At 47.8% G+C, this 60,948-nt stretch overlaps 3 protein-coding genes across 3 annotated transcripts; 2 read left to right on the top strand and 1 right to left on the bottom strand.

Annotated features, from left to right (window-relative positions):
- The first annotated feature begins 14,847 nt into the window (after positions 1-14,847).
- Positions 14,848-25,914, top strand: LOC149299149 (malonate--CoA ligase ACSF3, mitochondrial-like). The gene is made up of 11 exons (XM_089486626.1): positions 14,848-14,943; positions 15,044-15,174; positions 16,637-17,201; positions 17,813-17,968; positions 20,512-20,666; positions 20,915-21,060; positions 22,573-22,685; positions 23,568-23,694; positions 25,156-25,290; positions 25,382-25,493; positions 25,797-25,914. Exons 1-11 carry the CDS (start codon positions 14,848-14,850, stop codon positions 25,912-25,914), a joined length of 1,854 nt encoding a protein of 617 aa, XP_089342752.1.
- An 8,759-nt stretch (positions 25,915-34,673) lies between these two features.
- Positions 34,674-47,930, top strand: LOC149299150 (cadherin-15-like). The gene is made up of 15 exons (XM_089486627.1): positions 34,674-34,716; positions 34,875-35,494; positions 41,751-41,921; positions 42,446-42,601; positions 43,189-43,333; positions 43,433-43,593; positions 43,717-43,845; positions 43,986-44,171; positions 44,470-44,723; positions 45,378-45,520; positions 45,617-45,853; positions 46,051-46,290; positions 46,886-47,022; positions 47,483-47,647; positions 47,730-47,930. The coding sequence occupies exons 1-15, from the start codon at positions 34,674-34,676 to the stop codon at positions 47,928-47,930; spliced, it is 2,988 nt and encodes a 995-aa protein (XP_089342753.1).
- Positions 47,931-48,827: 897 nt separating this feature from the next.
- On the bottom strand, positions 48,828-60,268 carry LOC149299151 (putative solute carrier family 22 member 31). Its single transcript, XM_089486628.1, has 9 exons — positions 59,981-60,268; positions 52,332-52,435; positions 51,811-51,965; positions 50,923-51,091; positions 50,677-50,822; positions 50,250-50,358; positions 49,800-50,008; positions 49,607-49,718; positions 48,828-49,218 (listed from the first exon to the last, which is right to left on the bottom strand). The coding sequence occupies exons 1-9, from the start codon at positions 60,266-60,268 to the stop codon at positions 48,828-48,830; spliced, it is 1,683 nt and encodes a 560-aa protein (XP_089342754.1).
- Between the last annotated feature and the right edge of the window lie 680 nt (positions 60,269-60,948).

The following is a 60,948-nucleotide window of genomic DNA, read 5'->3' on the forward strand; positions in this document are numbered from 1 at the left end:
ACGCTGAAGAAATTAAAAGTTGGTTTTAATTGCGCACACACTGCAGTATGCAAATGAGGAAACGCATTACTAGGAAGGCTCTGCGGATCAGGCGCTCGAAACAGTTTACTGGGAACGGTACGGCTCCTGTGTGCATCCAGGTAATGTTAAAATGGGTTCCTACAAAGCCGGGTAGACACGGTGCAATCAGCACCCTAATAAAAACATAGCCTGCGGGAACCCCCAGATCCCCCTTTATGGAGAATAATGACCTCGCTCATTCCACACGGTAGCTACACACAGTTCTCTTATAGAACAAACCTATATCCTCTCTATTGCCACATATGATACGGTTTTACCCGATTATTTTAAGGGAATATGTGAATTTAGGATGTATCCCCAATATTTTATACGTTGGTCTTGCCAGTTTAACCCTTTTCACATTGGGATTCTGCCCGTTTTTGTAAGATTTGCATTCAGATCTCTGGATTCCCGCAGCAAATCCCCCACCTCGTTTCTAACGGACGTCCGACACATGAGCGGGTTAAACAAGGCTCTGCCGCGGCGCTATATGTGCTGCAAGGGTGTTCTAGTGCAGCGGTGCAATGCTCTGCAGGCAGGCTCACGCATAGTAGGTTAACAGATGCTCTGTAATGGCTGTGTAATTGCATTCTCAAATGATGCCTTTAACCTGGTTATTTCTAGTGGCACACAAGACGTTGCTTCTCCAAACGTACCGCAGGATTCTCTGGCAAAAAAACCCAATGAAATTTGGTACTTTGAGTGCCGGGGTTAGTGATCCATTTACATGGCCTAGGTCACCAGGGAGTTAAAGGCATCATTGTGTCTTGGGAAGCAAGATGTTAAAACCCATCTATGTATGTTATCGTATGTTTTCTTTCGTTCTTTCTGGAAAATTAATATGCAATTTCCAACATCTCCCCTGCCCCCCTCCCTATTCTCTCTCTACCCCCCCCATGAACATTTTCTTCCCCACCTCGAAATTAGCCAGGCAGAATGCACCAGCTGATTATGTATTCAAATGAGCAGCCTTCGTTAATGTGGTATTAAGAAGAATGTTGGAAATGAGTCTGAGGGGATGGGGGGAAGGAAGCGAAGACATAAAGAGCCATGGGGGGTGAGGTGAGCAAGAATGAAGGAATGAGGGTCCACAGTATAATGCAGAATATATATATATATATATGTATATATATATAGATAGATATATATGTATATATATATATGCGGGGGAATTATACATTTTAAGACTGTAATATAGAGTAGGGATGCGATAAATGGTGGTCATGTACTATATGTGCTCTATTTGGAGTTATTATATAGGGGTAAAGTGATCTAGAGCCAGGATACATGTAACATCCCTGGGAACTTGGAATTGACTCATAACCTTTTAACAGCCCATCTTCCTAAAGGTAGCAACCAAATATGTCACCTTCTGACATTGTCTTTGTCAGAAGATGGAGATATTCTAAATGAAGTCAACCAGGTATTTCCGCTATGGTATCAAGTGAGAAACGCACCAGTCCATTCACCTTGGTTTGGGATGGGAGTCCCTGTGATGTCTATAATGTTCCTGGCTAGGGTTCCGTTTTTAGACGCTCACCTATTGCCTGTCCCCGACCTTCTTTCACCTCAGAGGGTGCACCTGTGTCTTTTGCGGGAGGTCATGAGACCACCACCGTAGTAGGCAATGCAGTCCCATTAGTAATGCCACCGGATCCCGAATACCGGCCTGAGCTGTCCGTTCCAACATTCATTGTCTAAAGTTGCCCAGCTTACGTGTCACCCTGATCTCAGTACAGTTCCATCATCGCGCGCATGCACATCCTCCGGAGAGCGCCTGTCATGCAGGTACTCGCTGTCAGCATGTGATGTATGGGGAGCTATGTGAGAACGGTCGGAGGCCTCACTGTTACAGAGTAATCAATAGGGATCAAGAGACGCTAAGCAGCTTAAGAGCCCCTAATAAATAGTGCAATGAATAGACAACAGACAGACGCTTACAGAGCAAAATCCCAAAGAAAACCAGAAGGATACGAGGAGATCTCGCAGGCCTCTGCCTATAGCACCGTGGAGTAAGGACCTTCCCCACGCCGCTAAGCGGGCAGACCCCAACACCGTAGGTGAACTATATCTCGAGGACCCCTCCTTCATCCCCTTACCAAAGAACCTCAGGCAGCGCCCCCTACCCGCTCATTGCCATAGGCAGCAGCCTAGTGTGTCCACATGGTAGGACTGGCCATGCGCCTATATCACACTGCTGCAGAGCGGGCACGATCAATTCACAGCCCCGAGACCAAGCACCCGGCAATCAGCAGGAATGTCGGTTGCCATGGTGATTGTAAAATGTTTACCATGAGAATTGCTCTTTTTTATATAAGCCCCGAAAATCCCTTACTTGGAAGGATTTCAGCACCTCTGTAAGACTGTACAAGGAAGCTGCCTTTAATGATAGCAAAATTAATGGAGCTCTTCTAGCTAACTGCTAATCGCACCTGGACAGATTTGCATTATAGTCTGCAGATCCGTATTAAATTGGTTTGTGATGCCGCATACATCTGATGCAACCCCCCCCCCCCACTCACACACCTTCATTAAATTTAGAATTTGGGTGGAAATATGTAAATATTTTAATACTGAGTTCTTTTAGTTATAGTCATGCAAACTCAAACAAAACCTAAATATTTTGTAAACGAATGCTTGCGGGGCTTTCTTAGCATAGTAGGTGACTATTATCGAGCCGCTTCATATAGGTCAGCATGGATAGCCACCCTATGTGAAGTTCTGAGCCCATGAAGACTGATAGGGAATATTTAAGGCATTAATATATGATTTGTGTACGTAAATACCAGCAGATCACATCTGTACGGCTTAACAAGGACCTGCTCACCAGGATCAATAAGAAGCCATAACTAACCACTCGGCATGTCACAATCCCAGTATACAGTGGATCACCCATACTGTTAGGGGTCATCAGAGTTCATGATAACCAGCTGGCCAGGCTGGAATCCATGGAAGCGATGATGCCCCTTGGCTACTCTCATTTGAAGCTTTTGGGCCATTTTCCGAAGCGTTTTGCTTGTAATGCCGCATATGGCCACCAGGGCCATAGTTGGTTGGATCCTGTTTGGATCTGTAACCATAGTTTGGACAGGACTGAGTAGTGGAAATTGAGTGGGTTGTCTGTAGGACCGTCCCTGGGCTGAATGTTTCCAACACTCCTCTGGTTAAGAGGACCCTTCATGGCACACAGTAACTCCCTGTTTAGTGAATAAACTCATGCATGTTTGGACCAAAACTGCAGTGTAGTCAATTCATACGTAGGTCAGTGCTAGAATAGCTCCAGTGACAGATGCCTAGTTACCCCAGTCTATATTTAGCATTTATTGATTTCCCTTTTCCACCAGAAATTGGTGTTTGGGGGAAAACAAGGGGTCACATGGTGTCAAAGGCCAGCTGTGTCCATTACAATGAATATTGAAGACGCAGAGGGTTAAGCAGCATACGGCAACGGAGTGGGGTTATATAGAGCAATAGTTCTATACAGCAACAGGGTGTTTAAAAAAGCCTGATTACCTGGCGCAGTGGGAGGAGTTACTGAACGAGCCCAATCAGCAGGGGGAGAGAGACGGGCTATTGGAAGCGATTAAAGGAATGCTACATTTGTTTCCCAATAAACATCGAGTATTGTTACATTCTTGCTACACCTGTCTCCGTACGCAACACACATCAGAAAAGCAAAAATCAGTGCATTGTTGTGTTTCATTGGCATTCATAAGGGTTAATAATGATATCTTCTGCCAAATACGCAAAAGTTACATTTGAAAGAGATGCTGAATACCACAGCTGGGTGGCTGTCTTTAAATAATCTACCCCCCCCAACACACACATCCCTTTACCAGGTAAATACCCCCCCCTCCCGCCGGCTCGCCCTTCTCGCCCTTCTCGCCCCATCACCGTCCCCTTTCCTGGCTGCGGTGTCACTGTGTGTAACACATTCTGATTTGGTTATGGCAGGTGTACGGTGCGAGGCACGTGCCCTGGTTTCAGGTCCCAGCAGCCGCTGGCGGATCACGCAGGCAGGTTGATGAATATTTCATGAGATGGAGAGGGGGGAGAGATGTGCTGGGGAGCTCTGAACATCTGGCAGGTCTCAGGGGGAACCCAGCTCTGTGTAGCAAGGCAGAAACTGTGAAGTATGAAAGAGGAGAGAGAGAGAGTGTGAAGACAGTGAATGAAAGAGTGGGAGGGGGGTGGAGGGGAGAGAAGAAGAGGAGCTAGGGAGAGAGGGGCGAAGATGGGGTAAGAGAGACTGCGTTGGGGAGAAACAAGATAAAAACAGAGACGAGAGTGAGGAATAATGATCGGAAATCTGAAATGAAATCTAAACAATAGCTATGTAGAGAACAGATGGTCTACGGATAGATATAGTGAGATTTAGATGCATTCGTACATGGAGATAGTAATTGGAAGACGCATGCTGTATATGAAATAAATACTCATATATATATATATATATAAAAATAAATACTCATATATATATATATAAAAATAAATACTCATATATATATATATAAAAATAAATACTCATATATATATATATATATAAATAAATACTCATATATATATAAATAAATACTCATACATATATATATAAATAAATACTCATATATATATATATATATATATATATATATATATATATAAATAAATACTCATATATATAAATAAATACTCATATATATATATAAATAAATACTCATATATATATATAAAAATAAATACTTATATATATATAAATAAATACTCGTGTATATATATATATATAAATAAATACTCATATATATAAATAAATACTCATATATATATATATATATATATATATATATATATATATATATATATATATATATAAATCAAAATACAATAGATCTGCCATGCCTGCGTTATGAGCGATATGCCAATAAAAGGATGGAACACCCCTCTGGATACATTTTTGCAACTAACATTGCTGGAGGATGGGTCTTTAATACAAATTCTGGTCCAGATTCCAAATCCGTTGCCAGAGAGGAAAGTAACTTACCATGGGAGAAGCAGAATTTACCAAAAGGTACTTTAGAATAATAATAAAAAAAAGTGCAATTCACAAATATCAGAGAGAGAGAGAGAGAGAACAAAAGAGGATTGTGTGGATGCTGGCGTTTTGCCATGTCTGGGAGGATAGGTTTGTATAGCTATGTAAGGATGGTCGCGGGTTAATCGGGAAGCCCTCTCTTTAAACTGTTACGTAAAGTAACATTTGCAGCCCAATGCGTGTATTATTTGGTGACGATCCTTGCACGTCATGCCACCAGCTCTTACTGGTAGGGGGAGCAACCTGGTGGCAGTAATCCCGGCCTTTTCGGAGGTAGCCCTGTTGAGATTTAGGGTACATCATTACCTTCTTTCGCTCCCTCGAGCACAAGTGCTCCAATAAACCTCCTCTAGATAATGTACACCAAGCTCTGGTCTGTTCTAGAGGTCTCATACAGTGGGATAAATATCCAAATCATCATGCCATGGAAAGAGTACAAAAAAAAACCTTAAAGAAATAATAATAATAAAAAAGCGCAAAATGTAACACTGGGCAAATGAGTTCCGTTCTTCCCGTGCCATGGTTTAGTTGGATATATTTAATTCTATGCTCTTTCCAAAAAAAAAAAAAAAAGCCAGACCAATGAGAGGAATCCAGAACCCAGCCGTCACTCCGGTGCTAGGTTCAGCCATGCGGCATGTCCGCCATGATACCCTGTACAAAGCGTGAGGAGGTTGGCACATCCGCATTGTAGCTTCCAGCCCTCGAGAGGGTCTATGCATCCGTGGTATAACCTGCGTAATGTCCATTCCGGGGAAAAGTAACAAATCCACGGATTGCGATTCCCAAAGCAGGAATTATCCCTTGGATCCGGCGGCGGCGGCGGCTTCCACACAGTCGCAGGCTGCGATGCAACACGCAATGTAAAGATATGGAAAGTGAAGTGGCAGATGGGAATATCTGGGAAAAATGCCCAATCTTTGGATATCCCTCTGCCTGGGTGTTTTGAATGGCCGCAGAAAACAGACGCCCAAAATCAAACAGCGCCAACGCCACTATAGACGCTTTGCAACGAGAAAGCTCCATGTTACAGATGCAAAAAAAAAAAAATTTAAAAAATAGAGAGAAATATTAACTGAAGCAAAATCCCTGGGTTTGCAAAGGCAGCCGCTCTGGGCACAGAGCAACTTGCTGAATTTCCCAGTGTTATATCCTGCTCTCACTCTCTTTCTTTCTGTCTGTCACTCTCTTCTTTCTTTTTTCACCCTCTCTCTGTCTCCTCTTCTCTGTGTGTCTCGCTCACGTTGCATGTTGTGTCATCCTCAATGGCGCCTGTGCCAAACCACCTCCCGCCTGCCTGGGTATGTGGTGCCAGCTTCGTTGGCCCCATGCTGCTGGAGTTGGCATCTTCTCAGCTTCAGCCTGTGTGACATCTGTCCATCTTTCCTTGTGTGATCTCCTATCCTCCTCCCCGTCGCCTCCGGACCTATGGTGCCAGTGCCAGCTCTCTGCACAATTGGCAGCGATGAAGCCAACTTATTTCCCGCAGCTGCTGAGCATTCCCCTCCGTCAACAGAAGCACAGAACGGGCACAAAGAGGGGACCTGGATTCCGAGCCAACGAGAGAGATGCTGCTTCCACAGGCACGATGCTCAGATGTGTGCGTATCATTTTATTACATATGGTGTTTGTAATGTATATACACCACATTATATTGTCTATTATATGCATACCGCAGCTCTGTCAGTAGCCCTTTGCATTTTTATCATTTGATCGTAGGTTTACTAGGGATAAATATCCCCACCGCTGACACCAGTAGGAAGTCCATCTCCTGCATGTCCTATAGATGTATGAGATACCTCTCATTAAGGACTGCTTAACTGTAACAAGACGACTATCAGAAGTTTCAGATCTGGCCAGTTTCCTACCTCTACTAAGCAATTGTGTCCCATAAGGATGTGATTTTAATTATAATGCTCAGCGGGGTGGGGACGAGTTCTTGGTGAAGAGGTACTGACTTAAAAGTTGTTGAATTGGTCTCCAACTGGTGGCTCGAGTTCCAATTTTGTCTGGTCACATGGACTTCCAGGATCTCTTCTTTTAGACTTAAATTAGCGTCTACTATTGGAACCATTTGTAGTTTGTACAATGCCAGGCACGGAGTGCAGTTGGCTGAGCTGTCCGGGGCGAGCCGTCTGGAGGGTCTGGTAATGAGGTTTGCGGCTTTGTCGTTTCCATCTCGATCAGGGTGTGCACCTGATAGGTTCGGCTTAGTTTCAGAAGACTTTGTGGTTTCTTGGTAGAACGTAGAGGACAGCAGCTGGCCGGAAAGTATGGGTGTGGGTATTTTCGGATCTACACATCTGTGCCCCCGCATGCATACAGAGTTCCCCTGAATATCTCTAAAGAGGAGCCTCGCAGAAGTTTGTCCACTAAGCATCTGTCCTCCATGTAATAACTCTAAACACAAAATAAGCGTATCCCAAGATACTCAGCCTAGCGTGTCCATACTAACTAGTCCTCAAAAATATCCAAATAGGTAACCAATATTTGGTCGTGCTGGTTGGTCTAAATAAAACCAATGCTTTATTATGTCCGTAGATCCAAGTAGTGAAACAAAAAGTTGAATCCAATAAATGGAATAAGCTGTCGGATCCAAATAACGAAACAATCCAAACCATTAGAAAAGTGGGACAGCTTGTTTATCCAAATAATGGAATGGGGGGGCTAGTTATGGCTTTGGAGGGGCCCCAAAAACTGTCGTGACGTGAGACCCTTCTAAGCATAGATACATGTTTACCACCGGCGTCTGAAATAACCAACGGGTACTTGGATGAGCATATTGTTATACCCATGCCATGCTCGAAATGCCCAAATTTCACTGTTTTTCACATTAAAACTTTATTGCCATGTCCGAAACGTTCCCAGTATCTGAAGCTGTCTAATCCCTGCTCTAGAGGACCGAATAAATCGCTCGCTGACGAGCAACAGAGCCACGTTTTCCCCCCAGCATGGCAAGGGTTAGCGCAGCGGTTCCAGTTTCAAGCTGTTTGAACAGTTAGCTCCTTTTATTTCATTATTAAAAATTCACTTAAATTGTCTTTCTTGTAATTCGTGAGTGCGAGGTGGCAGAGTCGTTAACAGGCAGCTGCCTTTAACAGGTATTCTTTTAAGTGGCTTATGATGTTTCTTCATTATTAATTCATACTAAAGCACTAATGAGTATAAATGCATTGAGTATTAATGGCTTTCCAGGAGCCCTTCTGCTGGAATTCGCTCACTGGTAATTAACACTCGGATGCCAGGCAGGTCCGGCACGGTAATAAGTTACAATTCTCTCCGCGGTGGAACCCGGGGCCCTGCCGATCTGTTTAACCCACTAGCTGCTGGGAGAAATCCACAAATCAATGTTTCACTGGTGGAATCCCAAATCGGGAACGTCCTCTTTGTATTTCATGCCACCCGGTAGATGAAGGGTTAGCAGCGATGGACTCCACCAGAAGAGTAAATGGATTTTGAACAGTGATGGCACTCAGTGCTCAATTGTCTCCGATCCTTAGTTTTCCTTTGGTCTCTTCCCCTTTCACGGCGTCTCTTTTGTGAATAGGACACGTTGGAAGTTTGTTCATGGATCTCTTTTGTGTACAACATGGAGAACTGAAAAAGAAGATTATACTTAGCTGCCAAGCATCTCAATTCTAATAGGACTACTCAAGGGAAACATGAAAGATGCTTGGTGTTCTCTCCCCAAAGTAGAATCATCTCAAAGTCAAAAGTCTCAAGGCCCAGGGTGAGTATAAGGCCTTGTTCACTAGAACGAGGTCAACCTTGTATCATGTGAAGGACACCACGTGGACTTTCAGTATATGCCATGACAAAATAGAGTGGATCATATATGGTGGTAGTCGGCCCTCCCTGTTACCATACATATGGATGTTTCTTCTGTTGAAGCCATTTGATACCAACAGTGTACATTTCCAGAACGATCGTTGGAAAGAGGTGTATTGGCACTCACGGCCAAATGACTTGAGTCCTTGATGACCAAGGTGGGGTGAAGGTGTGGGGTTGCTGTGATTCTGTGATAGCCAAACATATATCATATCTGTGGAAACCTAGACTGTAGAACTTTGTTGGGGGAGAAATCTGTCACAGATTGTTGACTACGTCCTAGAACCTGTAGATTCTCGATCCAGATAAAAAAAAAAGCACTGGTAAAGTCGCATTATCTGGGCAGAGGGAGAAGTCATAGTAGGTTAGGGCGGCACTGGAACACACTACCCCACCTCCCGAGTGTCCCTCTTTAGGACCCCTGTGCCCCTCTCTCCTCCATTGATGTCCTTCTTCTCTAGGATCTCAGAATGTCTGCTGGGTACGAGGGTATCACAGGGTTCTACAGCCCCATAATATAAACAGCAGGAAATGGCTTTATAAATGGAAAATTAGGTGAAACATACACACTAAATGAAACAAAACGTAGTTAAGCGTTTGAATGGGTTTGTTTCTTTTGTAATTCATTTTTTACCCAATTATTAATTTAGTTGGATTCGCTTCCTCCGTCTTTAGAACACAGATTAGTGGCTAATATAAATGATAAATGAAAGGATGTAAATGAAATACGTTATTCTTATTCGAAATGCCTTAGGTACATAAAAATAAGTTATCAAAAGGTCACAGACTCTCATGAAAAGATTCTTTAAAGCCCATTGCCACGTCTTTAACAGCACTCGCTATAGCAATGGGGTTCCTCTTTAGCCATTTGAAAGGAGCGACATTTTTATAGCACCAGCGAGGGATGAAAAGTTACCGCTCTGCTAATTAAAAATGGCGAAAAACAAGATTTTTTATTTTTTTATTTTAATGTTACTGCTTGTGTTTGCACTACAAGTCTTATTATCCTTAGTGGAACTACATCCTTGAACTACAAGTCTTGTTATCCTTAGTGGAACTACATCCTTGAACTACAAGTCTTGTTATCCTTAGTGGAACTACATCCTTGAACTACAAGTCTTATTATCCTTAGTGGAACTACATCCTTAAACTACAAGTCTTGTTATCCTTAGTTGCATGTCCATTTTGGCTACTCCTAGATGTAATCCCGGCACTGGCTTTATCGTATAAGAGAAAAACGGGTAACCAATAACCCTCTTGATGTTGTAATGAAAACATCTTGTATCTTTGAATGAAATATAGCGTAATGTGATAAAAGGGCCACAATAGTTGTTGTTTTTTTTTATTGTATGCAGAGTTAAAATCAGGAGGTTTTCGGCCGTCTCTGGCGAAGTATGATTGATATTACTGCCCCCCGAAAAGACTTATTGAGGCGCTTTAGTGACATGCCAGCTCCGTAAAATAATGCATTACCAGATCTCTCATTTAATTGGTATTTATAAGACCCCCTATCGATTTTCAATACAGTAAGGCTAATCCAATAAAATGATTGCGGGTCATTTGTGTGGCTGAATTCATTGTAAGAATGAAAAGCTGGTTTTTATGCAAATTGGCCTTGGTGCGGAATAGAATGCATAGGGCTGCGTTAATGTAATTACACATGATTTGAGCGATGGGGTCCCTTTAAGCTCTCCGTAGCGTGTGTTACTTAACGTGCGGTCCAGAGACCCGCAGCTGGGGAGGGTAGGACACAAGTTTGTAGCGTAGTGTATCCAGGGCGGAGATACCCCCCAGTGAGAAGCCTGTATTCACACCCCAGACGGTTCATTATCATCATTAAAAGTGCAACCGAGTTATTAGGCTGGGGATTAGGTGTGAGAAGTGAGGGGGGGGGCGACCAGATGGCATGATGCCAAAACAGAAGGGGCCCTGGCCACAGAGGAGTTAATGGTTAACTCTTTCAGTGCCGCAGCCTCGCGCGGGGAAAATAATTACCGTGGTATAATTTAGCAAAAACTTGAAAATAACCTTTTCAAAAGGGTCTATTATTAAAAAAGAGGACCCCGCTACTAGTACATAGAAAAAGATTGTTGTGTGCCGAGGGTGTGCTGAGTGATTTCTCATGGTCCAACCATAGCGCCATCATATTCCACAGCGCTGTACAAAGGGTAAACCGGACATAACAAGCAATATGTAACTTAACAAGGTGAGGACGGCCCTTCTCAAGCCAGCTTATAGTTAGGTTTCTGAGCATAATGAATAAGATTTTTGCAATGGCTCCAATTTCATTGAAAATGTCATTTGTGTTAATGGGGCATTTTTGGGGGGGTTTTGCCAGTTTTAAAGCCCCGAGTTTACCAGAGACCTGGCAGCTGAGAAGAAGCTTCTACTGTTATTATGTGTAATTTTAACTTGCGGAGGGTGACCATTCATGTGCAGGACAGAGGATTTTTGTTAATGGATTCCCTGTGCATGTTCATTGAATGAGGCTGGTGGCAAAGCCTCTGGCAATTGCAGGGTTTAAGAGCGAATGAGTAAAGGGGGGTTAATGCAGATGGCTTCAACACACAAGTGCATCTAGGGATAATTCCACGGACGGAGGGGGTGGCGGTTGAGGAGGCCGAGGCTGGACATCTGCTGCTGCTGCTGCTGCAAAAAAGGGAAGCTCGACTCACTTCTTATTCCTTAACCTTTCTAGAGGAAGAAAGGCGTCCAGAGCATTGTATTGCTAAGTGTCGGACCCCCTGCTGACCCTTACAGTGTCAAAGTCTGGCACTGAGACACCAATTTCTTTATAATCCGGTGGTCTGGGTTAAGGAGCTTGCGCTTTGTCTAGTAGGTGACGGAGGAGACTTACTGATAGTGTCTCCAGCACAGTGCCCTGCATTGTACATCTTTAATAAATGGTCATCTGGCCACTATAGCATATAAGACCTTCCAAGTGCATTAAGCCATCTTGTGATATCTAGAAGGAGAGCTAGCTTTTGTAAACGGGGCCGCTTTCGATTCGACGGTAAAACAGTCCTAGAACATGGAAGTTTTTGGTCTACGCCGCATGGGCCACCACTAAGTGACTCAATGAGAAACCACATTAAAATAAGACAATAAGGTCAAATGGAGTGCTGTTCTACCTAGACAGAGACGCAACCTTTACTTCTCTGAGTGTAAGATTAGCCATTTTTTTGCGTTTACCAAACTTTAAACAAGTTGGGACACAATGTTATTCATCCCGTAGAACGTGTCCCAAGCGCTCTCTTCGTCCCGGAGCAGCCTGCGTATTCTTGTCTCCCCCGAGCAGGCGGGACAATAGAGCCCCCCATTCAGGGCACGCACCCTGGTAAAAAAGCAAGTCTATCATATTGTCTCATTTCACAGTCAATGAATAATAAACCACCCCACACCCATTTCAGACAACTGCCCTCCCCCCCATCTCCCTGCAGCACAGGAGCCTCGGGGACAGATGGCATGTAAAGGCAAGGACAAATGCAGCTGAGAGTGACAGCTGTCATCGGGGTCAGGCTGACACACGTCACCTCGTTGTACACGGCTTGCGCAAGTTCACACACACATAGCCCCGGACAGATACCACGGAGCACATGCCATCTGCTGGATTAATACATTGGTTTAGCAAGAGCTGGCAATCTGGTCGCAACCAAATCAGCCAAAGGAAGGGCGAGGGAATGAGCTTCAGTGTAACCTATAACCCTCCGGAGTATTGGTTTAGGGACAATACAAACCCATAAACTCTGTAACAGTTTCTCGTCATGGAATGACTGTCACGGTCCCTGAGTTAAATAAGGCCCTGCTTAAGTACAGGTGTGTCAGTAACATATACATCAGTTACTTAGTCACAAGCACTCTTCACGTAGGAATATTTTTCCATCTTTGTGCTGATGTTGACTAAGGCTTATCGAAAACAAAAATTCCATTCATCGGCCAACCAGTTCTATACTCTTTCTGGTTTCTAAACACTGCCTGGCAATCTGGCTCTTCTTTTTCCTGTGGTCATCATAAGCATTTTGGCGTCTCTTCCAAAAACAGCTGATGTCATTACTAGGGCCTGATTATATACGGTATCCATGGTTCAATGCTTTTGTCCCGTGTGTATAACGTGGAGTGTCTACAGCTGACGCAAACTTTCTAGTGTCCGCATGTAGAGTTTGCCGAATGGGTTAACGTGCGTGAATGTTACAGCAATAACGCCCTATGGGACTTCAAAAAAAGGAATCTGCTGGAGCAAGGACATGCCAATTAGGGATTAACACCCACTCCAGAGTTTGAGACACCTTGTCAGTGATGACTAGAGAGGGAGCAATTACCCGGTGCCCCAGACAGCAGTGCCTACAGACAGAAGAAAAGCAGGGGAGGTCAGTGTGATCTGCCACCTCCTCCCACCAAGATCACATAATGGAACCATTTACGAAGGTGCCACAAGTTACAAATTATGAATCAAATGAACTGCTAACTTGTAACAGGAGAACGGATGTGGAAATCTTCCCTCGGACACCGAACCTTCATCCGGGACAAACAGGGAGCCATGATCTGTTAGGACAGATGTTACTCAGAGGCCTACGGACAAACATATGTTTAGACATGTAGGCTTGGGAAAGCCTTAAGTGGACAGCCAACAGTTTGACCCGATATGTTCAGAGCACCCAACGGTCCATGGAGGTAACCATAAAAGAGCTGTGTGCGGCTAGAAGTGTTTAGGAGCCTCTAGCCTCTTGGCTTCTGGAATCTGTCCTGCCCTGGCAAGAGGTCTACATGAGCTGAGGAAGTGATATTGCTATGTTGAAGATGATCCGTGACGGACATGTCTCTGGTGGGAATGTTTCAGGCATACGCACGTAATAGTCTACGATATACCCACGGAATTTTTTTTGGAAGTGCTTTCCTTTCATATACTTGATGCCCACCCAGCATCCCCCTCCAATACTCTGCCGTACAACCAGTGCTAACACTAAGTTGAGATGATGCATCGTGTGCCCACAGCGCACGCTCATGCCTTTTCACTGTTTAGATGCGCGGAGCAGTCATCTATAGCTACAGGTAGGCGACACATTCGCTTCGTGCTGGGATAATAGCACAGCACATATCTGTGTGTGCCAACACATGGCGCAGCTGCTATTAAAAGAGGCAGATGTGCCCGACGTGTTCTGTGTGCCAAGCAGATTCCCGTTCTTCAGATCCGTGCCAAGTGCTAGCTCATCTGCTGCTGACACATGCTTTGGTAGCCGCTTTCCTCACAATTAGGCTTCCACGTTGTCAGACGCGCGGGGGGCTGGTGAGGCTCCGGCGTCACAGCTACGAGCCGCTTCGCACGCCGAGCATCCCTCGCTCTATATATTTTATGGAGATTATATAAATATACAATATAATATACAAAAACAGTAAAATAATTCCATATTTTTTCCTAATTTGTTGTTTGGAACGTTGGTTGTTGACGATTTAAGTTAATGATTTTTATGGATACATTTTCTACATTCAAATCAAAGGAAATATCCAGAAAAAGATTGCAAATACAATAAAGAGTCGAGAGCCTGTAGATAAGAGGGGCCTCTTGGAAAGATGGCCCTGGGTTTTTTCAGAATAGGGGAATTTGGGAGATGTGACCTCAAAGAAAAACGATATTCGGTCCGAGGAGATCTATTTCATCACGTAATGCGTTTTTGATGTGGTTGCGTAGAGGTGCAGCATCAGCCAGCGGCTTCATCAAGAATGTATATGTGACGCCGTGATCTTGCTATAGCCGTTTATGTTACCCAATGATAAAAACATAACAAAAGAATGTGTTTTATATATATATGGATTATAATATTTCTTTTCTTTTTAGTGATTTTTACATCCATAGAGCTGGCTTGTTTAGGCACAGCACACCAGCGTTGAGAATGTTAATGATTCACAGCAGAGTCGGTTCGTTCTGCGGAACTTTTCTTTCCGACTCGTGGTTTCCGGGGGAGCGGGTGCTGCGCCGGACACGTCAGGTGAGAACACTTTACAAAGCGGAATAAAACGTTATTTTATGAACAGGAAGCGTGCGTTATAAAGGAAGTGGGAATGTCACACATTATATCCCTCTATTAGCCCAAAGCCTGCGGCGTGTGCCAGTCTCCCGGCTCCCATACACAGCAGCGCGACTTCTCTGACCTTCCCAGCAGGGACCTGGCACATGCCACCTTCTTTAAGAAATACCGCTGGGGGCTGATTTACACAAGGTCGGCATAAACCCTTTACATCATCCTAACACAGAAGCATGCCTCCCAAGTGCCCCTGTGTCGGAGGACGGTCCCCCCTTGGACCCAAATACCTCTGCCCCCTGATGTGTGTCCATAGCATGCCAGTGCCCCACAGCCCTAAAAGCCAACATCAAATATATTTACCAATTCAGTTGTATTAATAAATAAATAAATATTTTTAAATCTTCTATAATGGGAAATAGGAGTATGTATGAATATATATATATATATATATATATATATATATATATAGCTATACAGATATAATACAGATGTGTATATATATATATAGCTATAGATTTAGATTTATATAGATCGCTACACAGATATATAGTTAATTATATATAGAGATATAAATTTTTTTGTATATGTATATAGTTATAGTTATATATATTCTATAATATAAAATCACAGTTTTTTGGGGGGTACAATCAGTTTTTTCCATATAAAATAAACTGGATTTGGTTTTAGAAGAGGTTGACATCCCAGAAAATGGGGAAAAAATTAAGGTAGGATACAAAGAGATAAAACGAAGAACATGTTAAAATAATGGAAATGATTGTTATCTTTTAATTAGATAACGCCAGCGAGTTACACGGTGCAAATAATGGGTCAGATTTATTAGGAAACATCTTGATGCAGCGCCTGGGGCCGAGTTTGTTCAGTTGTGTATTTAATTAGGGTTATGTGCCCTTTGTGCATCATTGTGAAGTGTATCCACATCCCTTTGTTTTTGTTAATAAATAATAACATATCAATTTGTTTGTAATGCCATCCTAAAATATCTTACTCCTTTTTATTATTAGTTTGGGAGATTATGGTTTGACATTTATTATTATTATTATTGTTGTTGTTGTTATGTTGTGCCAACATTTTCCCCCAGTGCTTGGTACTTTATCAGGAGAAGGAGAAGATACACATTGTATATCTGCACATGTTTGTTAATCCCTAAATTGTATTATTGTATTATATTGAGACAAGTTTCCCGATGTTCCATTCTTGACCTTCAGCTCATTATTACCTTCCTCATCCGCCTTCTAGAATCGTTCTTTCTCTCATGATGTCCCTTCTTGCTCAGTCAGTCCTTTAGTATGTCACATGCTGTACATCTCAGTCCAACAGCGACTTATTTGTCTTTTTTATCTTTGCAGATTCATTCTAGTGTATGAAATCAGATGAAAGATGGTGTCTTTGGTGATGTAGAAACAACTTTTTCATTGTCCTGTGATTATCTTTAGTTTATCAAGACTCCTAAGTAAGGCTGCCTTCTTCTTCTTGGTTGTGTAATACATTATTATTGCCTGGCCATGGCAGGAGGCTTTTTAAATTCATTGAGGTACAGTGTCTCCCATCATGGACACTACTCCCTGACACCTTGTATGAAAAGAGGTCTTATTGGAATTGGGATTCTTAAACAGCCCGGCTTCCGACTTGCCTCAAGGACCTTCTATAAAAACCATGCAGCGCCCATATTTTTTAGAGCACCGGCTTTTGGTGACAGAATAGCTATGGTTGACCAGAATGGACATCATTCATACAAGGATCTCTACCTTAGAAGCTTTGCACTGTCCAAAGAAATCACCCGGCTCCTGGGGCGTCCGAGCAATGATAAACCTCCAGAAAGGGTCTCTTTCATCTGCCCTAATGACTCCTCATATGTGGTCTGTCAATGGGCTACGTGGATGAGTGGTGCCATTGCTGTACCTCTTTGCAGGACTCATCCTCCTCCAGAGCTAGCATATGTGCTTCAAGATTCCAGGTGTGCACTGGTTGTAGCAGAAGAAAAATATACAAGTTTAATGGATCCCTTGGCAGCAAAGTTTGGGATTCCTATGCTAGCACTTGGTGGATCTCACTCTTCCCATCCTGCGGAGGGGCTTTCAGAAGTGGAACAACACCACCCTGAGTTGGACTGGAAAGAAAGAGGAGCCATGATTATCTATACCAGTGGGACCACGGGGAGACCCAAAGGTGTACTCAGTACTCACCAAAATCTGCACGCAATGGTATTGACAAACATTCAGGTGTATGATCTTAGAAGAACATGTATGCTATGGCATATTAGATTGATTGTATAGGTTGGAGATAATGAAAGCCTCCGTGTTTTTATATTTCAAAGTAACGTTACATTTCGGTTAAGGCTACATTTTTCCAGTGCACAGGTCATAGCATGCCATTTATGCCACTAATATCAGACTGTAGGTTCCCCAAGTATAAGCTGCTTGATAGGTTGAGCTATGTATAATGTGCTAAAGACATCCTCACTTATCACTATAGAAACAATGCATATAGCCGGCGGGAGGCAAGCAAGGTCCAGTATTATTGTATTCGACCAATGAAAGGCAAGAATGATAGCGTGTTAACCTGTCTCGTACATGCCGACATAAGTAATAGTATAAAAAGTATATTTAGTGAAAGGGTATTTTTGGAATGAATATGTGTTTATCGTATCATCCATGCTTCTGAAATACATGGCTCACCAAATTGCTGATGTTGCATTATAAATGCGGTACTGCCTCTGTAGGCCACGCCGCCCCCCAGTGTTCCCCGCAAGTACTGCACAGTCGGAAGCCAATGTGTTGTCCTTAAGTCATCATTTGTCCTCTGCTGTACTCAGGTGAAAGCTTTGATAGATGAGTGGAAATGGACCAAGGAAGACTGCATACTCCATGTCTTACCTCTTCATCATGTTCACGGAGTGGTCAACAAACTGCTGTGCCCTCTTTGGGTAGGAGCCACATGTGTCATGCTGCCTGAGTTCTCTCCCCAGAAGGTAAGCAGAGATTCAACTCCACCACATCCCTGTATTCATAAAAGGTAACTGATGCATACCTGTATCTGAACTCTGCTATTTCATGTATGTTAGCTGAATATATTGGTGTATCTGTTCACACATATGGCCCTGGTGCCTGCTGGACTATTTATAATGCTGGCCTGTCCTTTGCATTAACATCCTCATGGGTCTACGATGGATGCAGATTGATTGGTGATTTAAACAGCTACATTTCACCTTCATAAGCAGCAGGGCTAGGGTATAACATCTGTGTGAATGTCATGGCTAAAGCTTCCGAGAGTTTTGCAACAAAAGATTTTAATGGAAACCATGCGTCCTCCAGGAACAGAGCAATTTAACCCGATCCTTAAAGAAATCTGATTGTATAGGGTGCAAAAATAATTATTTAAATTGTACCAGGAGCTGTGTCCAGGTCCGCAGCCAATTTGTGTAACAGATCGATTTGGTGCAGTATGAGTGCATTCAGCCCGTTCTCTCAAGAAGGTTTTCAGAGTAATATAGTGTTACTTAGCTCAGAAATAGACGAGCCGCATGTTTGAGGTTGGGAATTTGAGCACCAACCTGCGATTAGAGACCTTTAACAAAATCCATTAAGAATTGTCTGGACCACACGCAGAGAGGAGAGCAGATGGTGAGGTTCATAACCCAAGGTCACGGGCTGATTGCAAATATTGTAACCAATATTAATAGCTGGTGGCGAGGCTGCACCATATTACAGTTTGGTCACGGTAAGTAGATGATACACTGGAAATTATAAGAGACGGTAAGACAAAGTCTACCACGATGTGCCACCAAATTACTGGCGTCTTGGCTGGACAAGAATTGTTTTCCTTTCCCAAACTCCATCACTCGGTAATTACCCAATTTTCACTCTACGCCATCTCTTATGATGGGCGGCAGAGACAACAAAATGCTGGTTTTTGAGACCCAGCCCATGAGGAATAATATTTTATTCTGTGTTGTTGTTCGAGATGTCAGGACACCAGCATCTCGTCTCGAGGAAGGCTAGATAAATAGCTTAGCCAGTGCAGGAATCAGGGACACGATATACACCCTGCCTGGGCCAAATTGGTTTAGTTGGCTCCATCCGAGAGCATTTTAGGTGCAAAGTGTTAAATGATGAGCATACAGGAGGAGAATTGCAGTGTTAATTGAACCTCTTTTGTCTCTCTCTGCTTCCGAATTCCTCCTCCTCGTTCCAAATCTTAACTCCAGTACGCAGATGCAGATCGTTTCTTTAATGCAGGGCGCTAATGAAAAATGAATATAGCAAGACGGAATTAATTTTTCACAAGCGCTCTCCATTAACTTACATATAACCTCACTACCTAAGCTTTTAATCATTCCCTTTACAACTGGCAAATAATGTAAAAACTATATAAAAGTACCAGATATGAGCGCGTCCTTTTTACTATATAAATATTTAAGGCTGTGGTGAGATATCCGTTATTTACACAGTGTGTGGGGTTTTTTTTTATATCAGCATCCCTCTCTGTCTAACTGTGTTGAATTAAAGGTTGTTCTGTGTGTTTGATGTCTCTCTCAGCTGCAGTAAAGCACATTAATACTATAAGTGTTTGGGAGAGAATTGTTCTTTAGGAGGAGGAAGGGGGAGAAAAGGCTGCGAACCACTCTTGGGAATATCAAGGCTGGAGTTTTGTGCAAGTGCTCTGAAGACGTCTGGCCGAGGGAGGCTCACCTTTCATTTATCCGAGCGCGCAGGCTTCGTCTTCAGGAATAGGAAAGGACGGGAGAATGCAAGGTCTAAAAATAAATATGTCCCAGACACAGAGGTGGGAAATCACCTTAAGCCTTGGGTGACTTCGTTAAGAGCCAAAGTAAATTTGTGTCTTGTTCGTGACAGTTTGCTCAACGCTTGCGTTTTGTAGTCCACGTTATCACTTTGCAGATCCTATGGTTCATAAAATAAAATCGGTGTATTAGAAATCTTTACTTAATAACGCGTTACAGAGTAACTGGCCACAAAATGAATGGCACGTTAAGTGGAGCCTTGAGAATTCTGCTGCTGTCCTGGGTCGCTCACAAAGATGATCCTCAAGGGAGCGATTCAGCGACGGTTTAATATGAACCGGCCAGCCTTATGCCTGTCGTTAAAAACCGGACAGTGCTGTTCCCCCTAATAGCGGATAAAAACCTAAAAAAAAAAAAAAAAAGTCAAAAACATGTACACTTGCTTTAAAATTTGATACAATACTGCATTTAAAGCTGGTTTAGATGTCTCTGCTCACGTTTGCTTGAATGTTTTTTTTAAATATAGTCATTATTCGTTATATGGCGGCTCTACGGTAATGTGTGCTGTTCCTCAGCAGGGAAGGGCGTTAGGTCGGCTTTACTGCCAATAATTGGATTACCTACCAAGTGGAACTGATATAACGGAGCTCCTTGGGTCTGTGGCCAGCGTGGCCCTAGGACTTGTTTGGAATTTCCAAAGTTGTTTTCTATGGATCCTCGTTGTCTCGGCAGCACCCTAACTTGTGTTCCCCAACTACTAATTGTTGTAGGTATGGGAGCACTTCCTCAGCCGAGAGGTGTCCTCCATCAATGTGTTTATGGCTGTGCCCACCGTCTACTGCAAGCTGATTGATCACTACGAACGTCAATTTACCCGGCCCAGCGTTCAAGACTTTGTGCGGGCGGCGTGCCAAGATAAAATCAGGTACTCCCTATTTATCATATCAGAGCAATGCCAGCTGACAGGTCTACGCTGTTGTGGGAGAAGTCTAAACTACGATAATTAATGAGGACTCTCTGGCGACTTTGGCTTTCGCAAATTAAAGTCCTACGGTTCCCCCTCACCAAAACGAGCCTGGATCTTAGGTAAGAGGAAACAGGTGAGCTGTTTTTAAACGTTTCACGTAGGCTGTCACCTTCAGGGTTTTGCCTGCTGTGTTCTTGCCGCCCCAGGTTAATGGTGTCCGGCTCGTCCGCTCTTCCCGTGCCAGTTCTGGAGCGTTGGAGAGACATCACCGGCCACACCTTATTGGAGAGATATGGCATGACTGAGATTGGCATGGCTTTGACCAACCCGCTAAATGGAGTACGTGTTCCAGGTATGAAAAGATTGAAACTTGGAGTGATGGACTACAGGAAGCTAATGTAGCAAGGACTATACAACTCCTGAATGGGTCTCGCCACATGTGCTGTCATAGTGCGGGTAACAACGAGCATCTCTTTATTAGAGTTTTTCACGTAAAACTGGAAACTGATAGCTGGGTCTGTGCCTCTTCCTTTTAAGTGCTATAATTGAAGCTGGGAAGTTTGGTTCAAGTTTCAAATTCACCAATTCACCATCTCTGATCTTTAGGCACCAAGTGGAATGATAAACAGATTTAGTATCCAAAGCTTATAAAATCCCACCTGGAGCGCTTGCTCATGCAGCCGACCTCGTGATTAGACTGTATATGTATCGTTGGTTTATAAGGTGGCTGTAGACAGCACTTGCTACGAAGGGGTTAATGCTGCTGACTTTGCTTGAGTTTCTCTCTCTCTGCTCTTCACGCACAGAGCTATGAATTATTCATGCGCAGCTCACGCCTCGCCGGCTCTAATCAGCGCTTTAATTGGAGGTTTAGATCACAGTTGGCTAATAGCTGCTCCAGCGGGGACCTGGCTCATTGTGACAGGCGGATCGCTGTGTGTCTTATCAGCGGCCTGTCTCAATTCTCTCAGGGCCCCTCTGTACACAGCCGCGTGTGGACCCCCCAGAGCCCGGCGCATGCAGCGCATCGCCAATTACAGAGCTCTGCTCTTGCAGGCAAGAGCAGGACAGGGGTGGGAGTGTGTGCGGCAAAGGCCAGGCGTCTATTCCTGCTATGGCGGGGATGTGATCTGTGCACACGCAGCCCAGCGATCAAGACTGAAAACTGTTTCATTTTGTGTACAGCGTATGTGCAGCCCTGACTCCATTCTCCCTTAAAAAGCATTCATCTCGGGTTTTGGTGCGCTCTAATAGGCATAGATTGTAGCTACAAAGTGTTTATCACATTTATTTGTCTGTCTTGAGACTTACTGTCTGTCGCCAGGCTGGTGTCTTATTGCACGCCACTTGAACCAGACTCTTAATGTGCAAATTGCTTGTAAGCTCCCTTTGTCTGTAGGGCACCGTAACACGTCCCCCACATCACTTGACTGAAGGGGGTCCTCGTACAGGTCAGAGGTTAAACAGCTTGTCAGCTGCCGGGAAGCCGCTCGCACACGCACTACATTTATCGCACGTGTAAGCGGCAGATAAACAGTTTTTTGTTATCTTCGTGTTTTTGCGGATCAGAGATGATGAAAGATCACTGTTATTTCCATGCTGTCTCCATTACTAAATTGACTGTCAGTATGCAGCACTCGGCTAATGCTGATGTACAGAAGCCATCCACTAACGAATGTTTAAATGAATTAGGTCCCTTGCACATGCTGAAGTTGGTGCCTAACGTATGATTCTGTTCTGTTTTTTTTTTCTCTCGTGACGTTGTGCAGAACATCTTTGTAATCCCCTATGGATCTAGAGGCTATGGGTAATGTTTAAGAGCATTGAGTGACAAGACCTTACCTACCGCTTGTGTCTCCTCCAGGCTCAGTGGGTAACCCCCTACCAGGAGTGGAAGTCCGCATCGCATCTCCAAACCCCCAGAGAGAAGGCCGCTCGTACACTACCCATGCTTACGGAGATGTAACGGGTACCAGAGTATGTGAAGCCCCTTTTATTAGCATATAGGGCATTGTCAGGGGAAATTAGAGTTAATTCATTAACAGCAAGCGTTTGGTTCACCTAGCCCTATTTTTTGGCATGTCTACTCTAGTGTTGCGTTTGGGTTCAATCTAATGGTTGGGTCAAAGATGTTGAAAGAAAACTTGCTCGCTCAGCACGGCACATATACAGCCTTGGACGATGCGGCCCAAATCCACGGCGGGAGTGCTAGACCTCTGTTTGGAAACTTGGAAGTTGGGATTTTTAGGAAGCAGCGTTAAAGTCAACAGGGAATAAGACTGGCTTTTAATTTAATGAATGTTTTTTGTTAAACAGATGGCTTTAGATTAAGCAGTGTCATTTCGCCTTTTGTCTTTTGCGCTCCACATTAATATTAATTTCATAACAAAATAGCATGAAAAACCTCTGAAATCCGACAATAAAATGTTTTTCAGGGTAAATGTTTTCTTTAGTAATGTGGATTTCAGCCTTCTGTCCCGCTGGTAATGGATATTGCCCCCTCTTGCCATGGTCAGGTTAATTAGAATTAGTGCCGGCATGCAAATCTTCCCCTCCTTGGGACAGACAGGGTTAACACGCCCACCATACGGAAAAGCAAACATACGATGGATTCACACCCGTCTCTATGTTTTTGTCCCCCCTTATTTCTGCCAACTGACGCCAGTCTGTGCCAAGACTCCCAACCGGCAGATGCCCCGCGAAGCAGATGTTTTCCAAAAGATGTGGGCGCATTACCAAAACTGTGCAAATCATTTTAGGTCAACACCATCTGCGCTAAGGGGGGCTTGCGTGCGGGATGGGAGGTGGGGATTGCGGATCTTGTGAGACAATGGTTAATCTGTATAGTTTTCTTCGTAGGTGTCCCCTGGTCTAGAGAATCGAGAGGGGGAATTGCAGGTCCGTGGCCCCGCCGTATTCCGAGAGTACTGGAACAAGCCCCAAGAGACGCAGGAGGCTTTTACTCCAGATGGCTGGTTTAAAACAGGTACCCGAAGCCAGCTCACTTGGATACCAATAGCTTTGGTTTTGTGAGGACAGGGAATAGTTAATTTCTTTTACACAGATTATTGTTGGGGCGCATTTGGATTCAAAGTGAGCTTGTCGTCATCTTAAAACGCAGCGCAGGTACAGGCGTCGGCAGGAGCCCGGGCTCCAAGCTTTATTTCATGCCTATGGGCTGAAAAGTGTCGCTGTCGCATAATGAAATGTTGGGGTCGTGCCTTGTGGGCCCACATATACATACAGGCTTAAACCTCTGCTCTGTGACAGCGGCTCCCGTGTGAATGTACATCCATGGCGTGTAAAACGGGCATCTGTGTTTGTACGGATCTCGTGTGATTGTTGAATGTTTGCGATGAGCAGTAATGACCAACGATGCATTAGGTGTGAGGCTTGCAAGACGGAAGGGAACTGCAGAGCCCGTTTTAAAGGGAAACCAAGGAACTTATCAGTGCTGTATTAATACAAATTGCGTCTTGGATTTCTCATTGACATAGAAATGATGCCTAAGCGCAGTTTTAGAGAAGCGCTTTATTACAACGAACCAGTAACTATGTATGGTATGATATTTAAATCATCCTGGTGAACAGGTCCACTACAAAAGCACAACTGGTTTCTTACTATGTCCAGAGGACCAGTTCATCAGTCTAAATATTTTATTACGGTATATGTTATTCTTCTGGTCCTCTTCTCCAGCAGGCTTACAGTGAAACATGACATCAAGCCTCTGGTATTTGTTAGGTTACACCACGGGTTTCGGAGTGTCAGGGATTCCAGAGCAGAGTCCCAGGAGCTGTCTTGCCCCCATGTGCCGCGAGCAGATTCCAGCACTGTATCAATCTTGTTTAATAGAGTGGAAGGGTTATTGGCGGGTGGCAGGTTTCAAAGAGCGGGCACGAGATGGATGACTCGGCTCCCCCCGCCGGCCGCGCTGATGTACAATGAAATATTTATGATTTATTCTGGCTAATAAACTGAAATGAAGAGCGTGATGTATGCCACCAGATGGAGGACTGTTGATGCGTCTCCGAGAGTGAGAGAAGGGAGGTGGATGTGCCCAGGGAGAAGGTGGGGGTGAATATCCCGCTCGAACACATACAGGACAGTCAAAAAGGATCCAGGGCCGTATGTAGACGAGATAGCAGGGGTTATTTGATCACAACGTGTGTATCAATATGTGATTCTTTTTAAATATATTTATAGACTTGATAGAAAATTTCACTGCTTCAGGTGCACTGGAGACTCTTTAAAGGGTCTGTACAGAGATAGCCACTAAGCACTTATTTAAATAGGCTAAATATTAACATGGTGCATATACGTTTGGCAGACCTCGGCACATGGGTCTGGCAGTGGACACAGTGCTGGGTAGCCATGGTTCTTACTGAAATTGATAGAGCTGTGTAGCTGTGTATGGGTCTAAGCTGCGTGTGTTTCTTCCCCTCTCCAGGCGATACGGCTGTATACAAAGACGGCACCTACTGGATCCTCGGCCGGACTTCTGTGGACATCATTAAGAGCGGAGGGTACAAGATTAGCGCTTTGGAAGTGGAGCGCCATCTGCTGGCTCACCCCAGCATTACAGGTTTGTCGTTTTCTCTGCTGAATGATAACTGGGGACATTCTCTGTGATCGGGACACGTCCGCTGAGCTCTCTCCCCTTTCCCTCACTCTAGATGTGGCAATCATCGGGGCCCCAGATGTGACTTGGGGCCAGCGCGTGGCGGCTATTGTGAAACTGCGGGACGGGCATGCGCTGTCATTGCAGGAACTGAAGGAATGGGCCAGGTGAGGAGGATCTTAAAGAAGCAAAAAGGGAGTGGTTTTCATCACTGTGGGCCAGATGTTGGCCTAGGATCATAGGAGTAGTAGTCATTGAGCGCTTAGTAAATTCACAGTGTGTAGCAGTGATTGGGGAGCGAACCACGTGACTTAATCAAATTGCGTCCTTGTGTACATCACAGTGTGAGCCGTTCTGTCTCCCCTCCTATACCTCATCAGACTCTGCGTGTGTTTTTTTCCTCCTCCTGCTGTGAAGCTGTGTGATTTTGCCTAGTGACTGACTAAGCCTGGCTCCCCTCTCTTATTTAGGGAGGTCATGGCCCCGTACTGCATTCCCGCTGAGCTCATCCGAGTGGAAGAAATTCCCCGAAACCAGATGGGAAAAATCAATAAAAAGCAACTGCTTTTGCACTTCTATCCCCAATGAGAAGGGGGGAGTGAATATCCTAGAGGACCTCATCTGAACACACATGGGTCAGGGCCTTATGCATGCGCCCAGAATCCCAAAGAGGACTGTCCATACACAAGCATGCATGCAGACGATGCAGAGCTCTCGCAGGGTAAATATGTAGAGTGCATAGAGCGCTCTATTGATATAGGGAACCCGCGCTATAGGGCTGGGGCGCATTACGTATGCAGAAGCTTCTGCCTATATAACCATCCGTCCTGTAACGCATTGCCATTGATGGAAACAAAGTATAGGGTCCAGGTGATGTACTCTTGGCTTGTGAAAAAAATCAAACTGGCTTCCAAAATCTTCCACCTGAATTTTACATTAGTGTGTGCCTAATACTAAAGGCACAATCACAACACGCAGGAGCCTGTCCGTGATCACATACGTAATTCACCGTCTGATCACCTGTGCTCACAAACAGCACACGGTACACCACGTGGAGTAACGTCCTCCGTGATCTGCTGCACGTGGTCACAGCGTGGCCAACTGACACTGTCGGGCAGAGTGCAAAGTACACTATCAGCAACGAGAACGCGAGCGATTCTCTATCCTCTGTGACAAACTGCTCCGCTAAGGGCACATGGGGTAAAGCAGCCGCAGCTCTGGAGATTGAACGTGTGTTAACTCTCATACGTGTGCTGGCATTACAAATGGAAAATAAAAGAAAGAATAATACCGACGACTCTTTTACTACCATTCTGTAAATCATATCAATAAGGACATGTATTATAATCACGCTCCGTCCACGCGCAGCAATGCGATGTAATTCATTTTTAATACTTCACGCAGAACAATATGCTTTTATTGCATGCAGAGCAGTATATTGCCATTTCATGCAGAGCAATATTCCTTAATTACATGCAGAGCGGAGGGATTACACGAGATCAACGTACTGTAGTGACAAAGCGGTATAACCAGGGGCAGAGAAATATACCATAGTGCACGCAGAGCCGGGTATTGGGGTTACCTGCAGAGCTGTAATGTGACACACACAGCAATATATTATGATCTTGCCGTAACGTGCAGAGCTTTACGCTGTAAATACTCATGGAGGGACATGTAAATAAACCGAGCCATTTGCTGTAATGACTACATCGGGCAGAGCGGTAGAACAACCTGCAGAGCAGTGTACTGTAATTACCTGCGGAGCTGTGTGATAACACGCAGAACATTACAGTCTGATTACCTGCAGAGCGATATACTGCGATGACCCGCAGAGCCGCGTAGTAGCGTGCGGAGTGCTACCATATCTGCACGCAGGGCAATCTGATGTTATTACTGGAATGATCCTCTGTATCAGCCTCTGGTACTGTATTGTGCCTTATTCATAAAGAACTGTTTTGTTTCAAAGTTCTTCGTTGGGGGAACGTTACCGCCGTTTGCTCCGCATCTGTATGGCTCTTTACGCACTGTGTATATAACATACAGTAGGTTTGTCTTTAGCAGGTATATGAGCAGAGACGTTTAATCTGGGTATCGTCCGAGTACTTAAGGACTGAATGACCCCAGGAGAGCCATAGGAGGCTGAAAGAAGAAGATGGGTGCTGCGGACAGTAAGTTCACCTAACGTTTATCTAACCTGCGTAATAATAATACCGTTAGTGACCTGGGATCACCTGAGCATCCGTTTAAAGCTTTGAGCCGTGAATAGCTCTGGGGGCGTCCGCTTACTGGCAATGAATTCCTAAGTTCTCGCCCCAGTGAATGGCCATCCATCTGTACCCATCTCAGTGATTTCTTCTGCCTCTGACAGCTACCTGAGTAAAGGTAGAAGAAAGGAGCTGAGCTTGGCACAGGTGAACTGATAATAACGCCTCTCATTGGAGAGCGATGATGTCAGAGAGAAGTGACATCGCTCACCATAGGATTTGTTTTATGTTTCATTTTTTTCTTAGATGTATGTAATGAACGTGATAATTAGGCGAACGGCGTATCCAATATGAAACGCAAAGGAATGATATTTGGTAGTAAGTTGAGAAAATCAGATATGTGTTAGCGAGCTATTGTGATTGCGTGCAAAGTGATATGTACGTGCGCAGCGCTGTGATCACACCGGGAGTCATAGAGGGTTTAACCTCTCGCATAGCTGTACACAAAGAAGCATAGAACAATATCCAGTGCTGCAGTCATACCGTCATTCCATCCGGAGTTACAGAGCAATAGCAGACGTGTTAATAAGATATATATATATATATATATATATATATATATATATATATATCATGACCCCCAGCAGAGAAGGGCATTGTTATACTAGCGCAGCGTAACTGTACACCAGTGGCCTGGGCAGAGAAGGGTTAACGACAGGGCCGTTTTGTCTGGCATGTCCCCGATACCAGTGACATCTCCTGGCAGCCCCGATCAATACAGAGCGCACGGGCCCATTCATAACTCTCGCCATGACAGGCAGGGCCCAGCAGGGAATAAATAGCTGGCCGCCCGCTAACGATCCATCTCTGGGCCAGTCCAGCCGTGGGTAATGAGAGAGGGAGAGCGGAGGGTCTGGACGGAGGGGGAGGTGGGATAGCGGAGGCCAAATCGTTAATAAAATTCCAGAGGAATTGGTTTGATAAATGGGGCTCTGAGTGGGAACACATGGCCGTTTTTTTTCTGCAATTAGCCTCCTGCCCTAGCCACGAGGCCGGTGACACGCAAAACCCACCTAGGGGCCAATACATGCATAATCCACACAGTAAGAGTGATAACTCACAGGTTCCATCAAAGTCCTGATTCTGAGGGCGGTGGATGCGTTTCCGCTCTGGGGCCAGAGACGTGTGATTTGCTGCGCTTTATTGGCATTCTTAAACATTCGCTCTTTATTTTGTTTGATTAAAGGCTAAAATCAAAGATTTCCGTCTATTCCCGGGCGCTCCCAGTAACATTATTGCCGCCTTGTCTCAGTCTTTGCCCCTCTCTCTCTCGCTCGCTCTGTCTCCGGGTTCTTGGTCCTTCCTGTGTATATTTTTGTGCGGTTCCCCCTTTTTTCCTAATTTTTATTCACTTTCGGCGCACGTTCGAATCTGGCAGCCACATCATACATGGAATACCCAAGCATTCAATTACCCGCTAATGGCTGCAGGCGATTAAGCCATCAGCCAACTTCATTACAGCCTGCCAGGCTTCATACTCACAATAAGTGCCTCAAACAATGGGGCGCCCTTCCTGCGGCGGCGCGCCGCGGACTCCCTCGTGATGCCAGATCTCACGTCTCGCACGCAGCCGGTGCCGCGCGTGTAAATGCCGGACCTTTAACCTGGTAATGCAGCGCCTGGTCAGACCTGTGTCACTGGAGACCCCATAAGCCCTCCTTTCTGCCCCCCATTCACCCGGCATCTATGGGGGCTAGGTGAGTTACATGTACACCACAACCCCGGCGCCAATGGGTAGAAATGGTGCCATCGCTATAGAAACAGCGCCCTGCTTTTAATGCCGAGCTCTCTGTATCCTAACCCTGCATTCTCTGTGCTTTGTGACGTGAAGCCCCCCGCGTGCCCGTCGCTGTGCCCGTGCTGTGTCTGCAGCGATCGGCAGACGGAGGAATGCACGCCTGAGGGTGCTGGGCTTGCGAGTTTCTTTATTGCAGACATTATCTTTTATTGCCAGATAAAAATTCCAGGCTCCGCTGGTTTTATTGCCGCTATATACACGGCTCGTCCTATCCTCACACGATCCTTCCCCTGGCAGCGTGCGTCTGCCGCTCCCCCTGAGAACCCCCTCCCTGAAACACTACTTTTATGGCACAAGCTGCCATCCAGGGCTTATACCCAGCGTGGGCACCGGACCAGCGCCTTATCACCCCCTCGGTGACCCTCCATGACCACAAGACAAACACGGAGCGTACATTAATTATTTAAAGATCCCTACGTGGCCACGAGCTCGAGATGCTCCCCTCTCAAAGAGCTTTACCCGTAGCGACCTTGCCAAACGCCTTTGTGACCTTCAAGAAGCCTTTGTACAGAATCTCTGTCTAACCCATTTATCCGAGAAGCCCAGAGCCGTCGAAGGAGCCGAACTTCACAAAAACATGAAGATCAAAGATATCTGTGGCTCGGCAGAAATCAGAATATTGTGTTTCATAATCGCGGCTTAGCTCTTTGGATTTTCCCCACTCACTCCATACAACGCAGGCTTATAAGAAGCCGGATGCGGCTCTGTTTCCCCGAATTCCATCTTCACGTCCTTAAATAAATTCCACGCCCCCCCCCCCCCCCCCGGACGCTGTCTCTTACTGGACAGTGCAGCCATTAAAAGGTTTTATCCCTAAGCCTGACCTTTAGAGGATACCTGGGAGAAACAGAAGCAGATTTATCACAATCAGGAATCCTATTAAGCTAAACCCGTCACTTTTCCTGTCCAGCGCCGTTATTAACTTTCCGTAATGACCCCAGACGTCGGCCCGTTTGTGGCTCCCGAGGACCAGTTCTGCCTCCTCTATCCTCGTTTTGCTTCTCCTTCTGTTTGAGCCGCATATAAGCGATGGCATTTCCGTAATTTTAAGTAGTAAGGCACGCTGGTGTCTCTTCCCCGGGGCATCCGGGCCCAGGGCCGCGCGAATCCTTCAGCTGGTGCGGAGGACGCAGAGAATATGCTTTGTGCTGCGCTGGCGTGATGTGAAGTGGCCGTGCCCGGGCCTGAGAGTGCCCCTGGCAGCCAACATCTGCTCAGCTGCCCCCATCCCTCCGGACGGCAGCAGCGGGGTCACTGGTGAGCGGAGAGGGGGCGCCGGCGGGTGCGGGATCCGCAGTGATGTGAAGCGCACAGCGGGGAGTGCAGAGCGTTGGAGCAGAAAGTTGTCTCTCATCACGATGTTCAGACGGCTCGGTGACATTCATCAAGGGCACAGAGACAGCGAAAAGTCACAAAGTGACGGCGGAGGGGAATGAGCGGCTTGGTGGCATACAGGCTAGGAATGCCGTTTGTGATCCTGGTGGTCGGGGTGATAGTCGGGGGGGTCTCTGTGCTGATATCTGGTGGTCTGTTGGTAGCAGGGACTTGCATGGTTGTAGAGATGTGGAGGTCTTTTCGTTTTTGGTGGCAGTGTGTTCTTCCTGAACTGTGTTATAGTATCATCAGCACATTGTGCGTACTCTGCTCTGTGTACACCGCTACGGCACTGGCAGCCACACAGCGATTGTGCAGGTCCTCCAAGCTGTCGGCCCATGTCCACCAAATGCTACATGTCCCAACTCAGCGGCCCCCCCTGCTGGCTGCTTCACATACCCGCTGCAGTGCCTGCGCATCCTGCAGATACCCGCTGCTCTGCCTGCGCGTCCTACAGATACCCGCTGCTCTGCCTGCGCGTCCTACAGATACCCGCTGCTCTGCCTGCGCTTCCTACAGATACCCGCTGCTCTGTCTGCGCGTTCTACAGATACCCCCTGCTCTGCCTGCGCGTCCTACAGATACCCGCTGCTCTGCCTGCGCGTCCTACAGATACCCGCTGCTCTGCCTGCGCGTCCTACAGATACCCGCTGCTCTGCCTGCGCGTCCTACAGATACCCGCTGCTCTGCCTGCGCGTCCTACAGATACCCGCTGCTCTGCCTGCGCGTCCTACAGATACCCGCTGCTCTGCCTGCGCGTCCTACAGATACCCGCTGCTCTGCCTGCGCGTCCTACAGATACCCGCTGCTCTGCCTGCGCGTCCTACAGATACCCGCTGCTCTGCCTGCGCGTCCTACAGATACCCGCTGCTCTGCCTGCGGGTCCTACAGATACCCGCTGCTCTGCCTGCGCGTCCTACAGATACCCGCTGCTCTGCCTGCGGGTCCTACAGATACCCGCTGCTCTGCCTGCGCGTCCTACAGATACCCGCTGCTCTGCCTGCGGGTCCTACAGATACCCGCTGCTCTGCCTGCGCGTCCTACAGATACCCGCTGCTCTGCCTGCCCGTCATACACCACATCACCATTGGGCTGCTGTGGGCCCAATGGTGAGCTTCGGGCAGCTAGAGGAACCTGCCCCTGGGTATAATACCCTGTTGTGTGTACATAACACGCGGTGGTTCCCAATAGTCTGGGGCCTCGCTTGGTTCTTCTGGCTTGGGATGACTCCAGAGATGTGGGGAGCAGCCAGGCAGGTGGCGCGCAGGATCTGCCTCACACCCCGGCTCCTGTGACACGAGCTGAGCATATGTGGGCTGACAGCGTGGAGCAGCCTGCGGGCGCGCCGCGTGTTACAGCACATGTAACTGTATGAGCTCTGACAGCCAGAGCCAGGGGGCCAGCCGCAGCAGCCCAGCCCCGCGCAGACATATGTGCACATACCCGGCACCGTGTATACCGCCTCGCGTTACACGCCGTGCCTGCATCAGGCTCCACATCACGTTACTGCCAAGTTACCCCGCAGAAACCGCAAAGAAAGTCTCTGCTTTCTGCTTCCTTATTGATACAAATCTGTGACTAGGATAAGAGAAATACATTGTGATGCAGTGTAACAGCAAGTCATGAAATGTATCCGGTGACCCGGGTAATAACAGCTGCACTTTACCCGGGTAATAACAGCCGCACTTTACCCGGGGAATAACAGCTGCACTTTACCCGGGTAATAACAGCTGCGCTTTACCCGGGTAATAACAGCCGCGCTTTACCCGGGGAATAACAGCCGCGCTTTACCCGGGGAATAACAGCCGCACTTCACTGCATTGTGACGGGTCAGCTCTGGTAAGTCTCAGCTGCATGAAGGGCCGAGCTGGCCCTGAATAATGTATACAGGGAGAAGACATGATCAGTTCTGTGAATTATTAAGTCAGTGAATATCGCTCGATGAGCTCTATTCACTAAAGGGAGAGTTGACAGGAGAGTTTGATTTAGCTCCTGGACTTCCATATACATTATGAAGAGCTTGGCTGGCCCTGTGTAATGTATATTGAACCCATTACACATTGAATTATGCTTTATACAGAGTAAGGCCAGTTCTTCTTGCTAGAGAAACCTACTGCCTTCATAATGAGTAGTGAAGGGACAGAGTTAAAAGCACGACTCTCCCTTTAGTGAATAAAGCCCAATGTGGGTTGAATGGTGTTCTGCTGCCACCTTGTGGTGAGATGAGATATCTGTCCGTCTAGGTATGTATGGAGTTTTATGCTCTAGGCTGATTATACGCCTAGGCTTAGGACCGCTGCAGACAAATGGGTTATATTACAACCTATATTATAATACAGCAGCAACTATCAGCAGATATGTTTCTGTATTTCATTTATGAAACTGGAGCTCTTTTGATGTTTCTGTGGGGTATAGAAAGTATGCTTCCTTTTAGGAAAGGTATTGCTTCATTTGATACCAATTGCAGAAGAGTGTAAATGTAACCCCAGACCCTATTGTTTCAGCCATTGCATCATATGTGCAGTCTGAGCCTAATCCAGTAACTGAGTCCTGGTACCAAGGAACGCACAAGCACGGTTGTGTCTGAATAACCGAATCCCCAAGCGTTCTGCGTACCGATGCACCTTTAAGCGCGGTCCTGGTGGATGCATTAAGGGTCTGCGGCTCGCACATCGAGCTGGATTCCTGTCCTCGTAATGTTTATCTCCTGATGTCTCAGCAGCTGGGGATCGTGAGTCACGGAATACAGCTGTCTGGACCTCATGCCTCCATATGCGTAATTCCGTCAATATTGGAGAAAGCCGCGGCAGGAGAGACACCGGACCAGCGCGAGGAGCCTTTTAACAGAGAAAAGAACAGAGAAACACGGTGCATTTATACACTAAGCCCATTCCTTCTGGCCCAGATAGGGTTAAGTGAACAGGCTAAAGAGCGCAATCCTTGGTGATATTATCTGTATGTCTTGGTGGAGTCCAGAGTTTGTTCTGGATAGCATCTGAACATGTTATCTGCCGTCAGAATGGAAAAGCCGAGCTTTTACCCCTCGTAGCTCGGTGCAGTTAAATTCTGCTCTCCTCGCAGGCTTGTGCTGTGTTTTAATGTCCTTTATTAGTTACGTTTCCTCGGCGTGGTGCCTTCGAGGAGGTTTGGCATCTTTATAACGGAAGGATAGATCCATTGTCTCGATCGGATTGTGTTAACGAGCTGGAGTTTGGGATCCTTTAACGATCTGATAATACTCGTTGAGTGATCTTTTCCCAGAGGGAAAGTTGCCCGTGACAAGCGCTCCTCTCTCTTACATCTCAACTTCAAGTCTTTGGCGTCTCCTTTTAATAACGTCTCCGCTATATGGTGCTCTGTATATCTTCTGTTTAATGGGTCATCCTGGAATCCATTCTCTTCTTCCTTTACCTCACAAAGTCTTGTGATCTCCACTTAGAAATAAAATAAAAGTTTGCTTAGAATTATTCCCGACAAAGATGGCTTGGGCTGGATCCCCTACCTAGCACTTGCCTTTGGCACCAATTTCTCTGGGGGCAGCAAACATGCCCACCTACATGGTGATGCCATTCGCTACCTGCCTACCTTTTTAAATCTATGAAACGCATGCTTTAATGGCCTTTTTTAGGCTTTCGGTCTAATTTCTGACGTACGGAATCACCCGCGCGCCGTCTCTTCTTGTATATACACTGGCCGGGTGCCCTGCGGGGGTTACGCTGTGTTGCTCATGCATTCCCGATGTGTTATAAATAATTGATTCTCCATGCCCTGTTTGGCCACCTGGCACATAAATGGTTAAAAAAAAGTCTGGAGCCACTTTTAAGTCTTACTGTCTCAATAGAGTGCCCCTCAACTCACAAAATAAAAGGCTAAAGGGAGACAGGTGGCTTTTGTAGTGGGTCCGAGTGGACATGCCAGTGTCTCAGTATCAGACGCACAGGGGTTCGGAGGTGGGTAAGTGACCTTGAACAGCGTAGTCTCTGTGTAATAAGCACAGCTGCACGGACCCCCTCTCCCAGCCTGCGCCCCCCTCCTAGCCCCCTGTGATTTCCCCCTCCCACCCCACAGTGGAGTAAAGTTTCACTTTACTCTCTGAACACTTGTGCTGTCAGTCATAGCCGGAGTGGGACCCAGTGACAGAGGCAGAGACACACAGACCCTCGCCCCGTCCCACAGAGAGAGCCTCGCCCCGTCCCACAGAGAGACCCTCGTCCCATCATACAGAGAAACCCTCGCCCCGTCGCACCGAGAGACCCTCGCCCCGTCGCACCGAGAGACCCTCGCCCCGTCGCACCGAGAGACCCTTGCCCCGTCGCACCGAGAGACTCTTGCCCCTTTGCACCGAGAGACCCTTGCCCCGTTGCACCGAGAGACCCTCGTCCCGTCGCACCGAGAGACCCTCGTCCCGTCGCACCGAGAGACCCTCGTCCCTTCGCACAGAGAGACCCTCTTCCCGTCCCACAGAGAGACCCTCGTCCCGTCGCACCGAGAGACCCTCGTCCCGTCGCACCGAGAGACCCTCGTCCCGTCGCACCGAGAGACCCTCGTCCCTTCGCACAGAGAGACCCTCTTCCCGTCCCACAGAGAGACCCTCGTCCCGTCGCACCGAGAGACCCTCGTCCCTTCGCACAGAGAGACCCTCGTCCCTTCGCACAGAGAGACCCTCGTCCCTGCCAAGATGGGGAGCGAAATCCCACTCACCATGTGCTTCCTGATGCCCATCCTGTGTCAGGTAAGAGACCAGACCCCTAAACCACCTCCTGCAGCCACCTTTCACTTTATCTCCCTGAGATAGAAAATCTATTATTCCCCTCACTGTGTTACCGCCAGCTTTATGTTGAATTGAGTTGAATGGTCTTGGGTTGGTTTTATCCGAGTTGATACATTCTTTGTTTTGGCCCCAGAACATTATTGTATTTATTTATTTACAAAAAAAGTAACAGCCACTGACATTGAATCCATGTGCTATAAAATAAGACAGTATGGCTTCACGTGGGAAATTAGCCCTCAGTAGCTCAATTCTACCTTTTAAAGAAAAATATGATCTTATTGTGAAATAAAAATAAAAACGTCAAGTCTCACAGTCCCCAGTTTAAAAAATGCAGCCAAAATTGTTCTTTTAATGTCCTGCCCGGGAAAGCCCCAAATATTGTCCCACGCCCTCTGTGTATGGGATCCCACCACCTCTGCTGAAAGACTGCTCCACGAATGTACCACCCTTTAATATGTGTGTGTATATATATAATATAATTATAATATAATATATATAATTGTTTCCCAAAACATGTACCCCCTCCCAATTCCCACCATCTCCTGTGAAGAACAATTTGTTAAGGTCTCTTTTGGGCGATGGGGTCTCGTCTCTATCCCAAGCTGTACCTGTCGCCCCAAACGTGTCCGTCCTTTGGGTTGAGGGTATTTTACGAGTGCGTCTGTGAAAGTCATTAAGTCTCGGGTAATCCCGGGTCATTGGGACAGCCCAATCCTTGTGTTATTTCCTGGTTTCTGCAGCGATTATAAACCGCAATTTGAAAAGATTCTAATTGAGCAGCCGGGGGGGGCAAGAGTATCCAGCTAAAAAAAATGATTCGAATGTAAAAAAAACTGGCTGATCGCAGGGGCCGCATTTATACACGTAAGCCTTGCACCCTTTTAGTACATTCGGATTCCTTTTAATATATTGGCACATTTCTTAATGTGGGGCAATCACCATGGAAACCACTGCGCCTGCGCATTCTGGAGGATTTAGCCTTAATTTTAATCCGAGGAAAGAAGCGACACAAATTATTAAGCATTATTTCCAGTGTATAAAATGTATCTATCTGCACTTATTTCCCCCCACCCTGACTTTAACTCTTAAACGCCTGTTACCCCTCCGGCGTTATTGTTGTATTGGAAGTTGTCTGGAGGAAGCAGCCGACCCCTTTTGCCATGTGTTAGATGTCTCACGGGGTTAATAAGCTCTCAGCTGGTGTTTCCCCTGTAAAGTGGAGCCGGGGCCGCATGGGGTGTTTAATAGCTGCTTTCTTTTGTGCCCTCGGTATCTGCCCTTTGTATTTGTTTGTATGTGTCGGGAGTTGGCTGGCTGAGTGTTATGGTAGTTATAGAGCGCCAAGCCTTTTCTTGATTCTAAAGTGAGTGAATCGTAGGTGATTGATGAGGATGGCAGGATATATGTCATGGAAGATGAGTATGGATCGTGATATCCTTACCCAGAATCCCTTGCTGAACACGGACCTCTGTCCAAGGCTTTCACTGATGGCTGCAGATCACGTGATCCACGGAATCCAATATATCTATATCATGGGGCAATATGACAGCAGTGGCAGCTAATGGCGCCTCCGTGGGTGAAAGCTCCCCTTAGGGGTAGATTCGCTAAGCACAGAGACGCCGGTCACAGGCGATGTCCACCCATCCCATTAGAAAAATCTGCAGCAGGATTATGGCAGGACAGCGGTCGCTGTTACTACACCCACTTCTATATGTGGAAATAACAGCTGCCCGTTATAATTTAATGTAAGAAACAGGCATCATATTGCCAGCTTAACCCCTTCATCCAGGCCGGGGTCACGATCTCATCTCAAAGCGATGTAAAGGATAGGTGGCAAATCAGAAATATAGCTGCCAACTGTGCCAGGTTTCCACGACAGTCCCCGCTTTTCTCACAATCCCTGACTTGAGGAATGTGGAACGGGCTTGTAATGCCAGGAATGTGCTGTTTGTGAGTCAGCAAGGACCAAATGTGTCTCCATTTAGACGTGGGTCGGATTTAGGGACGCTGCATTCTCTCTGCGTGAGCGGGAGGGCTCGGTCTCCTAAAGGAATGTAACGGGGTATCGGACTCTCGGGCATGCGGAATATGCCAGGTGCCCACGTGCTGATTTTACTGCCTCCCTAACATCACGTCTTCTTTAGATCTTTCCAATTGGCATGGTTACCGAGATCCATTTGGTTGGTCCCCAGAATGTGATGGGGTTTTTTGCCTTCTTTTGGATCAAGAGTAGGACGGTTAGGTAGAAGGGTTGAACTTGATGGACTTAAGTCTTTTTTTCAACCTTATTTACTATGTAACTATGTCTTGGGATCAATTGAACTATCTTGGCTTGTCCTGCTATGTGAGCCCATTTCAGCTATAACCACACACATGTAACTTGATTAAATAACGTGGCGCACAACCACATCAGGGTGACACGTCCCAGCAGATGCCACGTCCCAGAAGATGACACTTCCCATGAAGATGCCACGTCCCAGCAGATGCCACGTCCCAGAAGATGACACTTCCCAGAAGATGCCACGTCCCAGAAGATGCCACGTCCCAGAAGATGACACTTCCCAGAAGATGCCACGTCCCAGAAGATGACACTTCCCAGAAGATGCCACGTCCCAGCAGATGACACCTCCCAGCAGATGCCACGTCCCAGAAGATGCCACGTCCCAGCAGATGACACCTCCCAGCAGATGCCACGTCCCAGCAGATGCCACGTCCCAGCAGATGCCACGTCCCAGCAGATGCCACGTCCCAGCAGATGACACGTCCCAGCAGATGACACGTCCCAGCAGATGACACCTCCCAGCAGATGCCACGTCCCAGAAGATGCCACGTCCCAGAAGATGCCACGTCCCAGCAGATGACACGTCCCAGAAGATGACACGTCCCAGAAGATGCCACGTCCCAGCAGATGCCACGTCCCAGAAGAAGACACGTCCCATGAAGTCCGTACCTCGTCGGGTGCTTGTGTTCTTGGGTATGTCGGTAGCCGTTGTTGTATTTGTTTAGCTCACTTTTCACACTTACTTTAGTATACATCTAGGTAGCTGAGACCAATTTACTGAGAAGATGTAGGTGGACAGCCACAATACGGCGTTCCTCGGAGAGGAATCTCTCTGTCCGCTGAATGCCAACTTAGTGAGGCCAGTTTGGCTTGAGTTGGACGACTTGTGGAAGTGTGGAGTGACACTCGTAAGGGTCTGGGGCTGTTAGAGAGGTTTCATCCCTGACAAGAACACCTCTGAGGTGGGTTTTTATTATATGTTGGAAATGGAACATTATTTAGGGTTCAACGCGGATTTTTAGTCCCATCTTTTTCGTGATACCAACGCCTTCCTATCCCTCAGTGCCGCCCTCCTTCCTATCCCTCAGTGCCGCCCTCCTTCCTATCCCTCAGTGGCGCCCTCCTTCCTATCCCTCAGTGCCGCCCTCCTCCTTCTCCCACGGTGATCCATCCAACAAAGCCGTACAAATGGCTGAGCGACAGCTGGAAATTTTTAGCATAGCCCAAGAAGAAGGCGTCTGAGATGCCCCTGCGCAGCTCTGAGTGATGCCGTCGGATCCATGAAATCTCTGTACTTACATGGCACAGAAATACAAAGAGGCTAAAGTCTGAGTGACGAGACATCCCCACCCCATATATACCGTATGTGAGGGTTAACGGGTTCAGAGCTTTTGCCTGTTAACATGGAGAAGACAGGGATTTGGGTTATGAATTTGTGGTCTCGCGGTGGGAAGTCTTCTAGAATACATGTTCCGTGTTTGTGGGACTCACGGGTTGGACATTGAGCTCGGCACACTCAGAGCCGCGGTGTTTGTTTAAAGCTTTGCCGGCCATGTTGAACGTCGCCACACTGTGCACATTCCCAGACATCTGTACGCAGATCACACGCGGCGAGTGATAGAAGCGAGTCTATTCCGCACTCCTTGGCACCGGCCCTGGGAAAATTCTCCTTAACATCTAATCACGTTTCCAGCACCCACCCCTCTGCCGTCCCCCATCATCCAGTGCCTGGGGAGGGCAGCGAGCAGACGTGTGCGGGTCCCCCTTCTCATGGTTGGGGAGAGTGCGGAGGGTTAGGGGTCCTCTCTGACGTAGTCTGGTGATGCCGCTGAAAGAGGACTTTCCCAACTAATAGCCCTGATTTATCGGATGGCTGATAACACAAAGGCTTCAAACGCAAATACAGATAAACAGCCATAAAAAAAAGCCAAAATACTATATATATATCAATAAATATATACATGGCACAGTATCCCACCCCGCGTGAGACGCACTGCGCTGAGTATACCAGCAGTCAGATGTATATACTAAGAAACACGGTGGGAAGGGTTTCTGGGAGGTTAACTATATTTAGCGCGGTGATTTGGGCCGAGCTCCCCGTCTCATTCATTCTGTTTATAATATCTACATCCAACAGTGTGGGAATGATGAGAGTATATGAAGCGTTTTATCCCGGAACGTGTTTATTACCTCCCCGCGACCAGAGAAATGCCAATTATAATAATATCTGAATAACTAAATGGAGGAATATATCATCGGCGCATGCATAAACTCTGCCTGGAATTACTTTCATTGGCGAGAACTTAATGGAAAGTATTAATAAAGCCGACTCCGCTCTCTGTGAATAGAGTCAATTCATCAATGGCCGCCTGACGAACTTTCTAACGATAATCTAGCAATAGTTCCTCTAATCACATATAGTACGTGAGACGTATGTTGATATTAAATATGTTGTATACCGTATATATCATTAGGTGTTCTATAAGTAGATGTACGAGTTGTTGTTGTTGTTGTTTCGCTGCCCCCCAGCCTTTTTGTGTTTAGGAATGGGGTGGATTCCTGGTACTTTGGTAATATGATCACACACTTTATAGGTGGGGAGAGGGGCAACAGCTGGCACCGTCTGGGTCACGGGGGACGCTCAATTCACGTTAATCCCCAGTTCCTTCCATCCCCCTCCGTCCAGCTGGATAATCAATTACGGCCATCGGCACAAACACTTTAGAAAAAAAACCTCGTTTCGGCTGTATGTGAAAGCGCCGCACATTCTCTGTGAATGGGAAATATTTACACGTATATATTCGTGAATACGCCTTCTACGGTTTGGGGGGAAGAAATAGTCCAAGGGACTCAAAGAGTCATAATATGATCACAGAGAGACTAAACGTATTCTAAAGAGACCCGATATTCTTAATAATAATATAAAACTCCAGATTGTAAGCTTGCGAGCCGGGCTCTCTCCACCTAATGTATCGGGTTGTCTTAGTCTGCCCATTCTCGTCTTGTCATACCCCTTGAATATATGGATTGTATTAAGCGCTGCGTAAATTGCTGGCGCTATATAAATAAAGGATGATAATAATTAGAATAATTTACTTAATTGGATCTGTTCCCCGGCTCGTTACGCTTCTCGGCCCCCGGGCCATGACTCGGGTTCCCGGGTGATGGGTTCTCTTTTGGGGAAGCAGATCCAACATACAGTATGACACCGGGCTGCGTTTATTACATTTCTGACGGGGCTTTGGCCCTTTGTTACAGTTTATTTCAATAAACGGTCTCTTTGCTCTAGGAGTTTATTGTTCTTAGTGTCTCTCGGGGTAAAGTCCCTTGGGGAAAGCATTTAAATTAGCATAAAATCTATACATTTCAGGCATGTGATATATGTGTAAAATGCATCGGGTAGCCATAATGGAATTAGAAACTGACATACCAAGTACATTTTACAAGAATTGGAGGGTTAAATAATACAAAGTAAAATAGATCTGGGATCAGGTAATAACACGGAGTGTTAGCGTGTATAGTAGTGCGTGCGTGTCTGTATGTATAGAAAGTATGATGCTTGCAGGCTGTCTGGCGGAGACGTGATCTGGGGACACCTGTTTAAATGCTTGCAGCCCAAGGGGTTACTTAGGTTTTGATCCGTGTGTTTGTGCAGTTGCCATGTACTTTGCCGAAGCTTGTGACCTCTTGATGGGGATGGGTTGCTTGCCCCTGACCCACGTGTCCACACAAAGGGCCATTTGCTGCCCTGCATTCCTACGCCAAATGGCTGCGGATACCGGGGCCTGAATGGTATCTGCTGCTCTAAAAAATATTTATCTACGAAAGTTGTTAGGGACGGGTCTTTAATTTCAGTGTTCGGGGTCACCTTGGGGTTTATTGCAAGGTTTATACAAATAAATGGTGGTTTTCAGTTTGTATTTCTTTCTCCTGCAGGTGCTCTGTGTGGCCGTACAAGATGCCCCCGACAAGGATACCTCTGTGCTATACCCATGGAGAGAGCGAAGCCTCAGGATCGGTGGCATTCAGAGGGTTAAAAGAGCCTGGGTGATTCCCGTAATCAGCGTTCCTGAGAACAATAAGAACATCCCCACGGTACTCGTGCAGGTATGTCATACATGACACTTAAATGGTGTGATGAGTAGTGTGCGCCGCTACTTACAGGGAGGGTCTGTGGATGGTGATGAGGGAGGATGGGGGATTTATTTGGAATGGCACCAGTGTGCACGGTGTTTATGTCTGTAGAGTTAATTCGTGTTTGCAGAGAACTCCTGTCACTGCCAGCGAGTTAAAACGGCGGAGTTTGTTTTCCCGACTAACCTTTGGGACAGCGTAGGGCCAATCATTGCGGCTCTTATTGTATCGCTGTGATACCCGTTTGGCTTTTCTTGTCCGAATCCGGAGGGCCTGATTTGGTGTTGCCGGATTGAGATGATTATACTGCCGCCTAGTGGACACACTGGAGTGGCACACGTTACATGTGCTCGTGTTTGCTAGTGTAACACATACCAGTGTTTTGCACATGACTCGGCACACAGGTGTTACAAGCATACCGTATCGGATCAGTACATACAGGCCTGCCTGCCGTGAATGCGGTACCCCCAGCTCTGATCTCAGTTTCTCTATCCCAGATTAAGTCAGACAAGCAGCACCTTGGCAAGGTGATATACAGTATCAAGGGCGCTGGCGTGGATGAGGAGCCCAAGGGAATCTTCTCTATCAACAAAGTCACAGGGGCTGTGAACCTCAACGCTGTGCTGGATCGAGAGAAGACCAAGCGCTTCAAGGTATGATGATACTCGGTACATACCGTGACGGTTACACGCGGCCTCTGGCTAACACGCCACATAGTACCATAACATTCTTTGCATTCGTTCATGGTATTGGGTGGCCACCGGCCGCTATGCTTGTCAAGTCTAGCAGCGCATGCTCTGCTCTGTCGCTTAGCCTGGATCCAGCCCCGTATTCCTGGATTTTATAACAAGGAGATGTGAAATATCTCGTCTTTAAAGTGTATCCCACTGTAATAACTCGAGTACACTATGCCACTTCGCACTTTACCTCCGTAGCACTCTTATTGGAGAGCGTGCTGCGCAGGTATCGGCAAAGCCATGGCATGCAGATCATTTCAGTCGGGTCATAGCTGTGAGGTATTAGCCCATCGCAGCAGACCGGGCTCCTAACATCCACATCTCAGTCCATCTTCTCTCCCCCTGGATGTAGGTACCGTGCTTGTCTGTGGCTTGTTTGTTCTCTACGGGAGGTCCGTCTCTTTAGAGTAGCAAGCCGTTGTCCATCACGGCTTCACCGATGCCGCCTCTGTTCATTTCTTTGTGATTTTCTGTTGACCCATCCGTACGCCTTTCTCTGGCAGCTCCGTGCGTTTGCCGTGGATAGCGGAGGGGTGACCCTGGAGGAACCCACCGACCTGGAGATCGTGGTGATCGACCAGAATGATAACCGTCCAGTCTTTTCACAAAGAGTATTCCATGGACATGTGTTGGAAGGAGCCGTACCGGGTAATTAGGGGGAACCTAGGAGTACAGGGATCCCGGGTTTGGGGGGCGAGTACCACGGCATGGAGTAATTTGCTTCTCCCCTATCCCCCGTTTGCCCAGGAACTCTTGTTATGACAGTGGAAGCCACGGATGCAGATGACCCGGAGACGGACAATGCCGTGCTGAGGTATTCCATCATACAGCAGGATGCTCCAGAGATGTTCAGCATTAACCAGGAGACGGGGGAGATCAGGACTGTCCAAGTGGGACTGGACAGAGAGGTATTCGTTCTAATTAAATCCCATCCCATGGCACAGGGGGCCGGAAAGGGACGCATTGTTGCGAATGAGACGCTGACAAGCGATGGCGCTTTGTCTCTGAACTAAGTCCGTGTTCTCCTCCAGGTGGTGGGATCGTACAACTTGACCATACAGGTGGCTGATATGTTTGGGCAGGGACTAGCCACCACTGCCAAGGCTGTCATAACCATCGGTGACGTCAATGACCACCCTCCTGAATTCACGCAGGATGAGGTAAGCGCATGTTATGTATGTTTATAGCCGGTTCTCGGGATTCTCCCCGGCAGCGCAGGTTTATGTACTTTACACAAGAAACCTCTGATATAAATGAAACATGGACCCCTTATATTAATTTGTGTTTTCTGCCCCCCAAGATCGTCATGGAGGTTCCGGAACACAGCAGCGGATTGGACATCGGAAGAATGAATGTGACCGACAAGGATCTCCCTCGGTCCCCCAACTGGAACGCACGTTTCTCTATCGTAGGGGGAGACCCTCGGGGGGCGTTCTCCATACGGACCGATCCTCAGACCAATCAGGGAATCTTATCTGTTGTCAAGGTAATTTAAGGGAGCTACACATGTACAACCCGATAAGCTTTATAACACTTATAGTGTGTTATGTTAGTGAGAACATACTATACAGAGTACTGTCTGTCTGTCTGTCTGTCTGTCTGTCTGTCTGTCTGTCTGTCGGGTATAAAACAATGATCTATCTCTCTGTAACAGAAAGACAAACACGCCGTTTATTTTAAAGTCGTTTGGTAAAAGGTATAGTGTGCTTATTTTAAAAAGCATTTCTGGGGATTTTGGAGAGATTTCTAATAGTTGTGTTCACCGCTGTGTTCTTTGTCACCAGCCCCTGGATTACGAAGAGAAGGCGCAGCATCATCTAATAGTATCGGCTGAGAACCAAGCCCCTCTCAGCCCGTCAGCCCCCAGGACCGCGCGCTCCCAGACTCGCGTTACCGTCGTTGTGAAGAACATAAATGAAGCCCCCGTGTTCCCGCAGAATCCCAAATCGGTGAGAGTGATAGAGAACGCTCCACCGGGGAGCGAGGTCACGGTGTATTCTGCCATCGACCCGGACACTGCCGAAGCCCAGGAGATCAGGTGACTATATATACACATACGGGACACGTATACATATACAGGTCGTATGTACGTTTCCTTACACGGATATCCGGGTCCATTTGTTTGAGTTACATAGACTTCTGTAAGCCGGGCTTCTGCCTTCCGAAGGGCAATAGCTGCTATTATAGGGTCGCGCATGTGTGAGCTAAATACATGGGAAGTGAATCTTATGGCAAGGCTTGAGCTTGTGTTTTAATACCCTTAGGCCAGATGAGTGGAGCAAAAAAACACAAGCCCCCCCTGTATGTGAATGTATGTATGTGAATGTATGTATGTGAATGTAATGTCAGAAAGCAGGAATGCAGATTAAGTAGACGGTCTCCATTTAGTACCATTTTGTATGTTCTGGTCATATATGACATAACTAATGTGAACGATATTTCTGTGACCCTGTCATCCATTCTCTCCAAACATTACAGACGGGGTATTTAGCAATCTGGGTTTACCCACCTGTACTCAGTGCATGCTGAGTGTGGTCAGTATGTGTGGGGGGGATTTGGTTGATAAATGGCTGATGGGGGTTTCTATATCAGCCGTCTCCCCTGACCCCCTATTAGTTTTGCGCGGGGCGTAGTATAGAGTTGTATAACAGATACCGTTTGCTCGTATATATTGTTGATGTTTTCCTTGCAGGTATTCCCTGGTTTCTGACCCCGCTGACTGGCTGGAGCTGGATCCGCACTCTGGCCGCATACGCACTCGCTACACCCTGGACCGGAAGTCTCCGTTGCTGCACAGAGGGTGGTATACAGCGCTGATCGCAGCCAGCGATAACGGTACGGGGCGGAATAACGCAGATGCTCGCGGATAATGCGCACATAACGGACCTTGTTCATCGGTCCACCCCGTTTACCTCCGGTTTCTTTCCACAGCCTTGCCGCCCCTTAGTGCCACGGGCACGCTGTCGGTGGAAGTGCTGGAGATGAATGACCACGCTCCTGTCCTGTGGCAGCATTCCAGGGAGCTCTGCAGCAGTCCGCACACGGCCCACGGCATCCTGCTCAGCGCCAGCGATGAGGACATGGAACCACAAGCCCAACCATTCCAGTTTCAGTTTGATCCGTCGTTTGCGGAGCTGACCCAAAACTGGACCATCAGCCACCTCAATGGTACGTGACCAAAGCTACTGCTGTCTGGTGGAGCAAATATATGTATGTATGTATGTATGTGTATATATATATATATATAATGCATACAGCATGCCTGGCACTAGGTACATTCTAATTTACTGAAGGTGGGGTGCCGCGGATGCATAATGCGTGTTACAGTAGGTTTGAGTATGTTTATTTGAATATTCCCTTTCCAGGTACCCACGCGCTGTTGCAGCTCCTCTCTGAAATGCAGGAGGGGGTGTACATGCTGCCGCTGCTGGTGTCGGATTCCGGAGACCCTCCGTTGGCTCAGGCTCAGCTGCTGAACGTGTCGGTGTGTCTGTGCGATGATATCGGGACCTGCAGAGGAGGCGCAGCCGCCCTGTTTAGCAACGGCTCTGGGATAAGCCTGGGTGCTCTCCTCATCATCCTGGGCAGCATCGCTCTCCTCCTGTGTGAGTACACCATGATATCCAGACCCTGCCTGGGGTTTACTTCTATGGGCCACTTGACCCTTCTTCAGTGAGGGAAGAATCAGAGGTGTTATCGCCTCCTTGATTTGTGTAAAAGTGGGAACGCACCAGCAGTCCATTCTCACGGTGCTACCGGTACAAACCCCGAGAGGTCTCCGTGGGCTTTAACCGCCTAGAATGGCTTTTAAGATCATACGTTAAAGGGGTCTCATCATGTAACTGACCATATCCATAGGCAAATCTGTACACGACAGGTATGTTCTCCACCTACCTGTACCGGGTCCCTTTAAGTCATAAACCCACCATACTATTCACACATTAACACGTACTGTGACCATTTAGCAGGCGCTGACCTTTAATAACAGAAGCAAAGCCTTTTATTTCATAATTTAAAAATGACAATATTAAAAGGACAGCCCTTAAAACCGGGAAGCAGGCACGTGTTACCGTGAGGAGACGTATGTAAGCGGTTGCATAGCTCTCAGAGTCTGTGTAAAACCGTGTTACTTTAACTGTTTGATGCTCTGTAACTCCGACCTGGGCCCGATCATCTTAATCACGTTACCGTTCTGCACAGTTTTAGCGCTCCTGCTGTTGCTGTTCCGCTGCGCCTCCAGCAGTCCTGGACACAAAGGTCTCCTGTCCGACTCGGAGGATGACGTGCGGGACAACATTCTTAACTACAACGAGCAGGGAGGCGGCGAGGAGGATCAGGTAACGCTGCTGCGTACAGGACAGTTACTCCGCGTTAGCTCCGGCGCGCACATCCCAGAGATTATTGAGCTAATAAAACACGGTTAAGAAGATGTGGAAAATTTGCCCCCTGTGGACCATTCCCTTTGGTTGCTTTGGTGATAAGACCAATTTTTTATACATAACCCCCTACCCTAAAGTGCTAGATGTGAAGCAGTTGTTTAATGGGACCGATCTGCTTCATATGTAGCACTAGCAGGAATTTTGTATGCTAAAGAACATAACGGTTTAAGGACATTATGTGATCGATTACTATCTGCTTGGTCCTGGTGCTAGAATGCCATTATGGGCCAAGCCTAGGGTCATTTCCATCAGTGGTCCCTGTCTGTGGCGCCTGCACAGGGGGGGTAAAGAGTACCAATCAAGGGCAATAAATACGTGTTCATCACTGCTATGAAATAACATCCCTTTCCCGTTATAGGATGCCTATGACATGAACCGCCTGAGGAACCCTGAGCTGCCCGTTCCTCCCTCTCCTCGGCTGAAGCCTCCTATCCGTAGAGATGCTCCGTACAGCCAAACGCTGCCCCGATACCCTCGCAGACCATCCGAGCGGCCATCTGACATCGCGGACTTCATTCACGATGTGAGTATAGACCCCTCCGGCCCAAAGTCGTTGCCCCTCACGCAGCCGGTTTACGCCTAGCACATTTTTTGCTTCCTTTCAGGGTCTACAAGCGGCAGATTCCGACCCCAGCGTCCCACCTTATGACACAGCCCTGATTTATGACTACGAGGGAGAGGGGTCAGTGGCAGGAACACTCAGCTCCGTCATATCCTCCGAGGAAGACTGCGAGCAGGACTACGACTACCTGCATGAATGGGGACCCCGATTTCGCCGGCTGGCCGACATGTATGGGTACCAGTGACGGACAACCCACCATAAGAGATCTCCAAAAGACATTAACCCTTCCTCTTCCTCGTGTCTAAGACATAAAACCAGAGATGGGCATTAAGAAACACCAACGCCATGAAAAAGAACTCCACAGGTGAATTGTTTACAGGACAGGCACAGCAGCCATTATTATTTATGCTGAAGCGTTCACCTCCGGGTTGCATCCATTTGTTAAAGACGTGAGCGGCTTGGAAGCCGGTGCTGACGGCTGATTGAAAGGACACTGCTGGTGGGGTCTCAGGAGGCCACAGCACAAAGGAACAGTCAATGCAGAAAGTGCGTTTACAGCAGCAACAACTTAACCCAAGGAGAAGGGGACCATTACTCGTGTGACACAATTATTAACGCCTGCGCCTCCGTAAAACAAGTCACTATGTCTAAGTGTTTCTATATAATAACAGGTGTTTTGTTACTTAACTGTTCCCCGTTGTGGTCGGTGGAGGAGAAGGACTCGGATGTTATAGCTCAATAGGCACAATGCGGAGTAAAGTAGCACGTGTGGAAGGAAGCGAATGCTTGAGCCGCCCGTTGTACGCAGATCTCCACGTCATGCATGAAGGTGGTGGGCTTTGGTTTAGCGTAAGGAGAGGGGTGTGGAAGCGCGGGGAACACATGGGAACAAAAAGTTACTGTTTGGGGGCTTTTCTCCCAATGCTTGTCTGAGGTACAAAGCGCTCTGATAAATCTATGATAATTTTGTATGTATAATAAAGCCTTTTTTGCTGCATTTCGCCTCCTTGGAAGTGTCTTTCTCCTGATAAGGCTATCTGGGTGACCCTTTGGGCACGGCCTAGTCCTTGGATCAGATATCCCACCTTCTGCGGGCAGTATTAAGACGTCTAGAGCATTTCCCCACCTCGCACTCTGCTGGTCAGGCTTTGCTCAGAGGCGTCCTTTCCTCCGCGTTTTTGGATCCCGATGCGTCCCGCGTGAGCATTTTCTTAGTTGAACTCGCGAGCCGCGCATAGCTGTCTGGGTTGTAGTCTGTGTGGGTCTTGCCGTGGGCGAGCAGCGGTACTGAGTCTTGGCTGGGGGTAAGGAGAAGCGGCGGGCGGCGTAAGTTCTCTCCGTGCCGCAGGGTTTCCGGGAGACTCTTCCTTTTGGTTTCTGGCAGAAGAAGGAGGCTCAGAACCAACAGAATGCAGAAGGACGAAAGGACGACGTGGTGCAGGAAGAAGCCGGATTTCTGGTGAAGCTCAATGATTGGCAGCGCGGCTCGGCCCACCATGCTGATCCCCAAAATCAAACCCACGCCGGAGCCCCTGTGTGACAGAAAGAGGAGAACGTCAGCAGGGATGGCAGAGGTGAAGAAAAACAACACAAGAATAGTATTTTTTTGTATTTTATGGGGATTGCTGAAATAGTCAAACATTTGTACAGCTCTTGTAACTTGTCTGGGTATCAGCATTTAATACAATGCCTTTACTCTCTGCCTGTAACATGTAAATAGGTCTAATAGGGGGTCTCTGGAGGGGCTGTGAGCCCCCGCAATCCTCTGCTTCCTTCCACTGTAGAACTGCTAAAATTATTGTGGCTAAAGCAGAAGACATGGTGGCCACCGCAGCAGCATCAAGAGGATCTGAGAGCTGAGACTTCACTCCGGGTGTGCTTTAAAGTGCTTAGCGAGTGACTTGAGTTACTCTTCCTCACCTGATCACTGTTGGAAGCACCTCGCTGGCATAGAAGACACTCAGCATCACCATGGCATGCGCGCACAGGGATCCCAACACCGATAAGGCCACCGACGCTCCGGAGAACAGATCTGCAGAAGACAAACATCATTACTGGGGAAACGGAGCGGATGGAGGGGGTACGGAGCAGACGGACAGGTGGCTCGCCGTACATTGTGTGAGCGCCAGGAGCAGGAGTGAGCAGAAGCCCGTCAGGATGGTGCAGATGAGGAGGACGCTGCGGCGCCCCCAGTGGTTGGCAGAGATGCAGAGCAGGGCGCAGGCCAGGAGCTCATTCCCAGCTTGCAAGAAATACGTAATATACGGGCCGAGCGTCTGCAGGTTCCGGGTGAAGCAGGGCTTGATGCCACAGCCGATGAACCTGTAGAGAAACAGACGGGGAACGTTTGGCTCCGGGACCGGATAAAGCAGACGCGCTCCTTATCTACAGAGTCCACTGAACAGGCAGCCCCTTCAGTGCTGAACAGATAGGGTCCCCAACCACAAAACATCGGGATGCAACGTGCTGACGGTACTCGGTACCAACCTACGAGGCTGCACAGGAATTCTAACCATTCATGGAAACCAACAACAAATTTCCAAACGTAAATGAATGCACTTACGTGGCGAAGCCGAGTATCATAGTGTTCTTCCAGATCAGACGGGTCCCCACGATGCTGCAGATGGTGTAAAAACGCGGCCGCGGGAAGCCTTCGCAGGTGGAGTCAATCTCTGCGACATCAAAAACAATACATTTTACAACAAATCACGAGGACAGGCGGGAGGCTCCGGAAAACGTAGGTACTGAAAGATCTTTCGAAAGCCTTGATCCTGTAACGACCTCGTACGGCCAGTGACTGTGATAACGTTTTATGTGTGTATATGAAACACGGGCAGGCCGGCCACGCTCGGCTTTACATGCCCACCGGGCTAAAACGTGCCGTCCCTCCATTGATCCGTAACGTGGTATAGGTTCGCTCTCGAGGTCGCAGTTAACGTATGTTTGGGGTGCGTCATCTAAATCGTGCCCCTTGCAGATAGTCGACTCACCTGTGAACAGACCCTCCGGACCAGACAGATCCTCTCCGCTTTCTGCCCCGTTTGCCCTGGAGAAGAAGAGGAGCTTGGCCTTGCATGGCTCCAGCTGCTGAGTAGCCAGGAGCCACCGCGGAGACTCCGGGAAAAGCGTATGGCAGCTGGAAAGGCAGGGGGTATAAATGAACGCTTCTGTTACCCGCCGTGCGGTACCAATACATTATTATCACCGAGTGCTGTTTGAAAGGGCAGATTACTTACCCCCAGTACGTCCCCAAGAGAAGCAGGGTACCGGTGATGGCTCCCTGCAGCAGCCTCCAGTCGGAGCACAGAGATCCCAGACCCGGTAACAGCAGCTCTCCCGCCACCCAGAAAAAGCCCCCGATCATTGTCACCATGAGACGGTGGCCGGGGGGACACAGCTCCAGCCCTGGCAGAGACATAAAACACACAAAGTATATTTCACTTCTCACCGGACAGTCTACACCGACACACCACGGGGAGATGCCCCGGCTGCCCCTAAACCAGAGCCCCCAGGGGTATAGAGACAGACACGTAAACAGTGTGCTGACGGACAGGACAGGTCCAGCCAGGGATCAGGGGGAGCAATTCTGGTGCCACTTTATACACAGACCCCGCGGTAATACATAGCAGTATGAAGTATGCAGGGGGGGATGACAGAGCGGTAAACACACGAGTTCCGGGAGACAGCCGAGAGACTCATCCGTAGCATTGCAAAAGAGACAGAAGCTCAGCGGCAGTAGTAGAGACAGCTGCAGAAGACAGCTGCAGAACCCAGCGACACTAAAGAGACCGTCTACGACTGACTCACGCAGACAGGATAATAGAGCGAAAAGAGTGAATTATTATATTGTGTGGTTTTTGTGCAATTCACCTGTTTTACCCCCCTCCTTCCCTCCAATGTCCCAGCCAAGCCGAGAGCAAACAAAGCAATGTCACCTCATGAGAGACACCCAAAGCAAACATCCCGGAGGTAGCCTGGGGAGGGGAAGAGACACCGAGCCGTGGACTAAGGGATACCCGAGGAGGGAGCGGGGGGCGCATGCAGCAATCTGTCCCCCAAACCGTAAGAAGCCCCCGCAGGGTCACTCGCTGGGGCTCTCATCATTTTGCGTTGGTGTCACTTACTCGCTATGTAGAAGGACAGGAAGATGCCGGCCAGCGCTGCGCTGAAGCCGCCCCTCAGGAGGAGGAAGCTGACGTACCCGGGCGAGAAGGACATCGCCGCGCCGAGGGGCAGCCCCAGCACCAGGGAAAAAATGAAGGCAGTGCGCCGTCCCCATCTGAAACACACAAAGTCCTGCAGATCAGAGACAAGAACCTGAGACCACGAAGACTCAAGAATCCGGAACCCACTGAGTATTTCTTACAACACAGACTCCAGGGAGTGCTTCCTGTATGTTCTATCTCACGGCTTAGTGAATAAACCCCTCGCACTTGCTGTGATACCATATCATTAATGGGCCAACATATTCGAGAACCGCAGCAATCCATAAACACTATTTTCACATAATACTTTCTCTTCAACAATTCTATTGGGACCATCAGCCCCGTCATATGTATAAATGGCGCTGACTCCCCAGTAACCTATTTCTGTCGGGGTAAATGAAAGGTAGAGACGCGGTGATTTCTCAGGAGGAATCGCTTACCGGTCACAGATAAATCCGCAGACGACGTAGCCGAGGAGCCAGCCGCTCAGGTTGCAGATGTGTTCCAACGGCACCTTCCAGCGACTGTCACATACCAGGTCCCACTGCCAAGAGAGACACAATGAGACATCCGCATTAAACCGTCGCCGCGCCGGCAGACCAATAAATAACAAAGCGCACCCCCTGCTTCCTAACGAGTCGTCGGGAAACACAGTAAATGCCAGATGGACTATAATCAGGGGCGTCCAACCTGCGGCCCTCCAGCTGCTGCAGGACTACATCTACCATCCTCCTCAGCCAGCCCCTTAGCTAAAAGAGCATTGTGGGAGATGTAGTGCTGCAGCAGCTGGAGGGCCGCAGGTTGGACACCCCTGAGCCATATGATGGCGCCGTAGGAGGAGCACAGTTAAACGCCTCGTCTTGCAGCAGCTCGCTGTTTAGTTTGTAAAGCCTGGCATATACACCGGAGTTCAAAGGGTTAATCTGTTGGGAGCGTTTCACGCCTGGGTATTACTCCATCGGCATGGAGAGGAAAACAAACAGAGGATTTGGAAAGCGGCTCGTTCCATGGAGCTGTTTGCTAAGGGGGAGGGCAACATGCCATCAAGCCAGGGCCGGACAGGACTACTGGGACGCCGGGAAATTCCCCACTATTGAGGCCGGCCATCCAATTATATGTGTGGCCAGCGCTGCCAATGTTGCTGCTGGTGCAAAAGAGATGTGTGGCAGTTGAAGCACGGATCCCCCGTTCAGCGGCGCACCGGATATGATGTCATATCCCGCACAGCGCTGATTGACAGGCACACTGAGCAATCACAGACTACCGGACTCAGAGGCCGGGGGGGGGGAATGTTTGGTTTGTATGCAACGTATAGCAGCTTCCACTCTTCTGGGAAGCCGTTACACAAGGTTTTTGGGAGTTTCTGTGGGATTTTTGCTCGTGCATCCAGTAGAGCATTTGTGAGGTCAGGCGCTGATATCAGACAAGACGCCCGGCACACTATCTCCATTCCAGTTCATCCCAAAAGTGTTTGATGGGGTCGGGGCTCTCCCAACTCACCCTACCGAGTCTTTATGGAGATTAGTTTGTGCTCTGGGGCGCAGTCACGCTGGAACAGAAAAGCTTCTTCCCCAAACTATTCCCACAAAGCAGGAAGCAGCGCATCGTTCCAAACGTCTTGTTTGCTGAAGCATTACGCAGTAAAGGACTAAGTGCTTCATTTATACACCTGCCGCGATGGCTCTGATTAAAACACCTGGATTCAATAATGAAGAGGGGCGTCCCAATACTTTTGTCCATATAGTGTAAGTGTTATTGTGGCGGTGTGTCACGTGTTAGAGTGTGTACATATGAGTGTATGAGCGGGGGCCATCATGTGTCATGCTGTGGTGTAACGGTTAGGTGCGTAATCTGTGATATAATGGGCTCTGGTTTGAATCCCGGTGAGTATGTTTATCATTTTATAGGGTGTGTGTATGAGTGTATGTGGAGCAGGCAGGCATCATACATACAATGACTCGGTGGTGTAGGGGTTTGGTGTGTTCCCCGTGTTCCGGATGATGGCGGTTCGGTGCGCCGTGCGGCCGTCTCTATGTTTATATTTTCACGGTGGGCGCGTGTGAGTATTTGTACACCGGGCAGACGCTAGTATCCCAGTTGGGTCAGTGGTGCGTGTGTTGGGTTTACTGCTCACTGTGTGAAAGGCTCTGGGTTCAAACCCCCTGGGGGCCTGCATATAGCACATAAAATTATATATATATATTTTTTTAAAACACTACACTACACTACACACACAACACAAAATTTGAAATGGATCCTCCTTTTGGGACTAAGGAGGGACAAGCTCCATCTACCACCACCACCACCACCACCACCAGCACCGCCACCAGTTCTAAGATGCAGCCTTTGCGTCAGTCTAGTCGGCCAAGTAGGCCAAGCTCTCGCTTATCATTTGGGGAAGCATTGCTTGAAGGATCATCAAGTAAAGGAAAGGCACCAAAAGCAGGCAGTAGTAGTGCGGCTAGGCCCACAAGCTCTATGGTTTTTTACGGAAAGCCTAAAGCACCAGAAGCACGTTCAAAGTTAAAGGGTAGCACAAGTAGTACCAGCCCAGTGACTAAAAAGAAGTGCCTTTTGCCCCAAGCAGCATCTTCCCCATCCACAAGCAGCATGCAAGGTACCAAGCAGAGCCAAATTAGCAGCAAGACTCAGAGGGGTCCCAAACAAAAGCGATCTCATTCCTTTGTCGGGAAAACCACCACCACCACCACCACCGCCTCTACCACCACTAGTGCTGCGCCTACTGTTCCCACTGGTACCGCCACGCCATGTCCTCCTAGTACCTCTAGCAAGCCACCAAGTCCTTACAAAATTTTTGTAAAGACAGTTAGAGAGAGGGCTATACATAGTGGAACTCCACCTAGCGAGGTAGCAGAGGAGCCTGAGAGGCCAAGTGCAGAGTCTATTCTTCCTGCTCGCACTACTACTACTAGTCACGAGTCTCACGACGATATCAGTCTTAGCTCCAGCCTAGCAGGAATTCCATTCGATCTGGCTAATGAAGAGCTAGACTATGAGCCAGAGGAAGTAGAGGAGATGAGTGGTCAGGAATCAGATCCCTCAGGGAGCAGTGTCCAAATGACTAGTGCACAATTTTCCCCTGAGCCTCCACCTTCTCCGCTACGATCATCACCACCACCAGCAGCAGCAGCAAAACCTAGCAAATCTAAAGCATTTAGCAGTCCCACTATGGCCAGTACTGTTACCACCAGTCCCACCACCACTAGTTCTGCCTCTGTTCATCCACCCCGAGCAGTAGGAGCAGCACCCAAGGCACACTCCAAAGCTATGCGCGCCCCAATTTGGGAGCACTTTGAAAATGTTGAAGAAGGGCGCTATGGAAAGTGCAAACATTGTGGGAAGCTAATAAGCAGAGGGAAAGTGTCTGGCCATTTTACCAGTGCTAGCATGAAGCATCACCTCAGCACTCAACACAACGCTGTGCTATTGGGGAAAGATGCAGAGGTAAAACTTAGTGCAGGCAGCATAGCTGGTGGCCGTGGAAAAACCCCAACAGCTTCTTCTTCTGAGCCAATAGCAGCAGCAGCAGCAGCAGCAGCAACTAGTGCTGGCAGCCAGAGACCAAGGCAGGTTGGAGCACTGCATGTCCAGCCCACCCTGGAACAATTTGTGGCATTCCAATCCAAAAGGTCAATGCCCAAACAGCAGTCCAATAAAGTAACGCGACTGATTGGTCAGTTCATTGCTGTTGGAGGGGCATCCTTCGCTATGATCGAAGGGGAGCCTTTCAAACAATTGATGGCGGCTGTGGCTCCACAATACACAGTTCCGTCACGTTCCACTTTCAGCAGGAACATTGTCCCCTCATTGTATCGGTCCTGTTGCAGCAGTGAAAGAGGAGCTTTCCAAGGCTGCTGGTCAGTGTGTTCATTTCACTACAGATTTGTGGAGTGCACCTAGCGCCCAGCATGCCTTTCTTTCTTTGACAGCACACTGGTGGCAGCCCGGTGTGCCCAAGGAAGCTGCTGCAGCAGGCTACCGATCTTTCCTTCTCCATGCAGAAGTGATGGATGAAAAGCACACTTCCCAAAATATTCTGCATGCGATGAGGAAAATGTTTAGCCTTTGGGTGGGAGCAGAGGCGGGCACCAATGTTGAAGTTGGTTTTGTGGTAACTGACGGAGGTGCCAATATGGTGAAAGCGCTGCGAGATGGTCATATTGTCGGTGTGTTTGAATCCCTGTGAATGTGCAGTGTTGTTGTGTTTATTGTTATAGTGGATCTGTGTATACTTGGTGCATATGATTATATGTGGAGCAGGCAGACATCGTATGCATTACTAACCATATAAAAGTATTTTGGTTCTAATCTCCATGAAAGCTGGATCTACGTGTGTAGCGCGTCTGCATGTTCTTCTTATGTTTTTAGAGGGGGTCCGTATGAGTAAATATGGAGCAGGTGGGCGGCCGACGCCATGTCATGGTGTGGCGTAACGGTTAGGTGTATCGCCTGCACTGCGACTGGTTTATGGTTCAAACCCACTTTGCTCCCGTAGGTAACTATATAGTGCTTCTAACCCCATTCGCTTCGTGGCCAATTTATTTCTAATGTTTTTAGAGTCGGGAGATATTAGTATATGTGGAGCCAGTGAGTCCCCCCCTCTCGTGTGATGGAGTGGCGTGATGGTTACGTGAAATGCTTAACGTGTGGCTGGCTGCCGGTTCTCACCCGCCCGTCTGCTGTATGATCTTATTTCTAATCTTTTAGAGCGGGTACATCAGAGTATTTGTGGAACTGGCAAACCTCTCGACCCAGTTGAGATGGTGGTCTAGGTGTTTGGTGCGTTACCCCCCCCCCCCCTATAAATAGATGCCGGTTCTATTCTCCATGTATCTTGTTTGTAAACTAATGTTATGTTTTCAGAGTGGGTGAATCTGAGTATTTGTATAACAGACAAGGCCCTTTAGCTCTGCAGCACCTGTGGCGCACATCTTGGCTGTGTTCATCACCGTGCTCCTGGCCCCTGGTTCTAATCTCTGTGATTCCTGTATAACGTATGATTTTATGTTTTTTTTTGGAGTAGGTAAATTTGAGTATATGTGGAAGGGACGAGGGCAACCGTCCAGCCGTGAGCGTGGCACGTGTGTTAGGTGTATCGCTCACCATGCGTGAGGCTCCTGGTTCTAATCCCTGTGCGGCCTGCGTGTAAGCGTGTGTGTTTGTAACATTATGGTTTTCCAGTGGGTGAATTTGTGTATTTGTATTAGGGATGAGCAGCTTAGCTCTGTCTTGAGGGTGGCGCGTGTGATGCGTGTGTCACGCTCCATGCCGTGAGCTCCGGGTTCGAGTCCCAGGTAGTCCTGCGACTAGAAACATTAAGTTATGTTTTTAGACTCTGTGAATTTGAGTATAAGTATTACGGACGAGCAAATTCAGTCTGCCACAAGGGTGGCGCAGGTGTCAAGTGTACTTACTTACCAAGCGGTTTGGTTTCTGGTTCTAATCCCCGTGAGGCCTGGCGAGCGGTTGCGGTGCGGTATGGTCGGTGCGGTGTGTAAGGCGTATGAGTATGTTCGGTGCGGTGTGTAAGGCGTATGAGTATGTTCGGTGGTGTGTGAAAGTGCGTATGTGCGGGTCAGGATGATTGGGGGTTAGAGCCAGTCGGTAGTACACAACACCTTTTATGCTTTTTTCTATAAATGCTAAAAAAAAAAATAATAATACGGCAGCGCACATTATTTTTTTTCAGGGTAAGACCGCTGTACGCACAGAGACATTGTCAGTAGCTGTACTGAGCCACACGGAAGCAAGCTATCAGCGCATCATCTCGTAGGCAACACACCGAACCCAGACTGGGACCGCAGCATGGAGTACGCAACACACCAAACCTTCAAGCGAAACCAGACTGGGACCGCAGCATCAAGTAGGCAACAACCGAAACTTCAAACCACCGCATGGCTGGATGCTCCCCACGGAGCTACAGGGAATCGAACCGGGACCGCAACACATGGCAGGCAGGGCACCTAACCATTACGCCATCAGATGATTGAAGGCCCTTCGCCGCCATGAACATATGATGCCTGCGTGTGATGCACAAATACACATAACATCTAACATAATGCACACAATCTAAAAGGTGCACTACCTATCGCTTAGTGCGTGTAACTGCTTATTGTAGAATTATGTTCTCAGAGGGGAGCGAATTTGAGTATTTGTATTACGGACGAGCAGTTTTGTCTGTTGCAAGGGTGGCGCAGCGGCAGTGTTTGTTACATCGCATGCAGGTTGGTCCTGGTTCTAATCCCATTGAGGTCTGTATGTAAAATTATGTTTTCAGATTGGGCGAATTTGAGTATTTGTATTACGGACGAGCAGATCCATTCATCGAAAGTGTGGCGCGCAGGTAAGGTGTATTACTCGCCATGTGGGAAGTTACAGGTTCTAATCTCGTTAGAGCATCTGTCTCGGTGTTTATTATGTTTTGCGAGTGGGTGAATTTGAGTATAAGTATTTATTACGGACGAGCTCTTTCGGGTCGCCACAGCGGTGGCTCGAGCGTTAGGTGTCCTACTCACCGTGCAAAAGGTCCCTGCTTTAAATCTCTGTGAGGTTTGCGGAGTGTGTGTTTTTACATGCTGCAGCCACGGGGTTACACTCAGCGAGCCGTTATAACACATACATGCTGCAGCCACGGGGTGACACTTCATCATGACTTGCACCTGCCCCTTATTCCTCCAATCAAGGGCCTCGTGAACCTGCGCATGCTCCGAGCGGCTCCTGGCCCTGCTTGTCTGATTCTCCAGCTTTGAGGACAATTCTTGGTAGTTCGGTGATTCTGCCTAGCTGGTTATCACCCCGTGACGTTATTATTTCACCCCATCGAGCCAGATCATCTTCATACAACGTGACAAAGTTCCACCAGGATCCGTGACGCAGTTTTTACACATTTTGGGAGATCCGACTACCAGCGCGGCACAAACACTGGCCAAACCGCATGGACTGATGGCGGGGGGGCAGGACAAACAACCCCCTGGATGAACACATCTACCCCCATCAGCCACCGCCTGTTGTTCTTGGAGGGGGCTCTGCTGTAACCCCTATAATCTCATCACAAATACTGCACTGCGGAATATGACGGCGCTATATAACACATTACAGGAACAACTCCTACTAATCTGGGCAAACACGCCGCGCAGGAAGCTTCGGGCAGTTACAAAGGCGTTGGCCGCCCAGCTGCCTCTAATACCCCGCTGCCAGGGCAGGTGCAAGACACAGGGCCCGGGGATGCCTGCAGTTACACGCGTGATCATAACAAGTATCTGGAAAGGGTTTGAGAGCTCGGGTCAGAGCGACATATTATCAGGGGTCACTAAGGAAGGGGCAGAGTACCGGGGCCCCCAAACTTTACCAAACTGCGTGATTTTCAACCCAAAAATAGACAGCAACAGCAAACAAAACAGCATCTTCAGCGCTGCCTCCCCGCCACGCGACACAAACCATGAAACGCAAGCGCCACAAACAAACGTCACAGTAAACAAAGAGTTAATCAGCTTTTACAATGTACCCTCCCCCAAAACTACCCCATAAGGGGGCAAAACGCAGCGTACACACACCGGTCACAGCAGACAAACAGTTAACTTCGATTATTACAATTAACGTGTTCTGCGCCTGTCACTCCTCCAGAGACACGGTATGACAACCACACATACATGTACAGAACATACATCTGCTCATACAGATCATATATCAGTACATATATGTACAGAACATACATCAGCATATACATACCATACATGTACAGAACATACATCAGCATATACATACCATACATGTACAGAACATACATCTGCTCATACAGATCATATATCAGCACACACATGTACAGAACATGCATCAGCACACACATGTACACATCATACTTCAGCACACAGAGACCATACATCAGCACATACATTAAAGTCACATGTCCACACACCCACTCCAATCACACAGCGCCGTATAACGGTTACCGGGCACACAGTAAGCGGCTCTTCGGGCTAATTGCCCCCCGTCCTGTCTGCTCCTGTAATAGCAACCCTGCTGCCCTGTTGCTGCCGGGACTGGCACCCGCGGTAAGCCGAGCACCCACCTGCGTGATGATGTTGTTCTGAAGCCAGCCTTGCGGGTCGTACTCCCAGCCGGTGGGGCAGTTATCTGAACGGTTGCCCGGTGCCGGGCCGGTGCTGTTGCCCTCGCAGGGTCCGCTGCTTACACCGGGGTCGCCCCTGCACTGATACCCCGTGGGGGCAGAATACAGCAGCTCCGAAAAGAACCCCAGAGCCAGGGCCACATTGGGCAACCAAGACGCGGCGGCCACTAGGCGGGTATAGCGCCCAAAGCCACCCACCAGGGGCCACACTCGCCCGTCAAAGTCCATGGGCAGCCGGGGCAGGAGCCTGCGGAGAAAGGACAAGCAGATTAGAAAGCGCTGGGTGGGTGGAGTAGTGGTGAGGAGATCCTGCTCCCAGGGGAGGGGTTAGGGCGGTTGGAATGCCATGTAGAGGATGCCCCTATTAACCCCTACGAACGCAATGAGGAGATTGACAATTCGATGTCGGGTGTGACGGGGCTGCTGCAGAACATCTGGGGGGCAATGCGACCAATAGCCCCGCTCCGTGTTACTGTGCGTGGTATTAAGTATCAAAACCGGGGGGGGGGGGGTACCGGAGCTGCCCTCCAGGGGGCCCTCCTTGCAGGGGAATTATTTAGACTGCCTGCCCGGTCCCAAGGGATTATACTCGGTATCACTCCAACTCCCATTACTCTGCACCGCACCAGCCCCTCTGGGAACCCCCCCAGCACAGGTGGCAGCTGGTTAAATGCCCCCCTCGGCACCCGGTGCCACCTCAGCACTCCCGGCATGCAGCGCTCCTCGCACCGGCCCCCGGGTGGGTATCGGCCCCGCCTGCGTGTCACATCACCCCCCGAAGGTGATAGGGGTTATACCGGGAGTGTGTGTGTGAGGCGACTGTGCAGTCGCCTGTGCTGCCCCCGACCTCGCTTTCTGCCGCTGCCTGGGGGTCGGTAAGCAAACTGCCCCATTTATTTACCCCCGTA

The sequence above is a fragment of the Sceloporus occidentalis genome, unplaced genomic scaffold (genome assembly GCF_023333645.1).
Source record: "Sceloporus occidentalis isolate IW3139 unplaced genomic scaffold, rSceOcc1.0.p SCAF_29, whole genome shotgun sequence".
Classification (NCBI taxonomy): domain Eukaryota; kingdom Metazoa; phylum Chordata; class Lepidosauria; order Squamata; family Phrynosomatidae; genus Sceloporus; species Sceloporus occidentalis.

Coding starts and splice junctions, on each gene's coding strand:
- LOC149299149 (XM_089486626.1), top strand. CDS start 14,848: ATGTTAATGATTCACAGCAGAGTCGGTTCGTTCTGCGGAACTTTTCTT. Junction 21,061..22,572: donor AAATGGAGTACGTGTTCCAG/GTATGAAAAGAT, acceptor TGTCTCCTCCAG/GCTCAGTGGGTAACCCCCTA. Junction 25,291..25,381: donor GGCTCACCCCAGCATTACAG/GTTTGTCGTTTT, acceptor CCCTCACTCTAG/ATGTGGCAATCATCGGGGCC.
- LOC149299150 (XM_089486627.1), top strand. CDS start 34,674: ATGCCAGTGTCTCAGTATCAGACGCACAGGGGTTCGGAGGTGG. Junction 42,602..43,188: donor AGAAGACCAAGCGCTTCAAG/GTATGATGATAC, acceptor TTTCTCTGGCAG/CTCCGTGCGTTTGCCGTGGA. Junction 46,291..46,885: donor CAGCATCGCTCTCCTCCTGT/GTGAGTACACCA, acceptor CGTTCTGCACAG/TTTTAGCGCTCCTGCTGTTG.
- LOC149299151 (XM_089486628.1), bottom strand. CDS start 60,268: ATGGACTTTGACGGGCGAGTGTGGCCCCTGGTGGGTGGCTTTGGGCGC. Junction 52,436..59,980: donor AGAACAACATCATCACGCAG/GTGGGTGCTCGG, acceptor CTCTCTTGGCAG/TGGGACCTGGTATGTGACAG. Junction 49,719..49,799: donor GCTCCTGGCGCTCACACAAT/GTACGGCGAGCC, acceptor TGTCTTCTGCAG/ATCTGTTCTCCGGAGCGTCG.